We start from the raw sequence: 70705 nt of genomic DNA, 5'->3' as shown, positions 1-70705 counted from the left end.
ATCATAATACTGTTGGTTTGACTCCAACTTCTTTTTTAAGTGCTGAAAACGTACCATAGCAAGCTTCTTGTTATTAGGCAAGGAAGGAAGACTGCTGCTCTTGAAAGGAAGGGGCAATTGAAAATGTCCATCTTCTTTATGTTTGATGTTATCACTAAGAAGGTGTATAAAGCAGGCGTCTTCCTGGGACACATATTTGTTCTCATAGCTCTTCTTGTTAAAGTCTGACTCCAATGCTTTTAAAACAGCATTAGCTGCTGGAACTGACAGCTCTTTCACGGAGACTCAATGAACGAAACTTTGACTTCCTTGTCTATCCAGGTGGGGAATACAAAGGCCTATGATGCTCCAACCCAGCTCTGTTTTCTGTCTCACCCTCCCTGGCGCTGTGAGAGCAGCAGCCTGTTACAGCAGCTCCGAGCCAAATGTGAAGTTTTGGCTTTTTTAACCTTTTTAACTTGTCTGTGTCTTTTTTTCCTAGCTTTTTTTTTCTTTTTTTCTGTTTTAGATAACACTCATCATGTTTCACATACACCTTTTTCCCGTTTTGATGGTCTTTTTGCTGTTCTCATCACTTTTTCTGGTTGGGAGCTGGGCTCAGCAGAGCGGCATTGTGTTTAGGTACACACGCAACCAGCTGTTAGCGCTCTCCAAAACAACGCTTCTTCCCGGAGACAGGCATAAGATCCCAGCAGAGCTCAGGAAGAGATGCCGGGGTTGCAGAGCCGGTGCGAAACTGAGAGCGAAAAAGAGAAGATTTAAACCTGCGGTTCCATCTGTTATCATGGGGAACATGAGGTCCTTGGGAAATAAGATGGACGAACTCTGTGCACTGATTCGGACCCAGAGGGAGTATCGGGATAGCAGTTTAATGTGCTTTACAGAAACTTGGCTGCATACGGACTTCCCTGATCACAGTGCCTCTGTACCCTCTTTAAGCTCATTCGGGCTGACAGAGATGCGACACTCAGCGGTAAGAGGAAAGGTGGAGGGATTGCTATTTTCGTAAATGAAAGGTGGTGCAATTCCGGGCATGTTACCGTGAAGGAACGTCTCTGCTCCCCGGACATTGAACTTTTAGCCGTGAGTATGCGCCCATATTATCTACCACGTGAATTCTCCTGCGCCATGATAACCGGTGTTTACATCCCACCGTCAGCTGATCAGACAGCAGCGTGCGACACCATACACTGCACTGTTGCTAGGCTACAGTGTCAACATCCTGAGGCATTTGTGACCATAACCGGAGACTTTAACCATGTAAATCTGGATTCTACTCTCCCAAACTTTCACCAGTTTGTTGACTGTTTCACGCGGGAAAATAGAACACTGGACTGGAGTTCTTACTAGGTCAAGAAAAGATGATCACATAACCCCAATATTATCATCCCTGCACTGGCTACCTGTTAAGTTTAGAATTGATTATAAACTAGCACTACTTACGTACAAGGCCCTAAATGGTTTAGCTCCCACGTATCTAGCCAGTCTTCTAACACATCACAATCCACCACGCTCCTTAAGATCTCAAAACTCCGTACTTGTGGTAGTTCCCAGAATATCAAAGTCTACAAAAGGAGGTAGAGCGTTTTCATATTTAGCTCCTAAACTTTGGAATAGCCTTCCTGACAGTGTTCAGGGCTCATACACAGTCTCCCAGTTCAAACGTAGATTAAAGACATATATCTTTAGCCAGGCATACACTTAATACTTACCATAACCTTGTACTTCAGTATATTAGATTAATTGCAAATTATGATTTAGGGCTTACTAATATTATGAACAGCAGCTACGCTAATTCCTTTCCACTTGTTTCCCTTCTTCTACCCATCCCGAGGCACATAGAGATTGTGCCAGCTCCAGTAGACGAGGCCAACCCTATGAGGATCTTGAGGCATCCAGAGATGGACCTGCTCCAGCTGGTTTCTGCCTCGTGAGGATTTGAGTATTCAAAGCAACGCTGCCAACCCTATGTGGACTTTGAGGACTTTGAGGAAGACAACAACCTATAAATAATCTATGACTATAAATAAATACAGAAAGGACATTGTTCATATCACACTCTCCAGTGTCACCCAAATGAGGATGGTGTTGGAAACTTTTTCCAGTGAAGACCAGGAGACTTGGATTCTCTTCAGCAGGATTCTTTATTGAGAACGCGCTGGTCGGTCGCTGCAGTCATCAAGTCTAACTAAGGCTGTAATACATTAGAGTTTTATACATTTCAAGGAGGATTGATACATGAAGGTGGAGACAAGCATGCAAATGCACTACAGGAATCAGCTGGTTACCCCAACCCTGATCTCATCAGCATAACAGTGTCATTCAAATGCATGGATACTAATCCAATCAGCCTGACAGTGTCACCCATACCTTCCCATTATCATAGAGACAAAGGCACAGATGTGCCTTGAGCTTAGTTTTCACCTTTAACTTAGGTCTCTACACAATTGTCAGGAAGTACATAAAGACAAAAGGTTAATGTTTCAGACACCTGGGCTGGCTGACTTGATTTCCTTAGAATATCATCTTTACCTCAAAATGTAAAACACAATGTGCACAACCTAGTTTTAACATTTTATAAATTTGTAATCCAACAATGGGTTCCCTTTTGAGTCTGGTTCCTCTCAAGGTTTCTTCCTCATATCATCTAAGGGAGTTTTTCCTTGCCACAGTCGCCACAGTCGCCTCAGGCTTGCTCACTAGGGATAATTTTGTCTAACATCTAGGACTGTTTGCATGTTTTTGTTTCTGTTTGCATGCTTTTTGTTTCTTATGTTCTGTAAAGCTGCTTTGAGACAATGTTCATTGTTAAAAGCGCTATACAAATAAAATTGAATTGAATTGAATTGAATTGAATTGGACCGTTCAGCACAGGACCCCCTGCTGGGCCATCCCACACAGGAACAGTCCTGACACCCTTGCAGACACCAAATAAACATCCACAGCAACGCCACACCCTGCTGAGTATCCCTGACCACAACCCCCCACTGCCTTCCTCAACTGGACCAACCACATCCTCTCACTTGACTGTGACAACCAACCAGGTGAGAAGACAGCTGGAGAGACTTGATCAAGGCAAGGCTGCAGGCCCTAATGGTATTAGTCCCATGGTTCTTAAGTCCTGTGCTACTCAGCTGTCTGAGTAGAGTAAAGAGTAACTGTGCTATGGAAAACATCTTGTCTAGTACCGATACCTAAGAAAGCCACTCCATCTGGCCTCAATGACTTCAGACCGGTTGCCCTGATGTCACATGTCATGAAAGTGTTGGAGAGACTAGTTTTAACCCATCTGGTGCCACAGGTGAAACCTGCACTGGACACACTCCAGTTTGCTTACCAGCCTCATGTGGGTGTGGATGATGCAGTCATCTATCTGCTGCACCGTACTCACTCTTACCTGGATGGAAGTGGTGATACTGTGAGGATCATGTTTTTTGATTTTTCCAGTGCCTTCAACACCATCCAACCATTCATACTGAGTGAGAAACTGCTCAGAATGGGTGTCAGCACATCCACCATCTCCTGGATTGCTGACTACCTGTCAGATAGGCCCCAGTTTGTGCGATTGGGGGCCTCTCTGTCTGACACGGTCTGTCCTGTCTCCATTTTTGTTCACTTTGTACACCTCAGACTTTCAACTGACAACTGACCGACAACTCTGAATCATGCCACCTGCAGAAGTTTTCCGACGACTCTGGAGTGGTAGGGTGCATTAGGGATGGACAGGAGTCGGAGTACAGGACTCTACTGGATAACTTTGTGGACTGGTGCACTCAGAATGATCTACTCCTAAATGTGACAAAGACCAAGGAGATGGTGGTGGACTTTAGGAGGACTAAAACTTTGAGTAAGCCCATAACCATCATGGGTGAGGATGTTGGAATTGTTAACAACTACAAGTATTTGGGTGTACACTTAAATGACAGACTGGACTGGAGGACCAACACTGATGCTGTGTACAAGAAGGGAATGAGCAGACTCTATTTTCTGAGGAAGCTCAGATCTTTCAATGTATGCAACAAGATGCTGGAGATCTTCTACCAGTCTTTGGTGGCGAGTGCCATTTACTGTGCTGTGGTCTGCTGGGGGGGCAGCATGGATTAACAAGCTTATTCGCAAGGCTGGATCTATCATTGGACACAAACTGGAGACGTTTGAGTCAGTGAGGAACAGGAGGTCACTGAACAAACTGCTCTCCATCATGGACAAACCGTCTCATCCACTCTACAACACACTACAGAGTCAGTGGAGCTCATTCTCCAAAAGACTCATTCAAATTTGTTGTCACAGAGAACGTTACAGGAGTTCATTCTTACCATTCGCAATAACATTGTACAACAGCTCACCTGTGTGTGACAGATGATAACACTTTCACATCACACTACTACAGGAAAGCTATCATTTAGAAAGCTGTCATTATATTCTACATTCTCAAGGTTCTTCATATTCATCATTATTCACTACCAGTTTTCACAAGTGTACTTATGTAAATACTGATGTAAATCTGGTTACAAGAATTTCCCTCAAGGGATAAATAAAGTATATCTATCTATCTATCTATCTAAAAGGCTCATTTTCATTGCCGATAATGACCTCTAAGGGAGCATATGCTGAAGGACAATCGTATCCAGTCAACAATCCTATGTCACAACTCTGGAGTGGTGGAAACTCATTGGCTATGTGCTTAAGGTGAGGCCATTGTAATGCAGTCTTTCTGGTTGGAATATGAACTTTGTCTACAGGAATAAAGTCACATGTATAGGCTTGATGTACTTGGATACATTTCCCACCTTGGAGCCCTCGAACTCGCAAGCCACTAACCTTATTACTTGCAGTGACTGTATCTATAGTCGTCATAGTACTGAGTCTCAGCTTCACTGCTCGACTGCTTACTTGGAGCTCATCAAGAACATGGTGATCTTATCTTTCTGGCCTTGTTGAATCTTTAACTTGGGCCTTTATGTCGAAAGCTTTGGCTCTTTTAGGAAATCTCTCATCTGAAACCTTAGAACTCGTTAGAAGTGGAGAAGTGAAAGGATTGCAAGCTATCTTAGACTCCTTCTGCAAGAATTCTGCAAATCGCTTAAAGCTTGGATAACCACCAGTCATGTCCAACTCTTCAACCACAATTTTGTTCCATTTGCGCACGATCCACTCTGGTAATTTCTTGAGTAATTTATAATTTTCCTCACAATTATTCAAAATAGCCAAACCTTTGACATGTGGAATAGCTTCAACACAGCCTTGTAAGAAATCAGTGAATTCTCGCAAGGAATGTGGATCATTTGCTGCCACCTTAGGCCATCTCATAAGTTTTTCTCAAAAGGCTCACTGAGCAATAAAGGAATTTCCATACCTCTCCTCAAGTACCCTCCAGACGCCCTGATATGTATCTTCAGAGTTCCTATAAAAGAACCCTTCCAAAGCCTCGTGAGCTTCTCCAGCAAGATAGGTTTTCAAGTAAAACATTTTCTCACTCGCTGGAATTGATTTACGATCAATAAGTGCAGTGAAAGACATTTTCCAATCAGCGAACTTCAGAGGATCACCAGTGAAAGTTGTTGGTTCTGGGACAGGTAAACGACTTATACTTAAGGAGTTTACTAGTACTTGGAATAAATTCTCTGTCTCTCGAGTCTCTTGAGTTGTCCTTACATCTTGAAATACTTGTTGAGAATGGAATGACTTTACCTGAGGATTCAGCTGAGGTTTATTTTCAGCCTCTCTCCATCCACACCGAGTTGCATTACCTCTCTCATCATCTTCAAGATTGCTCTCACAATTGTTGTAGGCCTTCACTTGAGCTGCGGCTACCTTAATTTCTTTATCTGCTTGTAGCATCTGCAACTTTGTCCTTTCTTCCTCTAGTTTTAAGCACATCTCTGTTTCTTTCTGCTTAATCTCTGCTAGCATTCTTGCTTCATTCAGTTTCTAGTCATTCTCTATCTTAAGTAGTCGGGCTTGCTGAGTGTGAATTTCTTGCATGGCCTTCACTTGTTCAACTTTGGCTGCGAGTTCTGCTTCTGCATCGGCTCGCTTACTGGAAGCTTTGGAGGAGGTCTCTGATGATGTTGATAGGCTCTCCGAAATCTGTGATGATTCTGAGATGATAGTCTCTGTATTGGTACAGCCAAATGTAGATTCATACTTGTCTTTATTTAAAATCTGTCTTACTCTTTCTTTCACAACTTCTTTCTTCTGGATCTCATCAACAGTTTCTATTCTTTTGCTCACCATATCACAAATTTCTGCAGTCAGTGTGGAACAAACATCTACTCTTTTAACAACCTCTGGAGTTGCAGTATGATTGCGCAGTAAGGGAGCATAATGCTGAGTGACTACATCTTGTCTGGTTTGAATGTTCTTTAAAATTTGTTCAAGCTCTTCACATGTGCACAAAGCTAATTTAGATCTAACTTCCTTATCTATCTGCTTCCAGTAAGCTTTATTAAAGGCTTTCTCATGCTTCTTTGCCTCCTGTTTATGCATCTCTAGGCCTTTCTCTGTGTGATTTCTTTTTCGAGAACTTGATCTTGATCTTACTTGTTGCATTCCTGTAGAAGTGTCTAAATCCTTATCAGGAACCGACTTTTGACTTGCTTGCACTACCGTTTGCTCGACTGTGTCTTCCATTTTGTCTGCCTACAACTTAAATCAAAAACTTACATCAGACTTATAATCTAGACACTTAAATATTTAGCAAGGGGAATAAGTCAAATCATATATGCAACACACTTATAAATTCCTTGACACTCAACACTTTGGCATGTTTACGTTACGTATACCATAAGTATAAACCCAGCATTAAACTATAGCAATCAATACCTTGTAAACGAATACTCAAGTCAATAACTTCACCTTCATTAAGGGTCACCCTTCAATCATAAAACCTGATGTAAAATTGCTTACAAAATTTGCTTAACTACAAAACTACAAATCTCTTTAATTATAAAAGTTTTAACTTAAACCAAAAGCTATAACCACAGAGTCCGTTTTTTTTTACCTCTGAGTCCGTACCAACAACGTTGATTTACAGTCACCTTTCAGTCTTTCACGAATGAAGAGCATTCCAAGTTGTTGTCTGCACGATGTTGCAGTCCTATCATGGAATCATCATTCTCCCAAGCTGTACCTGTTAGCTCGTGAAGAAACGTGGATTACTCTTGCTCTACTTCGTTTCGATTATAGCCTATACATTTATTACTTCCTCTAGTGGTAACGCCAAGCAAAGCGAGTTAAAGGGGAAGGTCATTATTGTTATGTGGTGTTTTGGCCCCCAGAGGTCCCCATTGTTGTTTTCCTGCTTGTCTCATCGTCTGCATGTGTGTCTCACTTGTGTTGCATGTAAGTTCATCTTTTTTTTTTTTTTCCCATTAAAATATTTGAATTTTCAACCTTTTTTTAGTCTGTCTCTGCACTTGCATTCACTGGTAGTGTGTCTGACTCTCATGATACAGGGCAACTTAAAGACACACAGGGAAATGGGACACAGGTGGCAGTGGTGACAATCAGTAAACGGAAAACTTTTGCTTTGTGACATGGTGCATTATCATGCTGGAAGTACCCGTTACAAGATGGGTAAATTGTGGCCATGAAGGGATGCACATGGTCAGCAACAATACTCAAATAGGCTGTGGCATTCAAGAGATGAATGCTTGGTATTAACAGGCCTGAAGTGTGCCAAGAAAACATTCCCAACACCATTACACCACCTCCACCAGCCCGGACTGTTGACACAAGGCAGGTTGGGTCCATGGATTCATCCTGTTGGTGCCAAATTCTGACCCTACCATTTGTGTGCATCAGCAGAAATTGAGATTTACAAGAACAGGCTACGTTTTTCCAGTCTTCAACTGTACAGTTTTTGGTGAGCCTTCACTTCAGCCTCAGCTTTCTGATCTTGGCTGACAGAAGAGGACCCCGACATGGACTTCTGCTGGTGTGCCCCTCTGCTTCAGGGTTTGATGTGTTGTGCATTCTGAGATGCTTTTCTGCTCACCACAATTGTACAGAGTGGTCATCTGAGTTCCTGTAGCCTTTCTGTCAGCTCGAACCAGTCTGGCAATTCTCCGTTCACCTCTCTCATCAACAAGACATTTCAGTCTGCAGAACTGCTGCTCACTAGATGCTATTTTCTTCTTTGCACCATTCTGAGTAAACTCTAGACTCTAGACTGTTGTGCATGAAAAATAGAAGTACTCAAACCAGCCTGTCTGACATCAACAATCATGCCATGGTCAGAATCACTGAGACCCCATTTTTCACATTCTGATGGTTGATGTGAACATTACCCGAAGCTGCTGGCCCATATCTGCATAATTTTATGCATTGCACTGCTACCATACAGTTGGCTGATTAGATAATTGCATGAATGAGTAGGTGTACAGGTGTTACTTGTAAAGTGTATAGTGAGTGTATATAACTGATTACAAAGATGCATATGTGTATATAACATATACATTCCCCTAAATATATATGCAACCCAAAAACAAATGCTTTAATTTTTTATTAATAACTGAACAATACACACAATTATTTATTTAATGGAACAGAACACAAGGAAGCAGACATGAGGAACAGGAAACACCAGAAAACCAGACCAACCGCAAACTAAGCAGAAAAGCAAACCTAGAAAATACCAAACCAACTAAACAAACAAACATGATGCAAACTGTAACAAGTATAATAACATCAGAAAAACACACACATAACCTGACTTGACATAATGCTGCAGCCACTAAAAAGAAAAAAACCAAAAAACTTAAATAGAGCACTTAATCAAGCAGAAATAACAAACACGTTAGTATGGTTACAACAGGAAATCAGGGAGACAACAGAAGAAGAAGTCCTGCAAAGAATGTCAGGGTGCCCTCTAGCAGCCCAAGTTGGAAGAAGTCCCTGGATACCATGACAGCAACTGACTAAACCCAATACAACTGACAAAAATTATTAAGAAATCACTGGGAAATAATAACATGCACATAAACAGTGTGGAGCATGCGTGTGAAGCCTACCTGGGTTGTAAAAGCACAGAAATGAGAACTGTAAGCTGTCAGGTGTTAAACACATGGTACTCTTATTCTACAGAGGCTCATGAAGGAGGATTATGCAGGTGCAGCTGTTCAGGTTCTGTTGTTTAACACCTAATATAATTTCTTTTCCCCTATTACTTACTGCATAAAGTTGATATGAGGGCTATAGGTCTGTACTTTTCTGCTATCAAAGGATTTTTGCCTTGCATGGCATTGGAAATTGCTATAGCATGTTTATAAGCTTTTGGCAAATGACTGTGTCACGGCTGTTGCAGATGAACCACCTGAGGACGTCTGTCTACCACCCCCAGTCTGACAGCCTCATCAAACGCTTTAACCTGACGCTAAAGCAGATACTGCGACAGGAGGTAGACGAAGTGGGGAGGAACTGGGACCTCCTCCTATTCTATGTCCTCTTTGCTGTCCGATAGACATCTACGGGCTTTACCCCCTTCGAGCTCCTCTTCGGACAGTGGCCTTGGGAACTATTAGATGTGGCCTGGGAAGCCTGGGAGGAATAGCCCTCGCCATTCCGCTCTCTCGTTTAGTATCTCGTTGAGGATCAACCAAGTGGCTCCGATCATCCAGGAGCACATGGAGGCTGCAAAACGGGATCAGCAGTGAGTCTATAATCAACCAGCCCAGCCCAGAGAGTTCCAGCCAGGCAGTCAAGTGCTCCTCTTGCTGCCAAATGCCTCCTGAAAATTCCTAGCATGCTGGCAGGGCCCGTACACAGTCCTTGCTAGGGTGGGCCCAGTGAACTACCACCTGCGACAGCCCGGTAAGTGTGCAGACACCCAACTATATCATATTAATCTGTTAAAAAATGGGTTGAGCCAGTGGTGTCTGCATTTGCCCATCTTTCTACAGATCCCACAGAGCGTACCTTGGTCCAGCGGGGAGAAGAACTCACCCCCCACACAGAGCCAAGAGCTGACGGAGCTGGTGGACCAGTTTGCTGACGTCTTTTCATCCACTTCAGAGCTAACTCATCTGGTCAAGTGGTAAAAACCCCACCGGGAGTTGTGGTAAGACAGTGGCCCTACTGTGGCCGGGAGACTCCCCCGTAAGGTTATTGAGGAGGAGATCAGCCGAATGCTCCGAGATGGGTTGTATGGATGTCCAGCAACCTTCCAACGCCTGATGGACATCGTCCTGACACCGCATCGTCAATTTGCAGCCGCCTACCTGGACAATGTCATCAATCACTCCTCCACCTGGTCGGACCACCTATACCACCTCGGGGAGGTCCTAGGATCTAATGAATGTAAAGCCGCATTCTAATGAACCTGATTTTATATGGATTAATAAGTTTGGGCAACACGGCCTCTAATCATTGTGTATAGGATTTGGAAAGTATTTTGCCATCTACATTATGTAAACTAACTGGCCTATAAGGGGTACTTTTTGAGGGAGACCGATTATCTTTAGACTCTTGTGCCAGCTTTGGATCTCCAAATCATAAACTTTGGCTTGAAGTTTAGCAATCACAGACTGCTGGGTACCCACAGAGTCATCCAGTGTAGAAATCCTATTTTTGGCCTCTAAAAGACAGGTTTGGTTTGTGAAGTTTGTGAAGTAGAAGTGACTCTGTCTGTTAAACCAGCGATTCTTGCATTGATGACATCGTGCCCTTGATATTGTCAAGGCAGTTGTCGATGCTATCCAATCAAGTCCCAGTCAAGTGCTGATCGTTTGCATTTCAATTAGCACCAGATCATTCTCACTAAGTTTGCCATGTTCGTTAGGACTCTTCTTCTTAGCAGCGGTAGTTCTGTGAGGCTGTGAAGCATTAAAAAGTGGAAATTCAAATTTTAACAAAAACAGAATCTTATCACTGGGGTAGAAAGAAAAACATGCGACGGTTGGAGCAGAGCTTAAAAGACAGCCATCCGCTGGAAGGTCACACTCCCCATATGTGTTTTTTGAAAAACCCCAAAAACAACAGTCAGTGACATCAATATCATCCTCCACAGGGTAGGGGTGAAGGTATCACAATCCACTGTTTGAGGAAGACAAGAAATATAGAGGCCATCCATACCACAAAATGCAAACCACGCATCAGCAGTAAATACTGTATCCGAAGGCCAGATTGGAATTGGCAAAGAAATACAGAGATGAGCCACACTAGATGGAACCAAGATTAACCTCTACCAACGTGATGGAAAGGCCAGAGTGTGGAGAAAGAAAGGCTCTGCTTATAATCTAAAACATAGGAGCTCATTAGTTAAGCACAGTGGTGGTAGTGTCATGGCATGGCATGGCTCACAAATCTCTATTGATGATGTACAGTAACTCGTGATGGTAGCAGCAGAATGAATTCAGAAGTCTGTCTGCCAACTTACAGAAAAATGCATCCTATCTAATCGGGACATTCTGTGTGCCAACCTACAGAGAAATGCATCCAATCTAATTGGGAGGAATTTCATCATGCAGCAAGACAATGACCCAACATAACAAAAGACATGTCAATTACCAGACCTTAACCAAACCAAGCATGCATTTCACCACCAGAAGAGGAGACTGAAGGGAGAAACCCCCCAAAACAAACAACAACTGAAACTGCGGTACAAGCCTGGAAAAGTAAAATGCAAGTTTGGTGATGTCAGTGGGTCGCTGATTTGATGCAGTTATTGCAAGCAAGGGATATGCACCCAAATATTATGCATAATTTACTTTACTACTATCTGTTCAATATTTCTGCTCACCTACAAATTGGGTGGTCTGCCGCCAAAGGTACCATGTTCTAAGTTGTTTAACACATCTAGATGTAAATATTAGGAAATTAAATTCTGATCTTTCATCTTATATCTTTCTATTCATCTATCTTTTGATCTCAAACCCAAATGTCTTCAGTGTACAGCAAAACAAAAGAATTGGCCTTGTCATTCCAATACTTTTGAAAGGAGCTGTAGATATTTCTTAAATGCTATATGAAATGGTTAACCACACAAATCTACTGGTGCAGGATCAGGATTTTGAGACGAGCAGAAAAAAGTCCTACATGTTGAAGTCAAGTCAAGTGGAGTTTATTGTCATTTCAAACATATACAAGTACATAGTGAAACGAAACAATGTTTCTACAGGACCAAGGTGCTACGTAAGACAAACACAGAACAACACAGAACTACAAGGGACTACATAATTTAGACATAAAGTGCACAAGTGCAAACATGTGCAGACAGCACAAGACAGTACAATGACTACTGGAACAGACAATGGGCATAGTAAGTCCCAGTGCAGTGCCGACCAGTACACAGTTCTGTTTAAAAGTGAACCTAGTGCAAAGAGTACAAGAGCACAATACAAGTAGCTGAAATAGTGTAAACATAAGTGTAAACATAAGTAGCAGCCTATGTACAGTATAATAAGTATTGTAGCAGCATAAACGTGCAAAAACTTGCAAAAAAATTGCAAAGAAGATGGAGGATGCCCAGTTGTGTGTATATACGTATGTGTGTGTTCAGTCCAGTTTCTGAGTATTGAGAAGCCTACATGTTTTTTTTTTTTTGCTTTGCTTCTTTTTGTTATGTGCATTAGAAGATTTATTTAAAAAAGATAAGAAGTATCGCCTAAAGCAGAGTGCTGGAAATCAGTATTCGACTGTTGATTAGATGCAGCGACAAATGACCATCAGGTAGAAGACCAAATCCAGATGGTTTTGAAAGTTCGCTAAAGGGAACATAAATAACATTTCACACAGGACCATACTGCGACGTTGCTCAAACGTTCCGTAAAGGGAATATGAATAACGTTTCTTACGGGACCACGGGGGGACGTTAGTTAATGTCCTCTGAGCGTATGTTTGCGAGCGTCCCTTCAGGACTAAAATAGGACCTGCTGCGAACGTTTATAATGTCCCGGGAATATTATATAGCGAACGTCAATAAAACGCCAGAGAGTTCACTCGGTTTATAATTCGATTATACAAGATTTCATTTCCAACAGCAATTTTGAAAAGGTACGCTTTATATTTATTATTCCTACAACAAAACAGGGAACTCTCCTTTGTTGCATGCACCCTACCACGTAATAGCTTAATACACGGCACACTTTACTGAGGTGGTACCTTACCAAGTCAACAGGATAAATCGAAATTCAATTGTATGTGCTTGCCTATGTGAAAAATAAATTTTTGATTTTGTAAAGAAATAGCGCTCTGTAACATAATTTAATCACTTTCTTTTTTCAGGCACATCCCAGAACACCTCTTTGAAAGCCAAACGAGCTTCACAGAATTGAACCAATCATATAAAAGAACGCAGGCGTCAACAGCCAATGACATGCAGTTATATATCAGTCTGGCGAATACTGGTGCTTTTCGCAGTTTCCTGTAGATCAAGCCCCATCCAATCCAAAATGCGGATAAATACTAGATGGTTCACCGCTTCCTACTTCAATGCACTACACATGGTATGAAATAATGGCTTCCGTGCCCTAGTTAGTGCACTACATTGTCAATGTGGAGCCATTTGGGATTCAACTTGCGACTACTTTTGAGCCTGAGTGCCTTTTTCAACCTTCACTCTAACCACTGTAGGGGCACCTTCAACCAGTTCCGCGGCGCACCGGCAGCGGATTGATCAATACAAGTTACTAATATTTATATATAGGAACACATTTACAAATACAGGCATTATGTCTCTTCTTACAATTAGTAGGTTGGCCCATAGGCTTCTTTGTTCAAAGGTAAGAATGATTAACTTTATCCGATTTCTATCCAGTAGGCCTACAAGGTAGTTCAGTTTAGCTGATTCTTTTGTTTTATGAATTTTAATAGTACGTTTTTATAATTCTGCAAAATCAGTAGGTTTGTTGACGGCATGGACACAACAGTTTTAGATAAGAGTATAGCTGTGTTGTTCAAACGCCATTTCGGGCAGATATAATCGGCTAACGCTAGCTATCTCGTGAAGCTTTTAAATTTCAGTGTGGCTGACCGGCTGTTGAACCGAGGGCGAGTTTGTCGATTGTAGATACACAGTTAGCTAGCTGTCGTGAACGTCGACTGTCCATTAAATAAGTAACATTAACAGTACTTGTTAGTGTTGTGGTTTCACAACTGTTTTTACGCTTTGTAGTATAAGTCCTGGAGTGTTTTTGTCATTTGCTGGCTAGCTGGCTAAATGCTATGACGTGACGAGAGAGCGAGCAAGGTGGTCGTATGCTAGCTAACCATATAAAGCTATCCTTCTATATTTCCTCTGAGACAGTTTATCGTCGGCTAGTTGCATTGCAGGTTTTCCCTTACAGACCGTCTCGATGCCATATTCTAGTACCCATATGTAACTCGACGCTTACGGCATAGACTCGTGTCGTTTTCTGTAAATCATGCTCCGACCCTCCTGGTTCGGCCTGTACTAGTAGCGTATTAATATGTTTGCTAGATTGATGTTTTATTGTGTCTGTAGTAATCGGCTTTAGTACTTGGAACGGACCCGAGCAATCATAAAACTTGGTTGATAGGGAATTAACCAAAGGACACCATCTCCGCTCTTAAACACACTGTAATCATCACGTCATCTTTTCAAACTGCTACTGGTCAAACATCACAGGAAAGCTGATTGGGGGCTTGGAGAAGACCTCTGATTGCTCTGCATGTGCTAACATCTCTCTCACCGACAGAGGCGATGGAAATGCCAGCCTTGCCTTGGACTCCTGATCACACATGACTATGGCCTCTCAAGGATATGAAAGAAAGAGCAAATGCTTAGATAGTTGCACCTCACAATTTACAGCGACGTTTGATGCATTTCTGCTCAACGAGCTGCAGCTGTTTCGTGCGCACTGTAGCGTCCCCCTTCCTGAAGCTACATAGCAGTATTTAGACCCCTGTAGGAATGTCTCTTTATTTGGAACTAGACACTTGTTCACTGTGTACGAAGGAAGGTTGAGCAGAAGTCAGTCAGAGGTCATTGGGAGCTCGGGTGCTCCTGTTGTGCTCAGTTGTGTTCCAGTGCTTGCAGGGTCAAAAAAAGATGCGGTCAGTGATTTACATTTGACGGAAGAAGTGTACACTAGCTTTAAATTGCTTAGCCTGATGTTTTATTTATTGAAAATAGTAATTTTGGCTATATAATAGCCAAATGACTTGGCATGACGCTATTGGACTTAAGGCCTATCTTGTGCTTATGTGTTAACACATGTGCGTCTAGATGCCGAGAGTAGGTTCCTGGGTATGTATGATACACAGACGTGTTTACACTCTTGCACGCAAGCCTCCCATTAGCTAACTGCAAGTCGTGTGTATCAGCTGGTCTTTTGCTTGCCCATTGATTGACTAGCAGAGATTTGTGTTTGTTTTTTACACGTACCATCTCTTGACAGAAACTGATGAAAAACGCTTTGTAAAAGTCCTGGTTTAGACAGGTTTACTTAAATGTCTCCTCTGTGATAAAACCCGGACAGATATAAATGAACAGCGTGAGCAGGTAGGTGTGTTTTCCTCCCTGCTTTTCATGTTTGCTTCACACACAGCAATATGATAATATTATTCTATAATGGCTTTATTTACAGAAAACTAGAATCATGATATTGTGACATGCATGAATATAAAGTGCAAGACCTTATACTGGCTGCAGCTGTCATTGCAACAGCCAGTTAAATCCTGCAAATTTGCACACTTTACTTTCTGTTTTGTTCTAGTAGACTCCCAGTAAAGACTTAATTTAGGTTATGTAATCTACAGTAACTCAAAAACCTAAGGCTGTTAAAAACAAAGTATTAGGTAGACAATTGGTGATAGTAAGAATCTTCAACAGATTCTAACTATTGTGATGACTGTCGAGTTGGACATATTAAATGTCTGCAGGAAAATGTGGTGTATGCAGCTTTATGATCAGCAAAAATATATTGTGTTGTATCTTGTAATATGTGTCTCCTTTTAGCCTATTTTATATCCTATTCAAATCTTAATAACCTGCTTTATGACTTTGGAGCATAGCATTAAAAAGTCTTTCTCTGATGCATCTTAGGTTGTCTGTGGTTCCGAACAGATAAAGCCATGAATGTCTTCAATCTTAAAACATGAAAAGAGATTTTTAAATTAAGAAAATGAAACAACATATTTATCAGGGCTCCTTGGCTATACAGGAATTTAGTAAGTATCTCTGCTGCTGTTCAACACAGTACATGTATACTTAATATAATTTATATAATTTTATTTAAATTTTTTAATGAGCTTAGTTACAGCTAATAACTAGATAGGTTTATTTACAGTAAAAGCTTACAGCTTCGGTTTAGTAAACATTCTCTTAGCACGGCTTTGTCAACAAATACTTAATCCAAAAAATGGACTAAATTCAAATGCTTTTAACAAATTAACTGTCTTAACATTATGAAGAATGTGCCTAGTATTGTAAAACACACGTTTGCTTTTCATGGCTACAGTTTAAAGCAGGGAAACTTAAAAAAAGCTATATAAAATGTTCTGTGATCTCTTGTTAATAGTAAAGGCCAATTCACATTGAATGTTTTGTGAAAAGACCTCATTCAGATTCTGGTGTTATTTTCTTAAAAAAAAAAAATAAATAAAATAAAATAATAATAATAATACGCCCAATGCGGAGAATCTTCTTCATGCAAATTTATTGGTTGCTCTTGAAATTAAGGTCCTTCCCACTCTTAATTACTGCAAAGGAGTGACCTGCATCAGAGAATTAGATGATGTAGAAGAAGATGAGATTACTCTAGAACTTAACTCAAGGAGTGATGCATGTGAAGAGAATAACAATCACAAGAGAAGACAGAAATATTAAAACTGGTACATACATTATTACCTTCAATAAACCTCACCCACCAGAAAGAATCACTATATTCCCAACCCTTTGAGATGCTTTAACTCTCAAAAATACAGACATGGCTTAAAAAAACTGTAAGATTAAGAGTATGTGTTGTTATTGTGGTGAGGAGGATAATGATAAAGGAAGTTGTCAGAAGCCATCCAAGTGCTGCAGTTGTGGAGGAAGACATATGGCTACATCAAAAGAATGGCCGATTTGGATTAAAGAGAAAGAGATAAATGAAAATCAGATGTACAAAGAAAATCAGCTATACTGAGGCACATAAAGTTTTCCACGATCCCCTCCTTTTCTTTAAATAAAATCCTTGCTTCAGTAGCCAAAAAAACTTTCGCTGCAGTCGACTGCCAAACAGATCTGACGTAGTTACGAAAGGATAAGCCACAGATTGTCAGTAGCGGTAAAGGTGCAGCACGTCTAAGGGCAAAAATTGCAGAAAATAAGAGTGAAACGATATCAATCCATAACCAATCCAATCAGAATTCAACAACAAAAAAATCAAACAATTAACAAGAACTCAAAAAAGCCTGAGGCACTCTAAAGGATCACAAGATGTGAACGTAAAAACCAACCCAATTAAAGATGTCGAAATGAGAGTGGTCATATCAGCAGAAGCCGTTCTCCAAAAAGGCAGAGCAAGGGGGAGTGTACCAGTACTCCCTACTTAATTATGGACTATACCATCATCCAGTGGAACTGTCATGGCTTGAGAGCTAATTTTGCTGAATTCCTGCAACTTTAATCCTCTTGAATTCTGTCTGAAAGAAATACAGTTTGTCTTTTAAAAATATTACAGTTTTAAATTCTTGGGGTGCAAACAGCAGACGTTGTTCTGGTGGCACAGCTATTTTAATACGGAATAATGTGATACGTAGTCGGATCACTTTGGACAGTAATTTACAAGTGACAGCAGTGCTTATAATGCTCCAGAGAGCTATTACAGTGTGCTCAATATACATTCCACCAGACATGACCCTAACACACCAAGAGTTGGACAGCCTTGTCCAGCAGCTCCCCCTGCCCTTCATACTTGGGATTTTAATAGCCACAGTACTTTATGGGGTGGTAATCAGAATACCACAAGAGGCAAGAGAATTGAGTTCATTGACAATCATGCCCTATGCCTCCTAAATAATGGATCTCCAAGCTATCTACACCCAGGACATGGTACCTACTCAGCGATCGACTTGACTGTCAGCCTGAGCTATTACTGGCTCTCTCATGGAAAGTGTTGCATGACCTCTGTGGAAGTGACCATTTTCCACTTATTCTAGTTCTTAAAGGAAGAGGAGAAGGGTCTAGTGTACAGGGCATTTTAAAATAGCAAACTGGTACCTCTTTCAGTCTTTGTTATGAGCAGTTTAATGCTTTTTCTGAAGATGACCCAGATCCTATTAAAACACTTAATAGTATTCTAACTTCCATAGCAGATGATACTGTTCCAAAAACCTCACCCAATACATAATAATCGTCAGCCATGGTTCAACAACTACTGCAAAAATGCTATAAAAGAGTGGAATATGGCAGAAAGATCCTTCTTCAGATGTGCAACAGCTGAAAACCTCATCAGATTAAAAATGAAGTTAAGAGGCAAAGTTGTATCCAACGTTTCATCAAAGACTTCTACAAAAAAGGTTTGGGATCTGATTCGTGGTATGATGGGCAAGAATTGCAGACATCAAATTCAGCATATTAAACATTGAGATAAAATATTAACCAAAAAACAAGAAATCGCTAGTATCCTTGCAGAAACTTGTGAAGATCCTTGCAGAAAAAACTCATCTACTGAAAACTCACTTCCAGCTTTTCAAGCAATTCGGGCTGCAGAAGAAAAGAAAGCTGTTAACTTTTGTCTGATAATTGGAATCTTACAACCAACCTTTTACCATGGAAGAATTAATGCAGACCATAAACAGATCGCATGATACGGCTGTTGGTCCAGATAACATCTACCATCAGTTTTTAAACAGTTTACCACATACTACTTTGTGTTTGCTTTTAAACATTTTTTGTAACTCCATTTGGATATCAGGACACATTCCATCTTCTTGGACAGAATCGGTAATCATTCCTATTCCAAAAGCAGAAAGATCACAGTGAACCTTCCAGTTATCGTCCCACAGCCCTGACAAGTTGTTTGTTAAACTATGGAGAGAATGGGTAATGAATGCCTTGTATGGATGCTGAAGTTCAACCATCCAATATATAATGCTTAATGTGGGTTTAGAAAAGGAAGAAACATTATAGATTACTTCATCAGCCTTGAGAGTTATTTTAAAGGATTTTCATCAACTTGGTTTCAGAGGATGGCTGCCTACTTTTATTGACAACTTTTTAATCTAACAGACTTTGCAGAGTTAAGGTAGGTAGTACCAGACTAACACAGACAAGAGCTAGGAGTGCCTCAAGGTAGTATTTTCAGGTACCCTTTTTAGTATCCATATAAACAAAAAAGTTGAAAAAGTAACCGGTCAGCGATCCACAGCAGCCTTTATGTGGATGACATCTGTATTTGTTCTAGAGGTAAACCCATCCATGCATAGTATTGAATGGAAAATCCATCTGACAATCAATGGTCCTAGTGTTGTCACGATACAGGGATTTCTAACTTCGATATTCTATACCATGGGGAAAATTTTTAGATTTTTATTTAAGGATAAATTAACAAGGATATAACATGAGTGCACTTGTTCAAAAGCCTCTGAGATCGTCACACATTCAAAAAGCAATAAAGTGCAAGTAAAAAAACGGTGCAATCTTATTCATTTTTACTTGAAAATACATATCTTTCACAGAGTATTTTAAGCCCCCCCCCCCCACCCCCCATATCAACAGTCCTTATGTCTAAAAGGCACTAAAGTGCAAGTAAAAACAAAAGCAGTGCAGTCTTGTACATTTTCAAGTGACAAATGAGTAAAAAAAAAACTGAAAGGAAAGTAATTACTATTCTTATATATGCAAACGTTCTCTACAGAGGTGAGTGAGAGTGACACCCATTACTGTAGCCTAAAGTTTCTTTGTATAACTTCCAAATGTTTAACTTACAGATTTTAAGCTAGGAACCCCAGCATGTCAGTGTGCTCCTCTTGCACTGCAAATGAGCCCTGACATACTAAAGACACATTCTGAAGCAGCGACGCACAAATACTTCTTAGCAAACTGAGCAAAGTGAGGTATAGTTTTCTCATTTGTCCTCCACCATGTGAGTGGGTCCTCTTCTGCATCTTCTGCAAGTTCAGGCATCTTTTCATATATTGTGAACTTATTTTTGAGTTCTGTGTCTGCACCCCACCCTCTTCTCTGGATGATGCATCTTCTCCATTTATTCTTTTTTCCCTCTGTATGCTTATTAACAGTCTTTTCAGATCTGTTTTAGTTTTCTTTGCTGCCGGTTGCTTGGCACATGGAGAAGGTGTTTGCTGACTTTGGCCTCCTATTTCCAGTAAATGGACATTGTCTATAAGATTCTGTTTAACCTCCTCTCTCAAGGTAACAAAACTGTTCTTGACTCTTGGGTCAAGAAACGTGTCTATTTTCAGTATCAGCTGCAGATGCATGCCCTCATATCTTTGTCTGAAATCTCCTCTCATATTATCTTTAAGTTGACGTTTTAGGTTGCTGTCACTTTCCTCAACTGTGAAAGTAGAAACAATCTTCAAACTTAGGGGCAGGACAGAGGAGAGAGTGGTGTGTTTTTCACCACTAAGGGCATCCATGAAAGAGCTGACAGGGCTCAATACCTCTTTGACAGCCTCAAGAACTGTAATATCTGATTAGGCATGAGGTGGCATTTCTTCCGATCATCATTCCGATAGAACTGAATAGACTGCTTGCCACTGTTCTAGAAATCCCCGCAACTGGGCTAATTCATGGATCAGTCTGTGTTTGGACAGATCTTTTTGTTTCTTCTTTAGCTGTCGCAACATCTCTGGTGATCTGCTGAATGCAGACACCGTCTTTCTTATCCTCAGCAGTGCTCCAGACACACAGGTTGTGCCTGTCCTGCTGAAATGCTTTTGTTGTTTTCTGAGGCATTATCAGTGGTGATACCAGCCTTATTTACTCACTCTCATGTCGTTCCAAACCCATAAGACTTTCGTTCATCTTTGGAAAACAAATGAAGATATTATTCTCATAATTTTTTTGTCCATCCATTGAAAGTCTAGGCAATCAATATTTTCAAGCTTCAAAAAGTACACGAAGACATCATATTGTAATCCATATGAATTGAGCGGTTTAATCCAAATCTTCTGAAGAGACCCGATCGCTTTTTATGATGAACAGATTTTAATTAGGCTTTTATTCACATACAAACATTGATCAGTGCACATACTATATTTGATGCCCTCTGTGTAAGCTCAAACGTGCATGCCTGACGTGCTAGAACAAATGTGAGTGAGTAAATAATTACAGAATTTTCATTTTGGGTGAACTATCCCTTTAAGCACAACAGTATTTAAGTTAATTTACTATTGACCATAGTCAAAGTATTTTCTTTTGAACTGAAACTCTGCTGTCTGAGATTCCTCAGGCCTGATAGCTCTGAGGGGTATTAGCTTAGCTTTGAGAATTACAACGGGACAACACACTTATCAACAGCAGTTTACTGGGCCATCTTTTTTAATGCTTCAGTGATTGAAATGGGAGCTGTTACCAACCTCTTGAAATTCTTTATATAGGTCCATGTGTAGGTCCTTCAGGTGCTTTCCTAAATTAGTGGTGTTAGCACCTTTTGTCAGCACTGCTCTGTAGCAACGCTTGCTTGTGACCTTTGCCTTTCCATGTTCATTTGCCTCACATCTGTAATGTTTCCAAATAGCACTCCTGCTGTATTCTTTATCCACCAAAACTGGTCGTGGAGGCTCTGCACTTGCTCTCCTTTTAAGTGCTGAGAAGACAGCACTGTGAGTGAGTGAGAGGAGGCAGGACTATGTGGGCACTGCAGTGTGTGTCCACTCGCTGTCGGCTAGAGAGAGCAAGAAAGTGAAGCTGGTATCAGTGTATTGATACTGTGGAAAATGAATACTGAAACCCTTTCAAATATTCAGAATTGATATGTATTGAAAAGTCAGTATTTTTTGACAACATTGCTTGGTCCATATCAAAGGGTTCCAGTTCTCGAAGACGTTCTCTCCATCTCGACACAGATTTATTCTTGGGAAGAGATCCTATCAAAGATGCCAAGGAATTTGGAGCCATGGTGTATGGCTCAGCCAGGAAATCATATCCGGCTGTTGGACACTGTTCCTCATCAAGGCATATGTCTGTCCCTGGGGGCCTTCAGAACATCACCAATTCAAAGCTTGTATGTTAAGGCTAATGAACTCTCTCTGGAGAATAGATGTCTCAAATTAGCCCTGCAATACCCAACAAAGCTATCAACCAATAAAAATAATTCAGCTTATCATGCAGTATTCTCACCTTAGTTGTCATTTTTGTATGAGAGAAAGCCAAGGCATATTTATCCATTTGTACTATGGATTAAGCCCCATCTAGAAAATATAAAAGTTGATTGAAGTGTACTAGGTCAGACACACTTCTGTAATATCTGCCCCCCCCCCCCCCCCCCCCCCCCCCCCCCCAGAATATAAAAAAACATGGATATAACAAGAAACAAAAAATCTCAAACACACCCCAGTGATTACCACCAACAGCTTTTAAGTATATGGGGAAGCTTTCCATCATACACTGAGATTATTGAGATTATTTTGACACTGGATCATATTGAAACTTCTCAACAACAGAATTTCCTAATAATAACAGACTCAGTCATGTCTTCAAACTCTGGCATCTCTTAAAATGAGCTTTTGTAGAAATTTTAGGAGGCACGGAATTTTAAAATTCTTTTTTGCTGGGTACGAGGATGTTGTGGGGAATGAGCAAACAAATGCTGCTGCTAAGGAGGCCTTATCTTCAGAGCTCAAAAAAAAAAAAAAAGCCTGATTCCACCTTCAGACCTCAAACCATATATTATAAACTCTTATCTCATGAAAAAAATGGCAAACCAATTGGGATCAATGTAGTACAAATAAACTTCATGAAATCAACCTTGTTGTTGGTAGAAAATGTCGTTTCTACTTGGATAATCGCTGGGACCATATCTACATGTCTACACCCATTGCCAAATAGGCCACTCCAGACTTGCATAAAAGTTTTTGTTAACAGGTGAAGATCCTCCTTTATGCCCCTTGTGCCAAAGTACTATATGTCTGAGGCATATTTTAATGGACTGTGATGGTTTCAACTCCTCTAGGACTCTTTCCTGCCATGAAAATAGCCATGGTAGCTGGCATGGTATTAAATTACAACCAGCCAGCCAAAAAGACAGGAAAACAAGCATTACCACCATTTCAGACTTAAGGAGAGTAGGGGAGGCATAATATTACCAGCTGTGCAGTTGGGAATTGTGGCAATAACTTAAAATGAGCTGGACGGTGGTGGTTTTGCAAGTGATTTTGCACTGATGTGCTGTAAAAAGTTAAAAAAAAAAAAACACCATTTAACATCATATTTCATTGTAATTTTTGTAGAAATTGGTTTGTCTAATGTTCCAATGGCAGACTTTTGCTCTCCTGATACTGCTCGGTGTTGAGCAGGAGAGTGCCAGTCAGAAAAACCTGTGAATTTAACTGCATTTTAATTAACATTATTAATTCACCATTATTTGTAAAATGTTATGTTTTACGCCTTCTTGTTGGCCTAATTAATCTTTTTGGGTCAAAAGTCCTTTTTTCCCCTCTTACAGCCAAAAACTTTAGGTGATAAAGTTAGATGATAATAAATATAGTAAACTGGTGTTAGATACTTGTTATTATTTCCATTAATAACATCAACATATTCTCTGCTTACATCAATAGAAAGCGAGAGCCAGTGGCTCCCACGTGATGCAGCAGAAAAGGGTCTGCCCTATTGTCCTCAAGTTTGCGAGTTTGAATCCTGATAATGCCATAGCTGTCCGTGGCCAGGAGACCAAGAAAGCCAAAGTGCTTGCGTGCTGTCTGCTTGGGAGGGGTTCTATGCTCTCTCCTATCAATCACGCTGACACTAGCCAATCATGGGTGTCTGTGAACTCATGCATATGGGAGCGGGCAGATAGCCCTGGATACCGTGTGACGCACTGTGAGCAGCAGTTCGAAAAGATGCAGTTGGCTGGCTTCACGTGTCTCAGAGGAATACTGTGATAGCTATCAATCTGTGAGTGTGAAGGCTGTCACATGATAGGGGAGACCTGGTGAGTGGGTGGTAATTGAACTGTAAATTGGCAGGCAATGTTTCTGTAGACATCTGAATTCATGTTGCTGCTACAGTCATGAGTTGCGTCATCAATAAAGATTAGTGAGCCCATTTCGGAAGCAGCCATGCAAGCCCAAGCTGTGACACTACCGCCACCGTGCTTGACTGAAGAGCTTGTATGTTTTGGATCATGGTCCTTACTTTCTCCACTCTTTGGCCTTTCCATCACTTTGGTAGAGGTTAATCTTGATTCCAGAACCTCTGTGGATCATCTCTGTATTACTTTGCAAATTCCAATCTGGCCTTCCAATTCTTACTGCTGATGGGTGGTGGTATGACGTCTTTATTACTGCTCTCAATGCCCTCTTCGAACGGTGTGATATCTTCACCCCTGCCCTGTGGAGGTTGTTGGTGATTTCACTGACTTTTGTTTTTGGGTTTTTCTTCACAGCTCTCACAATGTTTCTGTTATCAACTGCTGTTGTTTTGTTTGGACAACCTGTTCTATGTCTGGTTGCTAGTACAACAGTGGTTTATTTCTTTTTCAGTGCATTCGAGGACATTTGTTGTACTGGCTGTGCCCAATACGTGCAATGGCTTTGAAAGATTTTCCCTCTTTTCTTGGCTTCCAAAAGGCTTGCTTTTCTCCCATAGACAGCTCTCTGGTCTTCATGTTGGCTTATCATCTTTAACAAGAGATGCAATCTTCACAGGTGAAACCAAGGGCTCAAACCAAGTGCAAAATTTCAGTGCTAATGATTGTTTAAACAAGAAATCTAATCGAGCACACCTGGGCCTGAAGAAACACATGTCAGGCATATGTTACTATATGTGACCAGTATCCAGAATCAGTGGGTTCAGACAAAAGGTGCCTTGTTCTAAGTCAAGTATTTATAGCTGTATAAATATCAGGATATGAAAGCTGAAATTCTGATCTATCGTCTTATGTTCATCTTTTGATCTCAAACCCAAATGTCTTCAGTGTATAGCCAAAAAAAAAAAAAAATAGAATTGGCCTTGCTGTTCCAATACTTTGAGAGGACTGTATATTTTACACCAACATGAGGAAACAAAATATACACAAACATACCGGTCATTCGCTGTCCCCCTGTCTCATGTTTTTAGGTGTCTCATTTATACAGTTAAGTGAGGAGGTTATGTGCAACAGGTGAGTGTAATTAGTAGGGCTGTAACAACTAATTCACAAAATCAATAAGATAAAAAAAAATACTTGCCATTTCTTTTGGAATTTCATTATCGATTAGTTGGATTGTGTTATGAAGGACAGTGTGGCACTCTACTAGAGTTGCAGGATGATTCGAAACTTTGGTGTGTTGGTTTGATTCCCGAACTGTTAATACTTTCGGTTGTTTAGGTCAATATGTAGGGCCCTGTGAAATCAGTTTTATTTTTTGTCAAATTCAGTTTTACTTTTTCTGTTATCTTTTATGTTTTTTTCTTATTTTTACCTGTTTGTATTGTCACAACAGATGGATGCAAATGCAGTATAAACAGTTTAATGTTCAAAACGGACGGTTCCAAAAGGACAGACAAGTTCAAGGTCAAAAAACAGGCAAGGGTTCAGGCGATTGGCAAACATTACAACGTAGCAAAAACCAGGAGGCTGAAACAGAGTCAAAAAAACAGATAGCAATCAACAGACAAACAGCTTGGTAGTCAGAGTAGGCACTGCTGAGCGTTTACTTGCCAGTGTCATGGGCTGGGAGTTGTAGTTCGTGGTGGCCATGTTTGAAGGCTGTGGTGTATTTTGGGAATTGGAGTTTGAAATCAGAGTTGATCTGACATACTGTAAGAGCACATGTAATCAACTAAAATAACCCAAAATATAGTGGAGTTTTTTATTGAAACTGCTGAAATACCATTCAGTAACAGCAAGTACTGATTTTTAAGTACCTGTGAAAATGTAAAAATGGGGCATTTTTACAAAAACAAATTGACTTCTAAATTATGGGAAATGTAATATGAGGCATCTATAGCTTAATTTGCTGTGTCTGTATGTATATGTATTGCTACATTTTTGCTACAGATAGCCAAGCAAAAATATTTATTAGATGCAGAGCACATGGACCTGGGTTATAACTCGTATACTCACTTTTAGATGGTGAATTATTACCATGACATCCTTTCCCCTCAGTGGACTATAAAGCATGCTAACACACTTTGTTGTGCTTGGACAGTACAGCACATGCTGGTGTGAGTGGACCGTACAGTGTAGAGAAAGTGTAAGCTGTTTGACTGCATGCCTAAAAAAACTACTTTTGAACTTCTCAGAGGGGCCTGGATGATGTAATTGGATATTGGCAGTGATCAACATGTTGCCCATGCTGCTGGAAGGGAACAAAACTAAAACAGTGTTTTTGCATGGAAAACCCAAGCCAACAGCATATTTTGTGTTGATATGGGGGGAAAAAAAAGGTCTTATGCACAGTATATGCAAGATTTTAGGTTTTGTCCTTAAGTTGAGAATTGTTTCAAAACGGCACACGCCTGGACTTCTTTGCAGCAGTCAACAATGATTGCTTCAAAAGACAAATTGAGACACATCATGATTGATGCTGATCACTGCAATTTCAGTGAGATGCTCATAGTAAGCCTCAAGTCTGTTTTAATCAGCTTGACCTTTCAAAAGCTCCTCTCTGCAGCTGCCTTGGTCACTGGGATAGTCACAGATATCCTCTGTATCACCCACATGTTTGGGTAGATTTCTTGCAGTCGCTTTTCATGAAAAAAAAAAAAAAAAAAAAAGCAGCACACATTCATTTCTTCACACGTGTCTTGCTAAAGCTTGAGCTGAAGCAAAGCCATGATCTCAGTAGTCGGTCAGGAAAGTTTTTGTTTTGCCAAGCAGGTCCACTGCCATATCCAGTTGCATAGAAAAAGACTGCATCAGCTTACTGACATTTTCAGTGCGGTTGACGATGTCATACCAGACAACTGAGCAGATAGAAAAATGAAAGGATGCAATTTCCTCTGCTAAAGATTTTAGACAATTTTTATGGTGGGATCTATTGGCTTTTCTTTTACCTTCAGGAGGGCTTCTCTCATCTGTGGGACCTGGTACCTAATGGCCTCTACACTGTTCACATGGCTCTCCCTCCTGGTCTCTGACCATGACTTTAATGTGATCTTGACATGGCTTTTCAAGACAGACCATCTGGGTGGGAGCTGAGAAAAGGGTGAAAAAGTGCTCCTTCACATGTGGCTTGTCCTCCATTGACACGGTTCTGATGTCAACTGATACCTGCTCTGTGTGGCTTATGTCAGGGGTGCAATCCAATATAATGGAAAAGTATTTGTAGAGTTTGGTCTAGCCTACAATTGCATCCATGATCTTTCCACTGATAGCATTTATCAGTTTGTTTTGCCTAGTTTTATCCAGGTACACTATATTACCAAAAGTATTCGGTCACCTGCCTTGACTCACATATAAACTTAAGTGCCATCCCATTCCTAACCCATAGGGTTCAATATGATGTCGGTCCACCTTTTGCAGCTATTACAGCGTCAACTCTTCTGGGAAGGCTGTCCACAAGGTTGAGGAGTGTGTTTATAGGAATTTTTGACCATTCTTCCAAAAGCGCATTGGTGAGGTCACACACTGATGTTGGTCGAGAAGGCCTGGCTCTCAGTCTCCGCTCAAATTCATCCCAAAGGTGTTCTATCGGGTTCAGGTCAGGACTCTGTGCAGGCCAGTCAAGTTCATCCACACCAGACTCTGTCATCCATGTCTTTATGGACCTTGCTTTGTGCACTGGTGCACAGTCATGTTGGAAGAGGAAGGGGCCCGCTCCAAACTGTTCCCACAAGGTTGGGAGCATGGAATTGTCCAAAATGTTTTGGTATCCTGAAGCATTCAAAGTTCCTTTCACTGGAAGTAAGGGGCCAAGCCCAACTCCTGAAAAACCACACCAGGGTTTGGAGGTTGCCAGGAGAACGGTACATTTTGGACTGCATTGTGCCGAGTGTGAAATTTGGTGGAGGAGGAATTATTTCCTCCTCCACCAAATTTCACACTCGGCACAATGCAGTCTGAAATGTACCGTTCTCCTGGCAACCTCCAAACCCAGACTCGTCCATCAGATTGCCAGATGGAAAAGCGTGATTCATCACTCCAGAGAACGCGTCTCCACTGCTCTAGAGTCTAGTGGCGGCGTGCTTTACACCACTGCATCCGACGCTTTGCATTGCACTTGGTGATGTGTGGCTTGGATGCAGCTGCTCGGCCATGGAAACCCATTCCATGAAGCTCTCTGCGTACTGTACTTGGGCTAATCTGAAGGTCACATGAAGTTTGGAGCTCTGTAGCAATTGACTGTGAAGAAAGTCGACGACCTCTTTGCACTATGCGCTTCAGCATCCGCTGACCCCTCTCCGTCAGTTTACGTGGCCTACCACTTCATGGCTGAGTTGCTGTTGTTCCCAAACTCTTCCATTTTGTTATGATAAAGCTGACAGTTGACTGTGGAATATTTAGGAGCGAGGAAATTTCACGACTGGATTTGTTGCACAGGTGGCATCCTATGACAGTTCCACACTGGAATTCACTGAGCTCCTGTGAGCGGCCCATTCTTTCACAAATGTTTGTAAAAACAGTCTGCATGGCTAAGTGCTTGATTTTATACACCTGTGGCCAGGCCAAGTGATTAGGACACCTGATTCTGATCATTTGGATGGGTGACCGAATACTTTTGGTAATATAGTGTATGTTGTGATGTTCCCTGCTCCACTCTCTACCCTGTCTATCTGTTGCTTGAAGACTGATTCTGGTTCTGAATCGGCCATAAGCTCCACTTCTTTGTTGCCATTGTTGGGGTGGAAGAGTGAATTTGTGGACCCTCTCAGAGCCAAGTTTCTCTCAGCAAGAGACTGGAATTATTGCCACTATGCTTTGAAATACTTGATGCCACCTCTTCATCAATAAGTGCTATTGCCTCGCTGTCTATTGTTTGGAACTTTTCAAGGTGAATCTCCACTTCTTTCAATGCATTCATATTTTGCTGATGTTCTGGACTATTTTCATGAGATTTCAAAACCTGGGTGGCATTCTTCCAATGAGTCTTTCCTTTCAGAAATCAGCGTAAAGTCCTTCTGTGAGAAGAGTTTGCAGCAAGCCAGCTCTTTATCTTCTCACCATTGAATAAAACTGAATAAAGGTAATGATGGCAACTTCGTCCATCCTCTCCTTGAGGGAAAATGAAATCTCTCTCGCCCTTTTAAGGTTCTCGGGTGACTAATTCAGCCCTCACTTTATCAGACAGGGCAGGCCAGTCTGCAGGATCCGGAGGTGGTGGGTTGATAGACTCACCAGCAACAGAGAGAGGTTCACAGGGATAAGAGGAAGAACTTGGGGACTTCTCAGCAGCAGTTGGCAGTTCAGTGGAGGTAGATGAGCAGCTGACGGGCTCTTTAGCAGCAGTCAAAGTTGAGGATGAGTTAGACAAAGAGCTTGAGGTCTTTTTAGTACCAGAGTGAAAGTGAGATGCTTTGGATGGAGTGGCTGGGTCACCTTGGTCACCTGGAGCTAATTGAGATGAGGCGGATGGAGAGGTTGGAGCCCCTTGTAAATACTTCAGCAGAGAATCTATTAGAATATGGAAGAGACCAGACATGGGCTATACTCAAACCCAAATAAAGAAATGCAAGCGTACACACACACACACACACACACACACACACACACACACACACACACACACACACACACACACACTGTGCTGACAGTTGAAAATACCTACAGTTGACATACCTAAACTTAAATGACTGCAATTCATGAATGCTTTAGACTACAGGCCTAATCTTAGTCTCTTTTAGAAGAAGACATTTAGGAGTTTTTTTTGGTGAAGTGAAAGCAAGCAGCAATAGACCTCAAATTAAAACATTATAGAAGCTTAAATTTATTTTAAAGAAAACACACTGCACTAAACTTAAATAAAACAAACAGAAAACATTCCACAGTGTCCGTGCCAGTTTAGAGGTTTTAAATAAGCTATTTCAAAATATTAAATAAACATCAATGGCTAACATGAACAGTTGTCAATTTGTGATTCTTACCTATAAATTGCTCTTTTTATGCAACCCTTTTTCTTCTTATGATTCCTGCATTGTGCACCTAATTTTAATAATTTTGTACTTTTTTTTTTTTCCCACTCGTTTTTTTCAAAATATGATAAAGATCCGATTATGGATAGTGTATAATTGCAAAGCGCTAGCGGCATAAATAATATAGTATAGTATATAGTATAGTAATGGCACCGGCATGCATAATTAACACGTTATGATGGTGTATCATAATCACGTCATGAATCAGGCAGTGTTAAATTAGTTATTGTAATCATTTAAATTTAATCAGTACTGAAAGGATGTTAACTGGCACAATTAATTTTGCTCAATATATGGGTAGAGTGGCGACCCCGAGCCGGCCCTGGGTGGAAAAACAACAAAACACTGGTTGCAGTGCAAAATCACCTTCGAGTTCAGAAGGATACACTGAGTAGAGGTTACTTTGGGCTGGTTTATAAATGTCACCCAGATATGAACTGGTCTCAGTTTCATGAACAGCTCGGAGAGAGGCTGTAAGAAAACGGCGGCAGGTTGAGGGTCTGAACCGAAGCAGAGCAGAAAGCAGGTTGGATCTGTCTGCATTATTGAACTCAGTCCTCCACATCTATCCCATATCTGATCTAGCTGTTCTCCAGAATAGAGCCTGGTTGTCATCTGTTAAAGAATGGTGTAATTACTGGAATTGACTTTTATTTCCTTAATTTGCTCAGATTGTGCAATACTGAACTCTCCTGCTGTCGTGGAGGTGACCCAGCTATGTATTGTTGTCAGTAGGCTAATCCTGATTAATTTTGTGTCAAGGAATTATATCAATAATATGAAATTAATCCATTATAACAAAAGTATTTACTGTGTTAAAAAAAAAAAAAAAAAAAAAAAAAAAAGAACGGGTAATATATGTGAATACCAAAGAAAACCTGTCCTCGGCAGAGCCGGTGACGCCAGTGTGGGGGAGGGGCAGGGATTTGTGAAGGAATTGGCAGGGGTTTGAGCAATGCATTATGTCAAGGAGGTCTTGTTAACAAAACGCATAATAACAATATTGGGGCAAAGCAGCACACACTTAAGGAATAGGTAGTGATCTGCATTTGTGATTTATAATATTTTAGTGATTGAAGTTTGTAATGCTCTGGTGGGTTCATGCCATGTTTCCTCTGAGTAGAACATAGTAAACAGAAAAGTTTTAGCCCTTTTGTTCAAACAAAAAACACTAAACCTGCAATGCTGTCATCTGTCCTTTTGTATAATTTGTAGGGTGATTGGACAATGTGTGTGTAGTCAACTTTTAGCTTCTCCTTCAAATTCATTTTGGGGGGGGGAAAAGAATGATAGAGTAAATAATCTGCTTTGTTCATTACACCTGTGACTGAGTCCATAACACCACTTCTTCATACCGTTGCTTATATTTTTATTACAACCAATAATCTGATGTGGATGATAAAAATTAAATCTTAAAATGATTTTTTTAAATTTAAATATTTAAAGATGGGGGCTTAGCAATGTTTATACTATGTTTATACTAAGTTTGTTCTATGTTTATACCAGCCACCCCTGTGCCTGTGCCATTTCTAAGAAATCTTCAGTGCAGGGCAAAAGAGAATCTGCTGTTAAATTGTGTCTATCTATTTGATCAGCTAAAGAAAACCTCATATTTTGGAGCTACCTGAGGTCTTCCATGTTGTTTCATCCGCCTGAAAGCCAGCACAGCTTTGCCATACAAATTTGTATCACATAGTCTCATACCGGAAATGTACTGCCATTCACTGAATAGGTTCAGCCCCATTTGTATTGGCTGAGAGACCCAACAGATTGAAATAAATAAATAAAAGTGGCATTATTTAATAAAAGTCTCATTATGAAATGAAATTAAAGTAGTTTTCTGGGGAAAAAAATCCATTTTGAAATGAAACCTGATATGAACTAATAACTAACTGAAATGTAACAATGTTATTGTTAAAACAAGTATGATGCAATAATTTTATAATAATGAGTTCAATATTTATTTTATTGACTGATATATTTACAGTCACATGTCTGAAATAGTTTTTCTTCCTCTCTGTTTGTTATAGAGATGTTACTTAAAGATTCATGTTAAGGGACTTATAGCCCATTTTCTGTCTCTCTTTGATTTGTGCCATCCGTTCTATCTATATTTTAAGGGTATTTGAGGCATAAAATTGGTAAGAAGAAGGACTTGTTGGCAGTGTAGGCAAGTGCAAGATCTAGTTGTTTTGTCTTGTTTTGCATTAAAATTTTTCTGTGCAGATGCATGTATTTATTACACTAGGTTCAAACTGTTGTTTAGCATGATCCACCTATATAGTTCATGAGGTTAATGTTTTTCTTTTTTTTTTTTTTGTTTTTCAGAATGCAGCAGGTGTTGCTGTGACTGCCAGAAATATTAGTGCGTCCACAGTAAGTAACTCAACCTTATACCACACCACATTGTGTATAGAATATAATGAGATTCACCACAAACTCAATCTTTATGGACGATTGTTGACTTATTCAGAATGTTTACTGTAGGTTTTATAAGAATAGGTTTTGTCTTTATCTCAAATTCAGCTGGTAGGAAAAAAAAAACAGGTTAAATTTCAGGTAGAAAATTTGGCACCTTAACTTCATGTGATGTATAAACTTAATAAGCAGGTTGTGGAAATCCATGAAAAATGTTTGGAATTCTCGGAAAGCTGAACCATGCCCAGATTGAAATAGAGCTGCAAGCAGCAATTAAGGGGGCCAGTACCTTTGTCCCCACCCTTTAACAATGGAGAAAGACCAGAAGCCATTGGGACCATCAGTACTTGCTCCAATGGAGATATACTAAATTTGAAGGCACAAAGTCAAGCTGTTGCTGAGATTTCGCCACACTTGCTGTTTTTTGTAGCCCTCCCAAATTGCAAAAAATGTCAAATCTTGTTTCTTAGCTTCAGCTCATGTTGGTAAATATATGTGACAAATTTAATGTCAATATATAAAAGCATTCCTGAGAAATGCCCTCACTCCCCGTTTGGCACCTTAGCCTTCAGATTTGTTTGCAGATTATGGATCAAAAATCTCAGAAGCATATTTTTGGAACTGCTCACAGAATGTAATCCAAATTTAGTGATGATTGGACAAAATTTGTAGAAGAAGCAAAAAACTGTTTCTTGAATTTCAACATGGCCAACTTCCTATTTGGCAGATCACAAATTTGTTACATGTCGAACTTGCGGCACCTTCCAAGGAATCAAGTGAAAGAAGAATCATGATTGCAGGTTGCATAAGCTGTTCGAAAGTTATGAGCAGTTTTACTAATGTGTGAATTATGGTGCCCCCTAGAGGAGATTTAGACAAAAAAGGAGTCACAAGGTAATTTACTCACCTACTAAGTTGGTCAAAATACATCACACTGCTGCTGAGCCATGCCCTCACTTTGTTTGTGACTCCACCATCAAATTCATTTGAGTGTTCTGGTTGAAGTGTCCATCATATCAAAACCTGAGAAGCAACTAGTGTTTGGGTTGGTGTTCTGATGCTCTCTTCCATATTTCATCGTTATTTTGCAAAATTTGTGGTAGAAGAAACAAAAACAAATTTTTGTTAAAATTCTAATTCAGAAATCACAAATTCCTTAGAACATGTGAACCTTCAAAGGAATCAATAGAAACGAGAATTTTGATGATGAAAGGTTCAAAACTTATTAGCAGTATTACGAATTTATAGCACCACCTAGAGGTGAATTTAGACAAACCTTCTTGGAAGTTCTTAGGTTGAAGTCCTTCAGTTATCTACAAAGTTTGGTCAAAATACATCATCCAGGTGTTGAGAGATGCCCTCACTTCCTGTTTGGTGGCTTCACCATAAAATTTGTTTGTGTGTTTTGGACAAACTGTCCCATATATCATAAATCTGAGAAACAACTTTTTGTCAAATTGGTCTCACAATGTTGCATGTCAAATTTGGTGAGGATTGGATACAATTTATAGGAGCAAAAAAACTTTCTGGGGGAAAAAACATGTCCGCCTTCCTGTTTGAGAAATCAAAAATTTGTTACATCCACAACATCATGATGAGATCTAACATGAACACTGTCTGCGCATAATATACAATAATTTACATGACAGCATGATTAACGTGATAGCATCTCCCAGTGGCCAAATTTTTTCAACTCTTCCACAGACCTCTGGGGCAGAGAGTCTGATCCTCTTATATGATGAGAAGCATGTCGTTAGGTTGCTCCAGGTTGTTTGTCTTTGATATTGATGTTTAATGCAGACTCGAATAAGACTAAAATCAGATGTGTCAGTGTCTCACATATAAGTGACAGCCTGGGAAATTATTTGTCTAAAATACTTTATAAACTGTTCCTTCACTATGTTTTCCATTTTCTTTCAAGCATTAGAAACACAATGGCAAAATGTAGTTGCCATTTTTTTTTTTTTTTTTTTTTTTTTTTTTTTTTGGTAATACTTAATACGCTAGTTTTTAAGGTCTGTACCTATTCATTTGGACCACATTTATAGTAGCAGCATAATGCAACTTATTAGCATCAATAAAGCATATGCACTGCATATGTGGCAAGGTATCCAGCCCATCACAGACTACAAAGCTCCATCACATGTCTGTGATGGTGATTCCTCGCTCCCCGATGCACTATTCTGTGCATGGTTTGAAGCACAGAACAACATGCCAGCAGGGAAGACCACCCCAAATTCCACTGACCAAGTACTGTGTCTGCATGCAGACGTGCGGACGTCAGGAAAACACTGTCCCAAGTTAACCCATGGAAACCTGCTGGTCCTGACAACATACCATGTTGGGTGCTCAGGGAATGTGCTGATTAGCTTGCAGATGTCCTTGCAGACATCTTCAGCATCTCCCTGAGCTAAGCTATTGTGCCTGTGTGCTTGAAGACTACCACCATCATCCCTGTGCCAAAGAAATCGTCTGTGTCCTTCCCGAATGACTACAGGCCCTTTGCACTCACACCTATTATCATGAAGTGCTTCGAGCGACTAGTCATGAAACATGTACATTCCCACCACACTTCACCCATTCCAGTACACCTACCGTCCTAGCTGCTCAACAGAGAACACCATATCTGCTACCATCCTTTCTCTGACCCACCTGGACAAAAAGGAAAATTATGTAAGAATGCTATTCATAGACTTCCTTTCAGCATTCAGCACAATCACCTGCCAACAACTAGTAGAAAAGCTGAGCCTGCTGGGTCCGACCTCCTCTCTCTTCAACTGGATCCTGGACTTGTTGACCAGGAGACCCCAGTCCATTAGGATCGGCAACTCCACCTCCAGGACCACCCCGGTGCTCCCCATGACTGTGCGCTCAGTTCACTGCTGTTCACTCTGCTGGCTAGTGACTGTGCTGCAATGTACAGTTCAAATCACATAAGGTTTGCTGATGACACTACAGTTGTGGGCCTCATCAGCAACAATGATGAGTCAGCTTACAGGGAGGAGGTGAAACAGCTTGAAAAATTATTTAGAGACAATAATCTATCCCTTAATGTTGATGAGACCAAAGAGGTAATTGTTGACTTCAGGAGAACTTGAGTGGACCATTCAACACTGTACATCAACGGAACAACTGTGGAGAGTATCAGAAGCTCCAAGTTTCTTGGCGTGCACATGACGGAGGACCTCACCTTCATTTACCATTTCCTACACCACCTTCTACAGAGGGACAATAGACTGACCAGCTATCTTACTGTTTGGTATGGGAACTGCACAGTCTCTGATGCAACCCCTGCATCTGCAAAGCCACCAGCATTGCAGATGACCTCTCCCACCCCTCACATGGACTTTGAGCATCCGTGCCACCACCACCACCAGACTCCACACTCAACACCTTGCTACCTCCCAACACACACCTGTGCTAGTCAAATCCCTAACCCCGTATGACTCAATAACACTGCACATTGTACTTTACAGCCCATTGTTGCAATAGCTTTCTCACACAACGCTGTTTCTGTTGTACTGTTTGTTCACTCTTCGTATTTGCACTTTATATAGACTTGTGTACTGTACTATTGTACTGTTGTGTTGCACCATGGTACTGGTCACCATTTTGTTTCAATGTATACTAGCTGTATAGAGGAATGACAGTAAAAACCCACTTGACTAAAGCAATAGGCTTTATATAGATAGATAAATCTTGATATGGCTGTGAGTCATTAAGAGAAAACATATTCTGGTTTGTTTGTATTTGGCTCAAACTGTGGCTGGCATTCTCGTGTACAGTCGGGATGAATGTGCAATTAAGCAGAAATTAATACTTTTAAAATACTCTTAAATTTTTCCTATATGTAAGGGATTTATGTTCTGTACATGCTCCATATTACCCAAGTTCGCATGAAAGACTAGAGAAGTAGAGTTTTTATGGAGGCTGCAAGCTGCTAAAATTATATGAATATGAATTTTGTATATTTGAATTATATACATGTCACTTTAATTTTGTGGTTTATGTGCTCAATGTACATTTTTGCCAATTTTTTTGCTTTGTTTTGAACTTGCTACTATACTGTTTAACACAGAGTACATGCACGCATAGTTTATACAGTTTATTTAAATTTTATTGTGAGCTTAGTTTTGGCTAATAAAAGCATTACTGACCTTGTTAATGGGTAATTAATTAAAAAAAGACTAAATGCTAATGGTAGTGACTGGCAGATGCAGCTCACTTGTAACCAGATTTTTTTTTGCTCACAAGCCTAAGTTATACTCCCTCTTTTAGCTGTTAAATCTGTTTTTGCTTCTCTTGGCTTTTGAATTCTGCAACTATTTGGACAATATTCTGATATTTTGACCTCTTGACTCTTGCAGAATTTGAAAGATGTCTTGGCAGATCTCATTCCCAAAGAACAGACGAGAATCAAGAACTTCAGGCAGCAGTATGGCAAAACCAGCATTGGCCAAATCACTGTGGATATGGTAAGAGAAGCCTTTTTCCCCCCCCCTTTTTTCTTCATCCATAAAAAAATCAGTGAAGTGTGATAGTGACAGTATGGAATTGCCTTAGATTCACCAGGACATAAACTGGAGTTTATGGTGCTTGGGGTATTTTATGTTATTGAAAATGCAATTGAATTTTAGTGGCATTGGAAGGTTGTAAGTTTGAAGTTCAGGACTGTCAGAGAGCTGTATTAGGCCCTTGAGCAAGGCTCTTTTACCTGGACTGTGTCTTTGCTCAGTTGCAAAGTTTGTTGAATGAATGAGTTCTAGTAAATTGTAAATCTAAACTGTAATATTTATATCTTGCAAATTTAGGTTTAAAAAACAAGCTTAAAAAATATTGAGCACATACTATTTATGTGCTTCTGGAAATTCATCCTGATTTATAATGTTTGTCATGGTATATTAATATATATAATAATATATGACTAGAATATAACAGTGTATATGTTGTGCATGTGATGGTGGAATCCTTCTTGTGAGGCTAGTTTATCTGCTGTTAATTAGCTACAAGCATTAACAACAAAATACAGTGCAGATATACAATAGCAACAAGCAGTCACAGGAAATGCAAATCAAGATAAGTGCAAATGAAGCTACCTTTGTCACCAAGTAATTAACTTTAATGAACAGATTTTCAGACTTCAAGTAACATGCTTTATGTATAAGTCATGAATTCATTTGTATTTTCAGGTGAATTGGTTATAAATCTATATGACCAAATTTTCCACTAAGTGTGTAGTCCAAGGCATTTTTTAAATTAATCCAAGGTTGGATTAATTTTACAGGAATTTTGACTAATTTTGCTGTCTCTCACAGACACTCCTAATCAATCCCAGTCCTGCATTTTTATTTATTGTTTTTGTTTGTACCTGCCTGTCACATTTTCTGATGAAAGTGGTTGGTTTTATTTCCCGTAATTTAAGCAGATTGGTCAACAAGTTAAAACGGTTAGTGAAGATGAATGAATCAACAGTGTAAAGGCACCACACAAGCACTGGGTACTGTCACATGGTAATTAACATGGCCCACCAGAGAGATTCCTGTCTGACTACCCACATCATGGTAAAAAATGCCTGCTTATATGAGAATTACTTATAGGTTGATAGGTGGTTGCAAGGTCATTGCTATGGTATCCAAGGTGGTTACTAGTGTGCTTTAAGTTGTTCTATCTTGAATTTATTCTCTACAGGTAAGGTTGGATTCTGACTTTTGTGTACACTCTACTTGACTTGTGTACTAATCTACTTGACTCAGTTGGATCTAGATGCTTGTCACTAGAATTGTTGTATAGTATTGTTAATTCTGAAGTGTTGCATGGAAGTGTCTGTTAGTCTATGCTAATTAATTATTTTTGGGGGTAATCGAGTAGTTTCAGTCTCTGTTACGGTGTGAATTGTGGGCAGGGCTTAAGTTATATTGAAGGTGTATCTAGCTCAATATTCATTGTGCTTTAAGTTGTTCTATCTTAATAGAACAGAAGAGATCCTGCAAGTCATCTTGTCCTGCAATCCTACCACTTGCCCATTGGATCCAAACCCTTCCACAGTGCTCCAGACCATCTCACATGACCTCCTCCCCTTCATCATTACTATCATCAATATAACATCTGGGATCCATAACATCTGGGATCCACATCTGCTCCCCGCAGACTCTCCGCTGGTGTCCCACAAGGCTCAGTGCTTGGTCCCCTTCTGTTCTCTGTCTGTACTCGATCTCTTGGTGAGGTCATATCCTCACACGAGTTTTCATACCACTGCTATGTGGATGACACTCAACTCTTCCTCTCCTTTCCTCCCTCAGACACCCATGTTTCCAGTCAGGTCTCCGCATGTCTGGCAGACATCTCATCATGGATGGCAGCTCATCAGCTGAAACTTAATCCCAGCAAGACTGAACTGCTGTTCATCCCAGGTGATTCATCCCCATGTCAGGATCTTGCGATCTGGGCAACTCTCTGATCTCTCCTTCAGTTACTGCACACAACCTTGGGGTAAACATGGACAGTCAACTGTCCTTTTCCTCTCATATTACTAATCTGATGCTCTCATGTTGATTTCTCCTTTACAACATCAGAAGGATTCGTCCATTTCTATCCGTACAGGCCCTTGTTTAGTCCCTTGTCATTTTGAGACTGAACCATTGCAACTCGCTCCTGGCAGGTCTGCTTCAGAGCACCATTCGATCTCTGCAACTGATCCAGAATGCAGCTGCATAACTGTTTTTCAACCTTCCTAAATTCTCCCGCACCTCTCCATTGCTATGCTCCCTCCACTGGCTTCCTGTAGCTGCTCACGTCAGATTTAAGACAAGATGCATGCCTACCAAGCCAAAAACGGACCTCAAAGCACTCACCTCAAACTGCACAACACTCCCTCTGATCTTCTAGCACTGCTCGACTGGTCCCACCAGCTTTCAGGATACAAGGACGACATGCACCAAGACTCTTCTCTGTTCTGGCACTGAACATCTAGATGTCTGAACAGCTGAGTCACTGGTGATCTTCAAACAACCTATCTCTTCCTAAAGTAATTAAATTAGTATTAAAAAAAATTGTGTTGTCTGTGTGCTTTCCTTACTATATTACCTCCCCAACAGAGCTTTAGACTGATGGTAGTCAGTTCTTAGTCCATGACCTAGTGAATCATGATGCATTTATTGCTAGAGACATCAATCAATAAGTGACTAGAGTAAAATGTAAATCACTGTAAATTCTGTAAATCACTCTAGGTGAAGGCATCTGCCAAGTGCCATAAATGTAAATTTACTAGGTTCTTAATAGTAACTTGACCTCAGGATCAAACCCAGGACCATGCAGCTGTGAGGAGGCAATGCTGTGTTTTTGTAAAAGATAAAGAAAATATGGTATGTAATGATATGGTGGCTTTAAAGGACAGCATCTGGTAAGGGTTTTACTCTGCAATGCTGCGTTCAGACCAGTGTGTGTAATTACTTTTAAGGATTAATTCTTGTAAGCATTTTGCAGTAGTTCATTTAAAAACTGCATCCATCAGTCCCTCTGTGTGTGACATGCACAGATATTATCATGGTATGTAAGGGCATAATGGGTTTTAATGACTGCTGTGAGTTGGAAAGTATTGCCATTGTGCTGAAAAAATGTAGTTATATTGCTGAGGGTGTTACTAGGTCATCGCTACGGTATCACAGGTTGTTGCTAGGGTGTATGGATGGTTTCTATGGTATATCAAGTGGTTGTTAAGGTGTAGTTATGTGGTTGCTGTGCCATTGCTATTGTTTTCCAGGTGCCTGCTAGCTGGTTGCTAGGTTGCTAATAGTAACCTCAACATAGGATCAAACCCAGGACCCTGGAGCTGTGATGAGGCAATGCTATGAATATGTAAAAGATAAAGAAAATGATATGTAATGACAGGGTGGCTATAAAGGACAACTTCTAATAAAGGTTTTGCAACAGTTCTGCAATACTGCATTAAAGGGTGGTGTATGTATGTATAGCATATAAATGGAATGCAAGGACAGGGTGGTTTTTAAGGACGACTTCTTGCAAGGATTTTGCAGCAGATCATCAAGACTGGATCCAGCAGTCCATGAGTGTGTAATATGTACAGTCAGTGTCATGGTATGTAAGGACACCATGTGTTATAATAACTGTGAGGTATAAATTCTACCACTGCGCTAAAAAATTAGAAAAAAATGTAGTTGTACTGCCTAGGGTGTTGCTAGGTCACTGCCATGGCATCACTGATGGTTGCTATGGTGTTACTAGGTGGTTTCTAGTATCCTAATTGGTTGCTAGAATGTTGCCATGGTGTCTGAGGTTGTTCTAAGTCAGTCGTATAGTATCCCAGTTGATTGTTGTGCGATTCCTATGGTGTCTGCTAAGTAGTTGCTATGCTATTCAAAGTGGTTCCTATTTCTTTAATATGTGGTTTCTGTGGTATCTCAAGTGATTGGAAGTTGTAGCTATGTGATTGCTATGGTAATCCACCTGCCTGTATTCCAGGTGTTTGTTAGGTGTTTGCTAGGTTGGTGGTATGGTATTCCTGGTGGTCTTTGCTAGTTCATTGCAGTTGCAAGGGTGTTGATAGTAACCTGAACACATCAAACCCAGGACAATGGAGATGTGAGAAGGCAATGCTATGTATGTGAAAAACAATATCATGGTATGTAAGGACAGTGTCGCCTTTAACCCTTAGGAGTTGACAGAGGCACCTGCAGGATCACTTGGATTTTTTTATAGCAATGGATTTATTGGGATTTTGACATACAGTGGGGCAAAAAAGTATTTAGTCAGCCACCAATTGTGCAAGTTCTCCCACTTAAAAAGATGAGAGAGGCCTGTAATTTTCATCATAGGTACACTTCAACTATGAGAGACAGAATGGGGGGAAAGAATCCAGGAAATCACATTGTAGGATTTTTAATGAATTAATTGGTAAATTCCTTGGTAAAATAAGTATTTGGTCACCTACAAACAAGCAAGATTTCTGGCTCTCACAGACCTGTAACTTCTTCTTTAAGAGGCTCCTCTGTCCTCCACTCGTTACCTAATGGCACCTGTTTGAACTCGTTATCAGTATAAAAGACACCTGTCCACAACCTCAAACAGTCACACTACAAACTCCACTATGGCCAAGACCAAAGAGCTGTCAAAGGACACCAGAAACAAAATTGTAGACCTGCACCAGGCTGGGAAGACTGAATCTGCAATAGGTAAGCAGCTTGGTGTGAAGAAATCAACTGTGGGAGCAATTATTAGAAAATGGAAGACATACAAGACCACTGATAATCTCCCTTGATCTGGGGCTCCATGCAAGATCTCACCCCGTGGGGTCAAAATGATCACAAGAACGGTGAGCAAAAATCCCAGAACCACACGGGGGGACCTAGTGAATGACCTGCAGAGAGCTGGGACCAAAGTAGCAAAGGCTACCATCAGTAACACACTACAACGCCAGGGACTCAAATCCTGCAGTGCCAGACGTGTCCCCCTGCTTAAGCCAGTACATGTCCAGGCCCGTCTGAAGTTTGCTAGAGAGCATTTGGATGATCCAGAAGAGGATTGGGAGAATGTCATATGGTCAGATGAAACCAAAATAGAACCTTTTGGTAAAAACTCAACTTGTCGTGTTTGGAGGAGAAAGAATGCTGAGTTGCATCCAAAGAACACCATACCTACTGTGAAGCATGGGGGTGGAAACATCATGCTTTGGGGCTGTTTTTCTGCAAAGGGACCAGGACGACTGATCCGTGTAAAGGAAAGAATGAATGGGGCCGTGAGATTTTGAGTGAAAACCTCCTTCCATCAGCAAGGGCATTGGAGATGCAACGTGGCTGGGTCTTTCAGCATGACAAAGACATCGCCTGGGCAACGAAGGAGTGGCTTCGTAAGAAGCATTTCAAGGTCCTGGAGTGGCCTAGCCAGTCTCCAGATCTCAACCCCATAGGAAATCTTTGGAAGGAGTTGAAAGTCCGTGTTGCCCAGCGACAGCCCCAAAACATCACTGCTCTAGTGGAGATCTGCATGGAGGAATGGGCCAAAATACCAGCAACAGTGTGTGAAAACCTTGTGAAGACTTACAGAAAACGTTTGACCTCTGTCATTGCCAACAAAGGGTATATAACAAAGTATTGAGATGAACTTTTGTTATTGACCAAATACCTATTTTCCACCATAATTTGTAAATAAATTCTTTAAAAATCAGACAGTGTGATTTCCTGGATTCTTTCCCCCCATTCTGTCTCTCATAGTTGAAGTGTACCTATGATGAAAATTACAGGCCTCTCTCATCTTTTTAAGCGGGAGAACTTGCACAATTGGTGGCTGACTAAATACTTTTTTGCCCCACTGTATAGGAGGCTCTATAGATTACACAAATTGATGTTTAAAAAAAAACAAAAAACATGCACACACACTGCAGTCAACCAAGAACAGGAGTCTGTGTCTATGCTGTGCACAGGCTGAAACTGAACAGTTCGTTTAAAAAAAAAAAAAAAAATGTTCAAGGTTGTGGTGGTGCTCTAAGGGTGTGGGAATGTTTTTTTTTCTTGGCACTACCAAATAAAGTACTTACAGTCCCCTCTGAAAGTATTGGAATGACAAGGCCAATTCTTTTGTTTTTGCTATACACTGAAGGCGTTTGGAGACGATAGATCAGAGACGATAGATCAGAATTTAAGCTTTCATTTCCTGATATTTATGTGTGGATGTGACACAACTTAGAACATGGCACCTTTGGTGGCAGACCACCTGTTTTTGGTGAGCAAAAGTATTGGAACAGATAGTCTTAAAGGTAGTAACACTAATATTTGGTTGCATATCCCTTGCTTGCCATAGCTGTATCAAGCCCACTGACATCGGCAAACTGTTGCACTCTTCTTTTGTTATGCTTTTCCTTGACCAGTGAGTTTGTATGTTTTGAATCATGGGCAGATCCTTACTTTCTTACCCAGAACCTTTGTGGATCATCTCTGTATTTCTTTGCAAATTCCAATCTGGCCTTCCGATTCTTACTGCTGATTAGTGGTTTGCATCTTGTGGTAGGGCCTCTGTATTTCTGCTCTTGAAGTCTTTTTTGATCAGTAGCTTGTGATACCTTCACCCCTGCCATGTTAAGGTTGGTAATGTCACTGTTGTTTTTAAGTTTTTATTCACAGCTCTCACAGTGTTTGTCATCAGCTTCTGTTTTCCCTTGGCCGACCTGTTCAATGTCTTGTTAGTGCACCGATGGTTTCCTTGTTTTTCAGGACATCCCAAATTCCTTGCTTTTCTCGCATAGACAGCTCTTTGGTCTTCATGTTAGTATTTGCTGTTAAAAAGGATAAACTATCTTCACAGGCAAAACCCAGGGCTCAAACCAAGAATAGACATTCAGAGCTATTAATTGTTTAAACGGTCAATCTGACAGGACACGCCTGTCAGAAACACCCGTCAGTCACATGTTCTAATATTTTTGGTCACTTGAAAACTGGATGGGTTCAAATAAAAGAAGGCATGTTCTTAGTTGTTTAACACATCTAGATGTAAATATCAGTAAATGAAAGCTTAAATTCTGATTTATTGTCTCATTCATTTTTTTGACCTCATACTCAAATGTCTTCAGTGTATAGTAAGAACAAAAAAAAATTGGCCTTGCTGTTCAAGTAAATTTTCAAAATCAATATTATTTGTCAGCAAATTAGAAAAAATGTGAGTATCATGCATTCACAGGTAGGGGACACACATTTATTAAAATACCTTTACAGTAACTGGAAGGATGCAACACAAGTATACAGTGAGAGTAAAAAGTATTTGATCCCTTGCTGATTTTGTTGGTTTGCCCACTAATAAAGACATGATCATTCTATACTTTTAATGGTAGATGTATTCTAACATGGAGAGACAGAATATCAAAAAGAAAATCCAGAAAATAACTTTAAAGAATATATATTAATTGATTTGTATTTCATTGAGGGAAATAAGTATTTGATCCCCTAGTATGCATTAGGAGTTCTGGCTTTCACAGACCAGTTAGAGACTCCCAATCAACTTGTTACCTGAATTGAAGACACCTGTTCTAACTAATCACCTGTATGAAAGACACCTGTTCACAGAATCAGACAATCAGACAGATTCCAAACTCACCAACATGAGTAAGACCAAAGAACTCTCTCAGGACCTCAGAGACAGGATTGTTGACCTGCACAAATCTGGAATGGACTACAAAAACATTAAGCAAGATGCTGGGTATTAAAGTAACAACCATTGGTGCAATTGTGAGAAAATTTAAGAAGTATAACATGACCATCAATAGACCTCGGTCTGGTGCGCCACAGAAGATTTCACCTTGTGGGGTGGCAATGATCATGAGAACTGTGAGAAATCGGCCTGCAACCACACAGCGGGAGTTAGTGAATGACCTCAAGGCAGCTGGGACCACAGTCACCAGGAAAACAATTGTCAACACTTTGCGCCGCAATGGATTAAAATTCTGCAGTGCCCGAAAGGTACCCCTGCTTAAGAAGGCACATGTGGAGGCCTGCCTAAAGTATGCCAATGATCACCTCAAAGATGTACAAAGTGATTGGGAGAAGGTTCTGTGGTCAGACGAGACCAAAATTGAACTATTTGGCCTAAACTCTACTCGTCATGTGTGGAGGAAGAAAAATGCTGCCTATGACCCCAGGAACACTGTGCCCACCGTCAAGCATGGAGGTGGAAGCATTATGTTTTGGGGGTGTTTCTCTGCCAAGGGCACAGGGCTACTTCACCGCATCAGTGGGAAGATGGATGGAGCCATGTACCGTGCAGTCCTGAGGGACAACCTCCTCCCCTCTGCCAGGAAGTAGAAAATGGGCCGTGGTTGGGTCTTCCAACATGACAACGACCCGAAGCATACAGCAAAAGCAACAAAGGAGTGGCTCAAGAAGAACCACATTAAGGTCATGGAGTGGCCCAGCCAGTCTCTGGACCTCAATCCAATCGAAAATCTATGGAGGGAGCTGAAGGTCCGAGTTGCCAAGCGACAGCCCACCAACCTTAATGATTTAGAGAGGATCTACAAAGAAGAGTGGGCCAAAATTCCCCCTGATATGTGTGCTAACCTTGTGGTTAACTACAACAAACGTCTGTCCGCTGTGCTTGCAAACAAAGGCTGTGCCACCAAGTATTAAATGCTTTTGGCTAGAGGGATCAAATACTTATTTCCCTCAATGAAATACAAATCAATTAAAATATATTCTTTAAAGTTATTTTCTGGATTTTCGTTTTGATATTCTGTCTCTCCATGTTAGAATACATCTACCATTAAAAGTATAGAATGATCATCTCTTTATTAGTGGGCAAACCAACAAAATCAGCAAGGGATCAAATACTTTTTACTCTCACTGTACGTCATCAAAAGGAACCCACATGCCTTTGTCTAGTTTCACTATGTTGATTGCCACAGATTCTCAGTTGAATTCAGATCTGGCCACTGTAGAATATTCACCTTTTTGTTTTTAACCACTTCTGCATTGCTGAAATTTCTCCCAAGCTTATTTTTTTAGTAGACTGAAGCAAGTTCTCTTGTAATATCCCCCTGTATTCTGCTCCATCCGTTTCTCCATTTTTGATGAGAAGCCCAGGTTCTGAGGATGAAAAGCGTCTCCCGAGCATGGTGCTTCCACCACTATATTTCACTATAGGTTAGGTGTTAACTGAGGTATGGCCTGCGTTAGATTTGCACCATACATATCGCTTTGACATTCGCCCAAATACAGTACCTCGATCTTGGTCTCATCTCATTAAAAAACACTTCATCACTGGGACATGCTTCTGCTTTTTTATGGCATGATATACATTTAAAATATGCTGTAATTCCTACTCTTAATTATACTTTTAATTACAACTCCAATATGCTGTGGTAGACAACTATAGTAACTACAACTTTGTCACTGTAACTTTAGCACCATAACTTTGTCGCCAAATATTTATGGACCTGTGTTTGTGTGTGTGTGCGCGTATTAAACAGCTATGTAACTTCTGAGAATGTTGTTTAGCTGACATGGGTGTAGTATGTCTACTATGGTAATATACAAATTTGTGTTACAGGTTTATGGAGGGATGAGAGGTATGAAGGGCCTAGTATATGAGACCTCTGTGCTTGACCCTGATGAGGTAAGTGACATGTATTCCATTTAATTTCTAGGCTTTATAAAATGCATTCAGAAAGTACATAGATGTTTTGACTAATTTGAATCAATACACCACTTTAACTATAATTCACATTTGACTTTGTGTGCTGAGGAATTGCATCAAAGTTCAGATCATCCAGATAAATATGACTACCCATTGAGTGCATTCCTTTGATCATTCATGATCTTCAGGGAATTCGTTTTCGTGGCTACAGCATTCCAGAGTGTCAGCAGCTATTGCCAAAGGCTGCAGGAGGTGAAGAACCACTGCCTGAGGGACTCTTCTGGCTGCTGGTCACAGGCCAGGTGCCCACTGAGGAACAGGTGAGGAGTGCTAATTAGACTAGCTAATGTAGATCTGCCAACCATACACATAAAGCATTTTGCCTAGGCACAAGGCATTTTAATAATGGGGTATGCCGGTATGTGATATCACTCAAAATTGCACCTAAAGAACAGCTCAATAGATGGATTATGTGTGAAAGGACTACATACAGCATACAAAATGAAATTACTGCTCTCAAACCATTTCGTGGGCATTTTAAAGTTGCAGATGCATTTTCTGGCATCTGAGTCAGCCATTTTATAGCCATTGCAGTAGATTGACTCCCAATACCCATGTCGATCAGCTCAGGGCTGGAGCTGCCATACCAGGCTGTGCTTCAGCTGGTCTGGTCAGTATGCACTCCTCCATGGATTTGTAGAATTTGGTGAGTAGCTGAGGAGGCAGGTTGACCCTCCTTAACCTCCTCAGAAGTAAAGACATTGTTGGGCCTTTTTGACCAGGGAACTTCTTTATCAAAAGCATGCGTAGAACAAGTTCTAAATTTGTGCATAAGACCTACCCATTCGCACAAGAAAATTGGTATTTATCACATGTGCGAATGCCCAGCTGTACTGTATGCACAGGCCACTGATAAATCTCACATATTTTAACTTGGTGTGCTTGTGCACAGCCACACTCATTTGCATGAAAAATGACTCCAAATTTCCATATGTGGTAAACAGCTTCCCTTTAAAAAGTCCAATAGCCTGCTTGAGGTGCTGCTTGTTCTAATGAAGTAGAGTAAACTAAAAAAAAATGCATTTGGTATGCTTACAAGTAGTTTGTCTAATATATAAATAATATTAAAAAAAAGATTTTATGAATGCATTTGTGCATTCTGTTGCATCAGTTACAATTTGAAACTCTGCAATGACATGAAAATTCAGCATTTTTGTTGTCTCTTCACTGCTGGTTTTGGAAATCTATTGCAGTGTGAGTGACACGAATGCAGGTAAGACGTGTCATTATTTGGCTTGGAGTTGCTTGGGAAATGCCAGTACCATCTCCTATTTCTCTTTGATATGTACCTGTGGCTAAAATCCTAGAAGAGAAATCATCTAAATATACACGCATCATGCACAAGCAAAACTTTTAAGCAAAGCAGAGGGATTTCATATTCATGGAGCATGTAATTATCACACAACCAGCACAGGACATGAATCAGGAGTGTCCTGAGTAAATTTCTTATTTGATGTATTTTAAAGGAAAGTGTTTTTTTGGTGATATAATACCAGAGGTTTGGATAACTTTCCATCCTATTGCCTTTCTGGAGAGACAGGATAATCAAATCATTATGTCTGTGCTACTGTTAATTAGCAACCCTCCAGCAGTCCTAACCCTGCCTTATTGTCTCCACAGGTGAACTGGTTGTCGAAAGAATGGGCTAAGAGGGCAGCCCTCCCCTCCCATGTGGTCACAATGTTGGATAACTTTCCAACCAACCTGCACCCTATGTCCCAGTTTAGTGCTGCTATCACTGCTCTAAATAGCGAAAGCGGCTTTGCTAGAGCCTATTCCGAGGGAGTCCATAAGAGCAAATACTGGGAGGTAATAATAATAGTAATACATTTGCACTGTAATGTGACAAAGCTAAAATTGGGTAGAAATTAAAAATCAGATCAAAGGAGTCAACAAGAGCAAGTACTATGAGGCAAGTTTAAGTTTATTTGTGCGAAAGTATAGTAATGTGCAAGCCATGTGTTTCAGACAATCACATTATGCTAATATGATGTGTCCTAATTTAAGTATACACTCAGTCTTCTTACATTTTTAAAAAATAATTTTTTGCTTTAGTTTGTGTTTGAGGACTCCATGGACTTGATTGCCAAGCTTCCCTGTGTGGCGGCTAAGATCTACCGCAACCTGTACCGTGAGGGCAGCAGCATTGGAGCCATCGATCCCAACCTGGATTGGTCTCACAATTTCACCAACATGTTGGGCTACAGTGATCCCCAGTTTACTGAGCTCATGAGACTCTATCTCACCATCCACAGGTTACAAGCATTTTTGCTCGTATTGTTGAAGATTAGGCCAGCATTATATATTTAGATGTGTGCTATGTTTACATGTGCACACAGCTGCTATAAGAGCAGAATTGTTGATGGTACTCATCTGTATATATTTGGTGCACCTGGAGGATTAAAAGATGTAACTATGGTAGATGTCAGGGCTGAAACCCACATGGGCAGCAGACTTCTAGGGTGTCCTGTAAAAAGTCAACCTAGAAGTCTGCTGCCCATGTGGGCTTACTGCATGGAGTCACCCTGCAGTTAAACATTTACAGAAAATGAAGACACTAGCCAAACTCGAAAAATATCTTTTACTAGGGGTGTAACGATACACAAAATTCAAATTTGATAACATACATTTTTGGTCAGAATTAGAATATAATAAAATTAAAAATGGCTAGGCATTCACTTGTGTGACTCTCGGGGCGTCTGAAGTACCGGGCTTTTCTTATTCTGGTGTTAATTAGTTGTGCTGTCAGTCATGTAGCTCTCTGTCGTGTTAGACAAGTTTTTGAATTCTCCATTCTATAACCTGAGTTGAGACCTAAGTCTCATTGTGTGTGTGTGTGTGTGTGAGAGAGAGAGAGAGAGAGATGCTTAGTGTTTTCTTTTAGTTTTAGAGCCTGACACAGAAGGGTCATATCAGATGTGTTTGCAGTATTAGCACCAGGTCTTGTACTTGTATTCGGCAAATTTGGCACACTGACGTTTTGGTCCACCATCAGTAGCCAAAATGTTTGTAGGTGGTATGTCAGCTTGATGAGTTAAAAATGAACATGGTCTCAAATGAATGATTAGTTTCTTATTTCAAAACTCATGTCATGAAGAATGTGCATGATGCAGTGTAGGGCAGTGAGTAACAGAGCTATTTGAATCAGTTAGCAATACATATTTTTAATATACAGGATGGCGTCATGTCAGTTGGTTCACAAAGTATTCAATACCCTTCACTTTTTTTCCCATAATTTTTGTGTTTATATATTTAGTTTAAAATGTATTAAATTAACTTTTTTTGGCTATCAATCTGTGCACGATGACCCATAATGACAAAGTGAAAAGCATTTTTAGACTTTTTTTGCAAATCAAATACTGAAATCTTTCATTTGTGTGAGTATTCAGACCCTTTCTTCAGTACTTTGTAGAAGCTTCTTTGGAAATGTGACACTTTCATGGGTTGTGAGGAAAATGGGGAAATAGAGTGCAGGCTTGGACCAGCTTAAGGGTTCTTTATTTTCCTTCTTTCTTTTTGCTCATGCTTTTCAGCGTTTTGTAATTCGCAGTGTCACACAGAGATACACAAACACACACAGGAGTCTGGAGTGCTTAGGGGTCTGAACAGAGGGTGAAGTCCCATCCCACCAGATTGTGCTGTACTTGTTTTACCTTACTGAGAGCTTGCAGCTGATATACAGCACTGAACACTGCACCACCGGGGAAAACACAGCCCCCAGCCCCCTGTCTGACACGTCTGTCTGTAAAACAAAGGGGAGAGAAAAGTCAGTAGAATGAAAGAGTGGCCCGCCATAAAGTGTAGCTTTTACCTGAGTAAAGGCCCCTTGGCACGGCTCCGTCCACTGGTTGTATCTGGTGCTCCCTTTTTAGTGAGATCATTCAGAGGGCTGGTGACCTCCAAATAATTAAATACAAACCTATGATAATAGCCAGCCAGCCCCAGAAACTCTCAGCTCCTTTTTGGTCTTTTTGCAAACTTTTTTGGGTTTGCTGTGAGTCCTGCCTGTCTCAAGGATCTTAGGACAGCCTTCAGATGTTGAAGGTGCCACCGGCAGTCATTACTATAACTAATAATATCATCTAAATAGGTTGTGGCAAAGGCAGTGTGTGGACAAAGGATTCTGTCCATGAATTGTTGAAATGTGGCTGGGGCTCTGAACAACTCAAAAGGGAGGGTGACAAATTGGTGTAACCCAAATGGAGTGGAAAACTGTTTTCTCACAGGCTATTGGAGTGAATGTGATCCCTTAGTCAAATCCAGTGTTTACTAAAAGCGAGCTGCACCTAACCAATTGATCAATTCATCAATGGGTATCATTGGATTTAGTCACTGTGTTGACTTTTGTAAAGTCCCCACATAACCGGACCAACACATTGGCCTTGGAAACCAGGAACCACACGACTGGAGCAGTCACTGTGGGGCTCCTTGATTACCTCCTCCCAAACCACCTGTTTTTTTGTGTTGAAGCAAATGGTAGGGGTGGCTTCATACCACCACACCTGGGGGCATGTCAATGTAGTGTTTAGTGAGATTAGTGTGACTGGGTATAGGCAAAAACACATCGGAAATCTCCGCATGCAACTTGGCAACCTCTGTGGTTTGGGATGGAGAGGAGTGATCTCCACAGGGGATCAGGGTGGATCGAGACACACATTTTATTCACCTCTGGTTCCCTGCTTTTCCGTCTTGGGAACCACCATTGCGAAAGCCATATAGACTGGTTTGAGTTAAGGATTGTGTTCTTTGATTTCTTAAGTGCTTTCAACACTATTAATCCCTCCGATTAAGGGAGAAGATGGTTATGCAGGTCAGCACCTCCATGATCTCCTGGGTTACAGACTATCTGTCACAGATCTGAGTTTGTGTGGCTGGGGGGCTGCCTGTCCAAGCATCTACTGAGCAGCACTGGAGCATCACAGGGAACTGTGCCTTCCCCATTCCTCATCCTCCTGTGCCCCACTGACCTTCAACCTCCAGAAATTCTCCAATGACACTGGTGGTCAGGTGCATCAGGGATGGAAAGGAAAGAGGAATATAGAGACCTGGTGGTCCATATAGGACTTACAGAACTTTGTTGAGTCTTGTGGGAGGAACCATCTACTCCTCAATGTGGCCAAGACCAAGGAGATGGTCATGAGGGAAAGAACCACAACCAGAGTGACAACTTGGTGTCCACCTTGACAACAGGCTGGTCTGGAAGATAAAAACAGAGACTGTGTACAGGAAGGGGATGAGCAAGACTCTATTTTCTGAGGAAGCTAAGGCCCTGGAAGGTTGGAGATTATCTACCAGTCTGTTGTTACAAGTGCTGTCTTCAATTCAATTCAGTTTTATTTGTATAGTGCTTTTGACAGTGGACATCGTCATCTCATTTGACATCTGGACATCTGGGTGACAATTTATAAATTTAAAATTTGAATTTATATATTTCTGTAAATTTTAAATTTATAAATATATCCCTAATGAGCAATCCAGAGGTGACGGTGGCAAGGAAAAACTCCCTGAAAAAATATGAGGAAGAAATCTTGAGAGGAACCAGACTCAAAAGGGAACCTATCCTCATCTCGGTGACAACAGATAGTGAAATTGTAAATAAATCTCTTCTCTAACTGTGTATTGCATGGTCAAAAAGTGCAATTGTGTAACCAAGACATTCATTATAGTTTTCACATGAAGTCTATTTTGTTGGTTATCAACTGTTCACTGCTGGAGACTGCTGTGCAAAACTGTTCATGGCAATTGCAGTCCTAAACATCCCAGTTTACCACAACTCTGTATGCCCGTGAACCCTCTAGATCTGCTCCTTTACCTAAGGAAAAAAAAATATATTTGCAAATGCTTGACTAAACTAATATCTTTTCAGCCTAGACTTAAACACTGAGACTGTGTCAGAGTCCTAAAGACTAAATGGAAGTCTGTTACATAACTGTGGGGCCTTGTAAGGGAAAGCTCTGCCCCCTGTTGTAGTCTTCACTATTTGAGGTACCAACAAATAGCTTGCTCCTTTTGATCGAAGTAGGTGTGGCAGATCATAAAAGACCAGAAGTCACCATTTACATCTACAGACTGATATAGATCTGTCAAATAAGACCTGAGCCAGGAGAGGGCCATTCCCTTAACGCCAACAGCATTTTCTAGTCTATCGAGGAGAATAGTATGATCAATGGTATCAAAAGCTGCACTAAGGTCAAGCAACACAAGCACGGAGACACAACCGTGATCGGAGGCCAGTAGTAGTTTACCAGTCATTTACCACTTTATCCAGCACCGTCTCTGTGCTATGATGAGGCCTAAATCCTACCTGATACATTTCATGAATGTTACTCGTATGTAGGTATGAGCATAACTGCTGGTTTGATATTAGCCTTATAGTTGGATAACTGACAGGGGTCGAGGTCAGGTTTTTTAATCAAGGGGTTGATGACTGCTAGTTTAAAAGATTTAGGTACATAGCCAGTGCTAAGGGAAGGGAATTGATTATTTATTAGAAGAGGTTTGTTTGCTTCCTCAGCCAGTGAGGCTTCTGTAAGGGATCTAGTATACAAGTCGATGATTTTGATGAGGAAATTAGTGAAATTAGTTCAGTCTCTGGAAGGGAAGTAAAACATTCTAATCTAACATTCTGATCTTATATGGTTATATTATTATTTACAGAGTTAGTTATGAATTTTTCTGGTTTTAAATTTATAGTCTGAATTTTTTGCCTGATATTTTCAATTTTGCCATTGGAAAAAAAAAAATCATGAAGTCATTGCTGATACATATGGTGTGCATGTTTCTGTGGTAGTCTTATTCCTATTTAATTTTGTTACAGTATAAAATAAGAATCTAGGATAATTTCTGTTATTTTCTATTAGGATGGAGAGATATGTTGATCTAGCAGCACTAAGAGACTTTCTATAGCTCTGGAGCCTCTCCTTCCAAGCTGTTTGAAATACTACCAATTTAGTTTGCCTCCATTTATGGTCTAATTTTTGAGTGGTCTGTTGTAAGGTGCATGTGTGATCATTATACCAAGGTGCTGGTTTTTTTCTCTCTAATTATTTTTCTTTTAAGTGGAGCTGCATTATCTAGAGTTTAGCAGAACTTTGACTCTAAGTATTCAGTTGCCTGATCAAGTTCTCTGGGGTCAGACGGTAATCCAATCATTAGTTGATAACTGTGGGAGATTATTGATAAAACTCTGTGCAGTAGCTTACGTCAACGTACGTTTGACACAGTAGCGTGGCAAGGTGCTTATATTATGACTAAGACCTTGAATTGAAATTTGCAAATTCACAAAGGCATTCAGAATATGGCCCTGCATGGGGTCTGTAAATAATAATTAGCAGAATTGATTGAGTAGACTTATTTTTTTGTGGCTGCATATGTTAGTATAAAGAACTTCAAACACTTTGAATTTATGACTAGGTTATTCCATGACACCTAGACTATCATTGTGACTGTGTAACTGTGACACCTCCTCCTCTGCCAGTTAGATGGGGCTGTCTTGCTTGCAGCAAAATGCTGACAAGGTAACGTTAAAGCCGGAGAAGCAAGGAAGCTTGACAAATTGACAAAAAGGGCTGGCTCTGTCCTGGTATGCCCCCTAGACACCCTTTTGTGGTAGTTGTGGAAAGGAGGACACTAAGCAAACTATTATCCATCCTGGAAAACTATTATTCACCTGGACCAGAAGAAAGGGAACTATGTGCGAATGCTGTTTGTGGATTACAGCTTCGCCTTTAACACCGTAGTCCCCTCACACCTCTGCAAAAAGCTCCAGGACCTGGGACTGAACTCCTCCATCTGCCACTGGATCTGGATCCTGGACTTCCTGACCTGATGCCCTCAGGTGGTCAAACAACACCTCCTCCACGCTCACCCTCAGCACTGGAGCTCCTCAGGGCTGCGTCTTCAGCCCCATGCTGTACTCCCTCTACACCGGTGACTGCACGGCCACACACAGCACAGTTCGCCGACGACACAGTGGTTGTAGGCCTCATTACCAACAACTAACAATCTCTTCACCACGACTAAGGAGATGGTTGACTATGGGAAGAAGCAGATGAGGAACTACAGCCCGCTGCTGATCAATGGGGCCATGGCCGAGACGGTGAGCAGCTTCAAATACCTTGGGGTCCATCTCACAGAAGACCTGTCATGGACTACACACACACACAGCTAGCTTGTTGACAGGAGTGCACCAGCGTCTCTACCATCTCTGACATCTGGCCAGGTTCAGGGTCTCTCACAGGGTGCTGAAGGCTTTCTACACTGGGGCTGTGGAGAGTTTTCTCATCGGAAACATCACCACCTGGTTCGGAGGCACCACGGCCAATGACCGGAATGTACTGTCCAAAGTGTCCAGGAGACCATCAGGACTTCTGTCCCCTGCATCACGATGCAGGACCAGGGCCAGGAGGATCGTAAAAGACTCTCACCACCATGGAAACAGTCTCTTCTCAGTGCTCCCATCAGGGAAACGCTACCGGACCCTGAGAACGAACACAGAGAGACTCAGGAGGAGTTTCTCTCCTCAGGCAATCCAGCTACTGAATGAGGACACTTGAAGTCTGCATATTAACTACCTCACACACAGACACACGTACACAATCGGTTGCACTACGGACAAACAAAAACTCTTGCCTCTTTTGCACACTACGTCCTCAAAAAGCTGCTGAGATTCCTCTTTTCAAGCTGCTAAACACTTTCTACATATTTTTACATATAACATCTATATTTTGTCTAATAGAGTCTATTCTATTTTGTTTTTATTTTATTTATTATATTTGGCTTTTATTATATTCTGTTTTATTATATTCTGTTTTGTGTGTCACAGTTGCACTGTGGGACTAGGCACTAAGGAAAAACATTTCACTACATTAATACATCACATATATGTAAAGTATGTGACAAATAAAGAACCTTGAAAATGTATCGGATCCCCTCCACACCCTCTTGGTCAAACAGCAGAGCACCTTCAATAAAAGAGTTATTCAGTTCGGCTGATGTTACTCATTGTATTATTGCACTGTACAACTGAACAACTGTGGTCTCTCTGTTGATCCCAGCTAAATGAAATGAAAGCCTTTATTGTCATTGTATATCTCTGTATACAACAAAATTAGGAACACTGCTTCTGATTAGTGTTATAAAAACAAATATATAACATTAGACAATAAATAGACTATAAAGTGAGTATACTGTATAGCATATATGTATGTATGTATAGCAAGTATACAGCATAAAGTATATACAGCAAGTGACTAAGTCATAATGTTGCACATTGAACATTAAGAACATTCTGAAAAGTGACCAGTGATAGTATTGCACATTACCGTCTACATTGGTGTAAACAGTTTAGTAGAGACACACAGAAGTACGGATTGAAATGGAATAAGTGACCAGAGATAGTAATTGCACATTTACATTCTACATTTAGTGCATTGAGAGTTTAGAGTCGTGATAAATAAAGTGACCATTATTGCACATTGATGTTCTACATATGATATAAACAGCAAGTATAGACAAAAGTAGAGATTGATGAAATAAGTCACTGTAGTTGGACACAGTGATCAGAGGTAGTATTGTACATTGACAATTTACATTTAGTGCATTTGTGAGTTTATAGTCCTGATAGCATTTGGGGAAAAAACTGTCCTGAAAGCGAGTCGTCCTTTTTCTTAAGGATCTGTGCTGCCTGCCTGAGGGCAGGAGATCAAACAGGTGGTGGCCTGGGTGTGATGTGTGCTTGATGATGTTTTTGGCCCTAGTGAGATAGCAGGAGCAGGTAATGTCTTCCAGGGAGGGTAGTGAGCAGCCAGTGATTTGTTGGGCTGTGTTGATTATCCTTTGGAGGGCCCTCTTGTCTGCTGCACTGCTGGAGTACCACACTGAAATGCTGTATACTAGCACGCTCTCAATGGTGGAGCAGTAAAAGGCCACCAGCAGCTTGCACTCCAGGTTGTTTTTCCTGAGCACTCTGAGGAAGTGCAGCTGTTGCTGTGCCTTTTTGATGTTTGCTAAGCTGTTAGCAGACCAAGAGAGGTCATCAGATATATGGACTCCCAGGAATTTAAAGGTGTGGACCCTTTCCACAAAGTCCCCATTGATGTAGAGTGGGGCTGGGTCAACACTGCACCTCCTGAAGTCCAGTTTTAGAGGTGTTTAGAGTCAGGTTGTTATCAGAGCACCACACATCCAGTTTCTGTACTTCATCTCTACTTCATCATCTCCTGAGAGAAGTCTATCAGCAAATTTAATGATGGTGTTGGTAGAATGAGTGGGAGTACAGTCATATGCGTACAAAGAGTAGAGTAGTGGGCTCAATATGCAGCCTTGTGGAGAACTGGTGCTGAGCGTGATGGTGGAGGAGAGGTGGGGTCCAAGCCAACAGTTTGTGAGCGTTTCGTGAGGAAGTCTTTTATCCAGGTGCAGATGGAACGAGAGGGGCCCAGATCAGTTAATTTGCTGATTAGAATGTCTGGGATAATCGTATTGAACACTGAGCTGTAGTCTATGAAGAGCATTCTTACATAGGTTCCCTGGAATTCAAGGTGGTTTAGTGCAGTATGAAGGGCTATGGTGATGGTATCTTCTGTAGACCTATTTGTTCTGTATTGGTGTGGGTTACAGGTGGAAGGAAGGCTGGATTTGATGTGCTGTGAAACCAGTCTCTCAAAGTACTGGTGTGAGTGCAACTGGTCTGTAGTCGTTCAGGCTGTTGGTGGCTGTCTTTTTTAGGGACAGGGATGATGGTAGCAGATTTTAAGTGGGGTGGGTGATGGCTGATGTCAGTGAGAGTTTGAAGATCTTTGTGAAGAGCTGGTTGGCACAGGCTTTGAGTACCTTGCCAAATACTCCATCAGGACCAGCGCCCTTTCTTGTGTTTATGGTTTTGACCACTCGTCTCACCTCCCATTCCTGTAGGGTGAGATGGCAGGAGCTAGAGTTTGGTGGTGGCACTGAATTTGCGTTGGGCCCATTGGCCTCAAAGCGGGCAAAGAAATGGTTAGGTTCCTCAGCCAGTGAGGCATCAGCGTAGAAGGTGCTGTGTTTATTGTTCTTGTAATTGGTGATGCTCTGAATTCTCTGCCACACTCTTCTTGGGTTTTTGTCTGTGAGATGGTCCTCAATTTTTCTTTTGTAAGTGTCTTTGGCGTGTTTGATGCCTCTCCTCAGGCTGGCTCTAGAAGCACTATACAGAGCCTTGTCACCTGACCTGAAGGCGGAGTTGCGTTCTTTGAGCAGTGACTGCGTGTCACTTGTCATCCAGGGTTTCTGGTTGGGAAACATCCGAATCTTTTTGTTGACGGTGACATTGTCCGTGTAGTTTTTAATATAAAACAGTACAGTCTCTGTGTATTGCTTTAGATCCTGCTGTTGAAAAACCTCCCAGGCTGTACATTCAAAGCAGTCCTGCAGTTGAGATAGAGCTCTCTCAGGCCAAGTTTTTATGATCTTTGTGACCAGCTTTGTTTTCCTCCTCAGCGGGGTGTATGCTGGGAGAAGGAGCCGTGAACAGTGATCTGACTGTCCTAGGTGGGGGAGGGGTGTGGCCCTGTAGGCATTCTTTATGTTGGAATACACATGGTCTAGTGTATTTTTCCCTCTAGTAGCATACTTAACATATTGGGTGAATTTACGCAGTACTGTTTTCAGGACCATTTGATTAAAATCACCCGCTATGATGTACACTCCCTCTGGATGAGTTTGTTGGTGTTTATTTACGGTAGTGTGTAACTGAGTGAGAGCTGCGCTAGCGTTAGCATCTGGTGGAATGTACACAGCAGTCACTATTACTGCTGGTGGCTCTCTTGGTAAATAAAATGGTCTACAAATAACCGTCAGCATTTCTAAGTCAGGGGAGCAGTACCTGTCTATGATTTTACTGTTGTTACACCAATCATTGTGCATAAAGATATAAAGTCCCCCTCCTCTGCTCTTACCCGAGTCTTTGTTTCTGTCCTGCTGGTGGATTGTGCGTCGTGCTAGCTGAATCGCAGCATCGAGAATTAGTGCGTGAAGCTAGGTTTTGGTTATTACCATCACGCAGCAATCCCGAACAAGATGATTTGCTGTGATTTGTAGCTCCAACTCATCCATTTTGTGCGTTATAGATCTGGCGTTGGTGAGAAAGATGCTCAGAAGCGGTGGCTTTAAACGATTGTTTACGTAGCCAAATAAGTAGGCCTGCCCGGCATCCTCGTTTTTGTTTCCTCTCCCTCCGCTGCCTGTGTCACCTGCTGGGTCCGACAACAATCCACGGATCTTGCTATATCCTCCGGTATGTTATGAGTCCGCTGAAAATCACGTGTAACTGTTAGCTTGTACTGAAATCCGTAGTCGATTAAGTCCTCACGACCGCGGACAAGATTTGCATTGCAAGTCTCGACCAACAAATTAAAGAACAAATACGAAAAAACCACATAAACAAAACACCAAACAGAAGAGCAAAGAGCCGCTGTGTCCATGTGCGCCGCCATCTTGGAAATCTCTCTAGTCTGCTGCACATCCATGGTTCCATACCTGACGTTTTCTACCATTTGAACCATACATTACACTAATCATTCATCTTCCTTGGGTTAATAGTCCAGTATTGCATTGACACTTTCACATCACTCAGAGTCCTTGTGTATATAAGGCTTAATTCACTTTATACTATATACTGTTAATACTACAGTACTGCACTGAAAAGTTTCACATTTCTCAGAAGACTTGTGTATATAAGGCTATACTCACTTTACAAAATTATAAAATATAAAATTGGATATACTGAACATTTGTTTATTTTTATTATTCTTAATACTCTTGCTTGTTCACTCTACATTTTGGATTTCTGCAGTAATCTGTGAATTTCACTCTCTAACTAATAAATTTCTCTCTCTCTCTCTCTCTCTCTCTCTCTCTGATGCCTGGTCAATCAGAATGTCTTTCAGTATTCTGACTCGGGAGGTTATTTGAAGAGTGCTTCTGCAACATTGCGTGCTGAGATGTTGCAAAGAGGCGAAGCTTCCGGGTATTACATTGCATAATCCACTAAAACTAACAAAGTAATGCCCTCCTGCGGTCAATTTTAATGGCCTGACAAGGGTCCATCCCAATTCATTTTGAAGGGTACCTAGATTATGGATGGGGGCACAATGAAGCCATTCTTATTCATCAGCAGAATTTGCAAGTTCAACTTTGTGAATGGTATTAATTCCACTGCAATCCCGTAAGCCGCGTTGAATTTTATTTTTGTCTGGTGACTGTCAGGATAAAAACTAGTTGCAAAATAAGAAAATGTAATGCGCATTGGCAACCATTTCAGGTGCCATTTGGAGCCCTGCACTTAGTAATGAACTACCCGCAGGTACATGCTCATCCATACCGCACCTTCTCCAGACTCTGCCCTCCATTCACAAACCCATGCTTGCCCATGCCCCCACCACAACAGGCAGCAGTTACAGCTTCAAGTGTTCTTGGGTGAGTCTCTACAAGCTTTACTCACCTGGAGTGGGACAGTTTTTCACACTGATCCTGGCAGAACCTCTAAAGTTCAATCAGATTGGATGAGGAGCATCTGTGAACAGCCATCTTGAGTTGTCTTCACAAATGTTCTATGGGGTGTGGGCTTTGGCTTGCTCCACTCAAGCACATTTGAGAGATCTGACGAAGCCACTCTTGCACTGTCTTGGCTATATGCTTTGGGTTGTTGTCATGCTGGAATGTGAACCTTGCCCCAGTCTGTGCCCCAGGTTGTCTGCACTTTGCATTCATCTTTCCCTCAATTCTGACCATTCTCCCTGTCCCTGCCGCTAAGAATCACCCCATAGCGTAATGCTGTTTCCATCATGCTGCATCCTTGGGATGGTATTAGCATATTAGCTTTGATGAGCAGTTCCTGGTTTTTGACAATGTACTGCTTGGCGTTCACCCCAAGGGGTTAAATGTTTGCCTTGTCATACCAGAAAATCTTTTTCCTAATGCCCAGTGTCCTTTATGGAGTATTTCTAAAATGGTTGTTCTTCAGGTTCTCCCATCTCTGCTTGGCCATTGGGTTCTTGGTCACCTCCCTGAGCAAGGCCCTTCTAGCTCAGTTACTGAGTTTGGCTGGACTGCAAGCAAAATAATTTAGCATTATAGTGTTGCAGTTAGTGAGACAGCAAGTGGCTGTTTATTTTGCCTTTAGATTGAATTTGTCTGGTGAGAAATTAATAAATAAGGGCATATATATTGCAGGACCAGTCTAAACATGTACAGAACACCACCACTTTGCATTAGTTTGGGTCTCTCATTTGGTTGATATAAGCATCGGATAATACAACCCCTGGCAAAAATTATGGAATCACCACACTTAGAGGATGTTCACCCAGCTTTTTTACTTTATAGCAAACAAACAAATCACAGATATGACACAAAAAAGGTTTTGTTCAATAGCTTAACATTCTGGTTTGTGAAATATACATAAAAAAAATTCAGGGACATTTTCTTTTATTAATGGCATGTCTTTTTCCAAATCAAGTAGAGGAAAAAATTATGGAATCACTCAATGTTGAGGAAAAAATTATGGAATCAATTTTTAATTTCCATTTCTAAAACAAATACTGGGACAAGTCTAAAAATGCTAATAAGTCAGCAGTTAAAAGGGAGTGCTTACGCACTTTAATGGGCTGTTGGACTTGGCTAATTGAAAGGAAACATGGCTCCAATGAGTTGTCAGGTGAAACAATGGAAAGGATTATAAAACTCCTTCAACAAGGAATTTCAACATGGAGTGTGGCCAGAGAAGTTGGTTGCTCCCAGTCAGCTGTGTCTAAAATTTGTTGCAAGTATAAACTTAATGGGAAGGTTATGAAAGGTAGATATACAGGCAGACTAAGGAAGATGTCAAAGCATCAGGATAGAAAACTCAAAGCACTATGCCTTGAAAATAGAAAATGCACAACAAAACAAATGAAAAACAAATGGGCGGAAACAGGAGTCAATGTTTGTGACAGAACTGTAAGAAACCGGCTGAATGAAATGAGATTTACATATAGAAAAGCCAAAAGAAAACCAGCACTAACACCGAAACAGAAGAAAACAAGGTTACAGTGGACTAAGGAGAAGCAATCATGGAGAGTGGATGATTGGATGAAAGTGAAATTCAGTGATGAATCATGAATCTGCATTGGCCAAGGAGATGATGCTGGAACTTTTGTCTGGTGCCGTTTTAAAAAAACATAAAGATGACTGCCTGAATCAATCAAATTTCCCAACTCATTTATGATATTGGGTTGCATGTCAGGTAAAGGACCAGGGGAGATGGCAGTCATTACCTCAACAGTCAATGCACAGTTGTACAGTGAAATTTTGGACATTTTCTCATTCCATCCATAGAAAATAGGTTTGGTGATGATTAAATAATTTTTTAGGATGACCATGCATCTTGCCACAGAGCAAACAGTTTTAAAGCTTTTTTTCAGGAAAGGCATATCAACTTAATGACATGGCCAGCAAACAGTCCGGATCGCAATCCAATTGAAAATTTATGGTGGAAAGTAAAAAAAAAACTGGTCCATGTTAAGGCTCCACCCTGCAAAGCTGATCTGTCAACTGCTATTTGAGAAAGTTGGATCCAGATTGATGGGGAATATTGTTTTTCATTAGTGAGGTCTATGCCTCAAAGAATAAAAGCCAGAGGAGGAGCAACAAAGTATTAATTGTGTTTTTTTTTTTGTTGATGATTCCATAATTTTTTCTTCAACATTGAGTGATTCCATACTTTTGTCCTCTACTTGATTTGGAAAAAGACATGCCATTAATAAAAAAAAATCAGTAATTTTTTTTATGTATGTTCCACAAAGCCAGAATGTTAAGCTATTGAACAAAACCTTTTTTGTGTCATATCTGTGATTTGTTTGTTCGCTATAAAGTAAAAAAGCTGGCTAAACATCCTCTAAGTGTGGTGATTCCATAATTTTTGCCAGGGGTTGTATTCTCATGCTGGGACAGATTATCTGATGTTAGTTAATTAGCTATTTAAATAATTAGTTAATTGTTATTGCATCTAAATAACTAATTAATGAATTGTCAACTTTATTGTGCAGTCTGTTTAATGTAATGTTTGACTCTCAATTCTGGTTCCAGCCAGGAATTATCATTTCTGTGCATCACTATACATTTGCACTAATCACAAGAATACAGGGTCTATACTTATGTTCATAGTGCGCATAGCCGTGCAGACTGTACTTTTACCACCTAATGTTTTTTTAATTAATAATTGCCACAACTACCTTCTTTCTCCAATACATGTTGCAGCTCAATCTAAGCATTTCGTCTCTATATTTAGGTTCAAGGTTCTTTTTTTGTCACATACATTACATACATGTGATGTATTAATGTAGTGAAATGTTTTTCCTTAGTGCCTAGTCCCCCAGTGCAACTGTGATACATAAAACAGAATATAATAAAACAGAATATAATAAAAGCCGAATATGATAAAAGGAATATGATGAATAAAAGAGAAAAATAAAATAGAATAGACTCTATTAGACAAAATATAGATGTTATATGTAAAAATATGTAGAAAGTGTTTAGCAGCTTGAAAAGAGGAATCTTAGCAGCTTTTTGAGGACGCAGTGTGCAAAAGAGGCAAGAGTTTTTGTTTGTCCGTAGTGCAACCGTTTGTGTGTGTGTGTGTGTCTGTATGTGAGGTAGTTTTATAGATAAGTACTGTTTTTTTTTTGTTTGTTTTTTTTTTTTTTTTTTATAAATAGAGTGGGAATGTGTGTCATTAGAAGCTGCTGTAAATAGACAAAAGGAATCTTATCACAAGTCTACTTCATAAAAATACTCCTATGTAAATAAGATCATTTATTTGAAATCCATGATTTCATGATTGTCAGGCTCATTCACGTGCATTGTAAACAGACATGCCCCTCAGATGGCAAGGCACTAGCGAATATAGTGGAGGGAGATATTTGCACCGCATGCAGTGGACGTTTAGCCTTAAAACCGATTAAGAACATTTTTTTTTTTTTTGGTAATAAGAGGACCTGAGTGCGGTTACCTCCTAATTATACTTTTCTTTTTTTTATGTTGAAAGAATGAACAGAAATTTTTGGATAACTGTATAATAATGGAAACTACATATGTATATTTCTCTTCTGATTCAGTGACCATGAAGGTGGTAATGTCAGTGCCCACACCAGTCACCTGGTGGGCAGTGCCCTATCTGACCCTTATCTTGCCTTCAGTGCAGCCATGAACGGCCTGGCTGGACCTCTGCATGGACTCGCTAACCAGGTACAAGCCTGAATAGAACTCTATTACTCTGTAAGTGGTCAGAATGGTTCTTTGATCATCCATTGTTTTTTCTTTTTTTTGTTGTTTTTCCCCCTTCTCTCCCCCAGACCTTCTCCCTAATTTAATCTTGGCTAATTCCCACCCATCAGTCAGGTCTCTCCTATCATATGACAGCTACCAATCTGAGAAAGTGACTTGCTTCCTCTGAGACACGTGAAGCCAGCCAAACACATCTTTCCAAACTGCTGCTCATGCTGCTTCCACTTGCGTGAGCTCACAGACACCCATGATTGGCTAGGGTATTTGTGATTGACAGGGGAGAGATAATATGCCACCCTGATAGCATGGCCAATTTTGCTCTCTATAACTCACAGCCACGGATAGCTGTGGCATCGCGATCTCCAGACAACAGGGTGACAGTAGGGAAGGCCCATGATCACCCATTGTTTTAATGTTTAATAATACATCCATAATGTGTCAGGTCCCACACCAAACACGTTTACATGTATATTGTTTAGTTTTATGCATAGCTTAGCAGAGGGGACATTTGACCGCAGGCAATGCAAAATACACCTTTACAAGGTTAAACCAATTTTGTCATTTCTTACCATAGTGTTTGACAGATGTATCTCATTGACAGTGAAAATGTGAACAGGATTGTGTTTGTGTTTTATTTTGGCTGAGTTTTAGCCCGAGTGAAATGAATGTGTGAGAGTGAAATTGCAGAAAAAAAAGGGGGAGGGGGTTGCTTTTTCAAGATGTTTTTCAATATGGAAGAATTAGACCAGTTTAGAAAATAAAAATTAATTTTGGCTGGCATTACAACTGGATTTGAATTATGCCTTAAATTATGTGCACACACACATGCAATTGTAAATATATGTTTGAATTAACATTTTATCTTTTTGTCTTTTCCTGCAGGAGGTGCTTGTGTGGCTGACAGCCCTCCAGAAGGAGCTTGGTGGTGAAGTGTCAGATGAAAAAATGAGAGATTACATCTGGAATACACTAAAATCTGGCAGGGTGAGAACTTCAAGAGCACATTTTGTCACTAGTTTACACTTTGGCGGGGTTTTTTTGTTTGTTTGTTTGAATTTTGATTTGCTTGTGTGTTTGTGTGTGAGATTTTTTTTTTTTGTTTTTTTTTTAAATCTATCACCATATCCAAACACTGGGTGGTGCTTCACTGGGCGGCACCTCCTTTTTCCACTTAATGTGAGGCGCTATTTTGGGTCTCATCTGACTAATCTGTACATGGAGTTTTGATGAAGACCTGTTTACTTAAAAAGCATTGCCGTCATGAGCCAATCAGCTTTCAGCAGGCATTTGACAGGGTTAACACTGAGGTATTATCCAGAGACTAGCATTTTCTTGTGGGACCCACTGGTAAATGAAGCTGTACATTGCAGCTTCTTTTTATTCCCTCCTGATTCTTTGGCTGAAAACACAAAAATATGCCTTGTGGAGCATTTAGCCTTGCCTACTCACAATTTACAATTTACAAAACCTACTTTTGCAAACAAATCTTTGCCCAAATTACTCATCAGAATCTGAGCCTCAATAAATATCAAAAACATGTTGAGATTTCTAAACAGTATGGCCGCCACATGCCAATCAATTCTTAATTTACTCAAACAGCTACAACTCATGACAGTAATAAATGGATTTGTATGAAACGCGAAAGGCTTATTAACGACAAGATTCTGAGTCTGTCTGCTATGTTTGGGGTGTGGTCGTCATTGGGGGCGGGCTTAAGTTCAATTGCGCATTTCTCAGGAACTGTAAGTCTGATGGGGCTAAAAATTTGTATACTGCATCTGTGTGCTCGTGTTGCAATGGATTTATCATGATGACTGGGTTACTTCAAAAACATGGTTGGCATCAGCTTTCGCCAGGCATTTCACATGGTTAGCACTGAGCTACCACCATTAATGTTCTCTCTGTCTCGCTCTCACTCTCTCTCACTCTCTCTCACTCTCTCTTTTTTATTTTTATATTATTTTAAATAAAGGTAACTTGGCAAGAGCTGGCCAATGAAAGCTCTATTTGTGAAGGATGCCTCAACCTAGCAGATCACTGCTTGTGGCTATATTTCCAACTGTAGTTGCTTAAATCCAGGTGCTGCATTTTCTGGGTTTCTCTCAGGCAGGTCTTTTGTGCAATCCTTCCAAACCACTTTTTATTGAAGTAGTTGAATCAATTATTCCTCTGGTTGTACCATTAAAAAAATTGCTGAATTCTAAAAATGATATTTGGCTTTGTTTTTAACCTCCCTCACCATCCTTCTATTGTGCCTGGTGGAAACATGTCCTCTTCCAGGCAAAAGTTCAGACTTTGTAGCTTATTTATTATGGTCATGTCAGTACTTAAGGTATTTTCAAAGGCTTTTATAATTTTTTCCTTCATATTCATTACCTTACTTATGCAGGTCAACAATCTTTTGAAAGACTATTATTTTTGCACATTTTTATGAAATTTCTAGAGTTAAGTATATATTTCCTTCTAAGAATGTTTTAATTACAGGTCATGGAAGATGCAGTGTTGTGTACGCTTGGCCAGTTGATATCAGATGGTCCTCAGTTGACTGAAAGTGATGGTGTTATTTTAGATGCTAATCTAAGATGCTATATCTGCAGTAGATTGTGATATAAACTGTGTAACTTAGAGGGGGTACTATGAATGTTTCCAAAGATGTTTTCGTTGTCTTCACTAAGATACAATTTTCATGAATGAGGTTGAAGACTTCAATAATGAAATCTGAAGCCCATTATTATGCCTAACCTCTCTTGTACGTATCCCAGGTGGTGCCTGGCTATGGACATGCTGTCCTGAGAAAGACAGACCCACGCTACACATGCCAGCGAGAGTTTGCCCTGAAACACCTTCCTAATGACCCCATGTTCAAGTTGGTGGCTCAGCTCTACAAGATTGTGCCCAACGTGCTGCTGGAACAGGGCAAGGCCAAGAACCCTTGGCCCAATGTTGATGCCCACAGTGGAGTACTACTGCAGGTGAGGCATTACCGACACATGATATTAATCTCATTATTGTCTGGTATGGGATGTTTAGATTGAAATTTGATGTTTTTTTTTTTCTTCCCTTCAGTCAGTAATTTGAAAGGTGGTAGGTAGTATACAAGTTAAGAATAGCATGATGGGCATTGCTTTAACATTAACGTAATGAGTTGATGTAACTATTTTATATAGGCAGATATACACTTACTGGCCACTTTAATAGGAATAGGAACAATCATGTGACAACAGCACAATGCATACAATGATGCCGATACAGGTCAAGAACTTCAGTTAATGCTCACATCAAACATCTGATTGGGGGGAAAATTGACCTCAGTGAGTTTGAGTGCGACATGGTTGTTCATGCAAGATGGGCTGGTTTGAGTATTTTAGACACTGGTGATCTCCTGGGAATTTCACATGCAACAGTCTCTAGAGTTTACACAGAGTGGTGCATAAAACAAACATTCAGTCAGTGGCAGTTCTGCAGGCAGAAATGCCTTGTTGAAAGAGGTCAGAGGAGAATGGCCTGACCAGTTTGAACTGACAGGAAGGATATGGTAACTCAAATAACCACTCTTTAAAATCATGGTAGGCAGAAAATGATTCAAAATTGTATTCAGATTTTTTTTTAATGGAGAAAAAGATTTAACACTTAAGTGACTTAACCCGCTCATATGTTTAGGGTATGGCAAGATTTTGCTTTAGTGAGGAGAGATTTTGTGATTCAGTATGATATTAACAGAATTTGTGGACAGCATAATTTTAAATAGATGATTAAAATGTTTTCAAAGACTTGACGAAGAAATTAAACCTAAATTCTGTGGTGCTTAAATGTAACTCATATTTAAAGTTCAAGTTAAACTTAATCATGATTTAAACAAGTATTTTAAGTCATGTTTTGCACTGCTTCTATAGAACAATCCACTCATGTTTGCAGATATTGTATGTAAGTTACAAGAAATTAAATTTTTTATACTGAGGTGTATTATTTTTTACTTTAATCTTTTTTTTGCTTTAGTCAGTTATATCAAACTTAATTGCAAACTATTTCTTGCTATTTTTAATTGATTGTGTTTATCAAGATATAATGTACTATACATTTTATCTGTGCTACTTTTTTTGCTAATACGTTTGTGTACATTTGTGTAGTATTACAGCATGACTGAGATGAACTACTACACAGTGCTGTTTGGAGTGTCTCGGGCCCTGGGGGTGCTGGCTCAACTGATTTGGAGCAGAGCACTGGGCTTCCCTCTGGAGCGTCCCAAGTCCATGAGCACGGATGGCCTTATGGCCCTTGTAAGGGCTAAGTCAGCCTAGAGACAACAGGCCAATATAGTTAAGAAGATGGGGTGCAGAATGTTTAGTTGTGAAATAGTCTTTGGACTAAAGAGTTTAAAGAGAAATTCCACTTAAATTAAAAAGGGCCATTATTATTCAATACTGTTATTGTTAAAACTTGAGACATTCTCCAAATTTAGTTAAGTACTTGTGACTGATTTTCCTCTTTTACATATCCTATACCAATTCTGATTGATAACCTGCCGGGGCAAATATATGTAAAGATACATAAAATAAGGAAAGGTGCTGATGAACAGTAATTAATTAATTACTATTTTAGTGAGTTACTTGATTTGTGTGTCCGTACAACATTTATTGGAATAAACAGACAGTTTTCCCAATAAAGAGACAGGTTTTCCCCCACAGCCATTGTAACAAATCCTAAGTATTTGCCCTTTTAAAATAATTTCTCATGCCTTACCTGTATAGTAATGGATGAAAACACATACATTGCCCTTCAAAACCTCAACCTAAATGGTATGACCAGGCATCCTTTCTCCAGGTTATATATCAATCATTTCTCCTGGTAATAACTCCCAAACTGCCAAATGGCCTTTTCTAAATTTAAGATAAATTCAAGGGTTCACCACTTCTGCACTGAACGCTGGGCAGATCTGTCAAAAGCTGAGTATGATGGTACAGATTTAAAGCTTTAAATTTTTTCATAATAGATTGATTTCATTGGCTTGTAGTTTTCATTAACATTAGTGTTATTGTCCAAGAGCATGCTGAAACAGCAGTCAGAGCAGCCAGTGCTTTCACTTTGCTGGGCCCAAAATTATTAGTTTTTAATATAAAAAGAAATGCTTGTTAGTTTGGACTCTTTCATTTTTAAGTCTACAAACCACATGTCTTCTTAGGTGTAGAGTTCTTTGGATTTCTAAATTCTATACAAAAATAATTAACTGTGAGTACATAATTTGTGATTTTATTTGTTTTGTAAATACATATATTTAAATATATGTAAATACATACATTAAAAGCTGTAACCTATATACCCTGTGCATAGGGTTGAGTTTGTTCTCTGGGATGGCACAGGCTGGTACTGATTTGTTTCATGTTTGCTTGAAGGTGATCAGTGGTTTAGATCCTACTGCTCTGTCAACTGACAGGTCTGTAAACACTCCACACACTTACATGAAGACTTATTTTCAGTCTCTTTCCCTGTCTTTATAGGTTTTCACAAATCCAGAGGTTTTATAAACAAGTATTCAATGCTTTTTTCCTGTAGTTTTTTTTTTTGGTCATGATCACTGTATCCTATCAGGTCTGCATTGGAGAGGACATGAATTACTCAAAGTAACTAATGAACTAAGGATGTAGAATGGGGACATTTTGGTTGAATGGAAAAAGATGCTTGGTTAAACAAAAAAAATTGGGGTGGTTTTGAGGGGGGCAATAAATGTTTTTAACAAAATGTTTTCAGAGTATTATTTTCTGCTTACCAACAAAAATGTGTATATATACAGTTGTTTGCAAAGTATTCAGACCCCTTCAGTTTTTGCACATTTTATTGTCTAATAAATTTAATTTAAAAAAGTATTAAATGTACTTTTTGCCATCAATCTATACACAAATCTCTCCTTTAAATACGTATTCAGATCCTTTATTAAGTTCTATTGGGAGCAGTTACAGCTTTGAGTCTTCTTGGGTAAGTCTCTACAAGCTTTGCATATCTGGATTTGGGTAGTTTCTCCAATTCTTCCTGACAGAGCCTCCCTCTCAAAGTTCAGTCAGGTTGGATTGGGAGTGTCTGAACTGCCATCTTCAGGTATCTCCACAGATGTTTAATGGGGTTCAAGTCTGGATTTCCTCAAGCACCTCATGCTTTCAGGGTCATTAAAGTGCCTGCCATATGCATTTTACTCAGGAATGGCTTCTGTTTAGCCACTCTAAATTAAGGCCTGAGTGATGGAGTTGTTCTTTCGGCTGCTCCTGTACAGCGGATAATTGGTCCGCATGTTTGATTTGGCACAGGTTTTATGCTGGGTGCCCTTCCTGAGGTAACCCATTTTATCCAGGCTTGGGCCCAGCACTGAGAGTACACTTCCAGAAGCTGGGTTGGCTCCCTGCCAGAAAATTGAACCAGGGCCACAGAAGTGAGAACGCAGTATCCTTAGCCACTAAACCACCAGGGACCTGCCTGAGGAATGGAGAATTTGAGTATTTCTGAGGTTCTCCCAGCTCTGCACGGCCATTGGGTTCTGGGTCACTTTCTGGACCAATGTCCTTCTAGACTGGTTACTGAGTTTGAATGGCCAGCTCTAGGAAGAGTCCTGGTGGTTCTAAACTACTA

At 40.4% G+C, this 70705-nt stretch overlaps 1 protein-coding gene across 1 annotated transcript; it reads left to right on the top strand.

Annotated features, from left to right (window-relative positions):
* Positions 1 to 13510: 13510 nt before the first annotated feature.
* Positions 13511 to 69826, top strand: cs (citrate synthase). The gene is made up of 11 exons (XM_026921164.3): positions 13511 to 13721; positions 32513 to 32560; positions 36970 to 37077; positions 46649 to 46714; positions 46924 to 47055; positions 48416 to 48604; positions 48851 to 49050; positions 63922 to 64051; positions 64973 to 65074; positions 66853 to 67062; positions 68218 to 69826. Exons 1-11 carry the CDS (start codon positions 13671 to 13673, stop codon positions 68386 to 68388), a joined length of 1407 nt encoding a protein of 468 aa, XP_026776965.1. The 5' UTR covers positions 13511 to 13670; the 3' UTR covers positions 68389 to 69826.
* Positions 69827 to 70705: the final 879 nt, after the last annotated feature.

Source organism: Pangasianodon hypophthalmus, chromosome 16 (assembly GCF_027358585.1).
Source record: "Pangasianodon hypophthalmus isolate fPanHyp1 chromosome 16, fPanHyp1.pri, whole genome shotgun sequence".
Taxonomy (NCBI): domain Eukaryota; kingdom Metazoa; phylum Chordata; class Actinopteri; order Siluriformes; family Pangasiidae; genus Pangasianodon; species Pangasianodon hypophthalmus.
Note: the sequence above shows the minus strand (reverse complement) of the source record. Positions and strands in the feature narration are given on the sequence as shown.

Excerpts from the sequence above, each read along its gene's own strand:
- cs (XM_026921164.3), top strand. The coding sequence starts at position 13,671 with ATGTCTCTTCTTACAATTAGTAGGTTGGCCCATAGGCTTCTTTGTTCA. Across the intron at positions 13,722-32,512 it reads ATAGGCTTCTTTGTTCAAAG|AATGCAGCAGGTGTTGCTGT; the intron begins GTAAGAATGATT and ends TTTGTTTTTCAG. Across the intron at positions 65,075-66,852 it reads ATACACTAAAATCTGGCAGG|GTGGTGCCTGGCTATGGACA; the intron begins GTGAGAACTTCA and ends TACGTATCCCAG.